This window comes from Clarias gariepinus, chromosome 3 (assembly GCF_024256425.1).
Source record: "Clarias gariepinus isolate MV-2021 ecotype Netherlands chromosome 3, CGAR_prim_01v2, whole genome shotgun sequence".
Taxonomy (NCBI): Eukaryota; Metazoa; Chordata; class Actinopteri; order Siluriformes; family Clariidae; genus Clarias; species Clarias gariepinus.
Genome location: NC_071102.1, coordinates 8,536,848 through 8,608,936, shown reverse-complemented (window position 1 = coordinate 8,608,936; position 72,089 = coordinate 8,536,848). Strand labels below are relative to the sequence as shown.

General features: G+C 38.1%; 2 protein-coding genes across 2 annotated transcripts in view; both read left to right on the top strand.

The window, feature by feature from the left end:
- smad6a (SMAD family member 6a) overlaps positions 1-8,300 on the top strand; it is a 9,032-nt gene extending 732 nt beyond the window's left edge. The window contains exons 1-4 of the mRNA XM_053491270.1: positions 1-653; positions 2,390-2,446; positions 2,688-2,765; positions 7,295-8,300. The exon at positions 1-653 is cut by the window's left edge and continues 732 nt beyond it. Coding sequence (XP_053347245.1) covers positions 1-653; positions 2,390-2,446; positions 2,688-2,765; positions 7,295-7,830 — 1,324 coding nt within the window. The 3' untranslated portion in view covers positions 7,831-8,300. The remainder of the gene's footprint in view (positions 654-2,389; positions 2,447-2,687; positions 2,766-7,294) is intronic.
- Positions 8,301-20,500: 12,200 nt separating this feature from the next.
- On the top strand, positions 20,501-60,322 carry smad3a (SMAD family member 3a). The gene is made up of 9 exons (XM_053492150.1): positions 20,501-21,215; positions 42,234-42,427; positions 42,552-42,686; positions 46,926-47,000; positions 47,822-47,872; positions 48,462-48,674; positions 50,088-50,225; positions 52,415-52,559; positions 56,959-60,322. The coding sequence occupies exons 1-9, from the start codon at positions 21,013-21,015 to the stop codon at positions 57,080-57,082; spliced, it is 1,278 nt and encodes a 425-aa protein (XP_053348125.1). The 5' UTR covers positions 20,501-21,012; the 3' UTR covers positions 57,083-60,322.
- The last annotated feature ends 11,767 nt before the right edge of the window (positions 60,323-72,089 follow it).

The following is a 72,089-nucleotide window of genomic DNA, read 5'->3' as shown; positions in this document are numbered from 1 at the left end:
TTTGATCGCGGACGGAGAGGAGGCCGATGGAGGCAGCAGGAGCGGCGACGATCCGGAGAACATCTCCCAAACCGAGCCTACCCCTTTGGGAAACTCCGCGGGATCGAGCGACACCCTGGCTCTGGTGGAAAGTCGAGGATCAGAGCTTGTTTTAGAGCAAGAAGGCATCCAGGTGGACATGTGCGTCCAGGAGGAGCGGCGTGGACCTCCTCCATCGGAGGAGAGCGACGGCGGGACGGTGACTTGCTGTTGGTTTAAAGACCTCCATCGAAGCAAAAGTGACCTTTCTGATCACTGGGAGATTAGAGAGCACAGTGCGAGAGCTCGTAGAACGTTACTGGAGCAAGAACTTTCCAGGTGTGCCTATGCGCTCCTTAAAAAGTTGAAGGAGAAACCTTTGGGCGTCTTGTTGGAGGCAGTGGAGTCTAAAGGCGCCGTGTTGGGTGGCTGTGTTGTAGCTCCTCAGGCCGAGCTGCACGTTGGAGGTCATGCTGTGTCTCCTCAATACCTGCTGTGTAGGTTTTTCCGCTGGCCTGACCTACAGCTCGCCTCCCAGCTGAAAGCGCTGTGCTGCTGTCAGAGCTTCGGGGCAGCTCCAGGCAGCGAGGCGCCATGCTGCAACCCCTATCATTACAGCCGCCTTTGTGGACCAGGTGAGGATGCTCGAAGCAAAGGATCCTACAGGGTCATGATGGAGTCAGCAAACATCTAAGGGTACTGAGGAGAAAAAGTGAAGGCTTTTGCCATCTTGGTGCAGGAAATTTTATAGTACATTGTCAGTTCACAAAATGTATTGGTATCAACCTAATGTTGCAAAGGGGGCTATACATAAAATAATGCTTTTTGTATAAGACTTATAAAACTCTAGCTCCCTTTCCATTTTAAATTATAACTGACAGAATTGCAGACAAGCTGAAGTTTTTAAAGAAAATTTGGTGCAGGGCTATATAAAATGTCCATCATGTCCATGTCTTATGAGATCTTGCACAATCCTTGCATGCATGGTGGGAATTAGAGAGCGGGAGAGAAAGAGAGAGAGAGAAGCTGGCCTGTGACACTCTCTGGTTCAGGAAGTGGAACTCCCAATTCATTACCCTACAGGGACGCTTAGTTCTTTTACTCCTCATTCAAGCCTGTTATTCACAAAAACACAGTCAGTGCGCCGAGAGCAGCTCTCAGGGCTGTTGCCCAGTCAGGGTGTAGTAGTTCTCATGAGATCAGTTATTTTGGACTATAAAAGACAAGCCTAATTTTGTTCACTCACCAAATTTTCCTTCGCATTGAGTCATACTTTTACTCAATAATCAAGTGAAGATTAAAGCCGTTCCTGCAACAATGAAAGAATATGCATATTGCTTCTTTATATATACAGAGTCAGCCAAAAGAATTTATACAGACTTTAGGAAAAGAAAAATTATATGATGTATATTATATAAATATAATATTAATAATACTATCATATTATAACACGTTATAATGTATAGCAATAAATTTTGTATTCAAATATTTATACATGTCTTTTCCTGAAGTGTGTATACATTTTTTTTTTTGTCTGACTTGATTTACCTTTTGGGTAAAGACTGAATGCTAGGATGCTCATGTGGACTTATTCTGAATGGAATTTTTGAGTAACTATATTGTTTCCTGCTTTAAACACTTTAATGAGAAAGCAGAAGTAAAATTAGAGTTCCACTAGCCAAGATGGAGTTGAGTTTGTTTTGTGCTTCATTAACACAGACTGAAATGAAAAAAATCTGTAAAAAGGTTAAAAAAAGAATAGGATGAAATATAAAATGGATACACTGTGTATTTATATACATATATACATGCATGCAATGCAATTATGTGCCATGTACAGAATAAGGATTTGCAAATGTAACTGAAAGAAGAAAAATACAGTATGGGATAGGTAGCTTATTCTATTCATTCTTTTCTGTAAAGTTTTGCCATGCAGAATAGACACTTGCACAGAGAATGCACTGTAATGCAGGTGTGTCTCTAATCTCTAATAGTTAATAAAGTGATCTAGTGGTGACTTGATTGTAGTCACCCATTTGCAATAAATAACTGATTATTTTAAACAAGTGTTTTTTATTGCTGTCTTATAGAAATGGTCACATCCACTAATTGTTAAAGCCTATTTAAGGACCAGTTCAGAAATAAATTTAACCAGAAAAAAGATTTTAACCAGACAGTGCATGTTTTGGAGCAGGTGACGATCCTGACTGTGCTTGCCGGTGTGTTTTAGTTCAGCCCAGGATGCTTCACGCCTTGTGCAGTCTTACTGTTTATCATACCAATCATAATGTGTGTGTATAATGTATATATATAAGTTTTGGATGTTGATTATATGGCTCTAAAGTTCTAATGTAAATTCTTTACCTTTTAGATTCACCCCCTCCACCATACTCGCAGCTCTCTCTTAAACTAGGACAGGAGTCTCTGGGTAAGTCATTTGTTCGTCATCACTACTTTATTGCTGTGTTTTAGAGAGGGAAGTAGTTTTAAAGCCATTTGCAAAAAAAAAAAAAAAAAGACCCAAGAGCTAATATGAAAGATCATTAAAAAGCTTGGCAGAAGTTATCTTTAAACAGTATTCCATTTAGCCTCAGACAAAAATCATGTGATTTTTGTTGTTTTTTACCATATTTTCTAGTCTTTTATAGTCTTAAATTATTTTTTTATAGTTCCTGCACATCCAGTGTTGCCTTATACTGAGATTGAGGCGACAGGGTCACCCAGCAACACATCCGGGGGTCACTCGGGTGAGTACTCTGATTTTCAGTGAAGTACCTGTAGCATTCAGCTGGGGCTGTGATGAGATGTTGACTGATGATGTATTCATGCTCAGATTGCGCTTTATCTTATGTGTTGAGTTCATGTTAATAATCTCTATCCACCATATTTAGAGCATATGAGAGATTATCCTGGATGATAATTTTCACTTGTTTACCTGAACTGAAATCTTATTTATCATACCTTACTCTCAAGAAAAGTTTAAAGTTAGTTCCATCCATAAAGGTTTAAAATAAGTTTCAGGCTACAGCTTTTAAATTCTGATTATGCTATCTTTCCATGAGAGACAGAAAGCGCTTTTATAGGTCGTACACTAACACTGAAGCCAACCAGTAACTGGTGATTTTGGTTATTTACTCCATATTTACACTTTTCCACTGATTTTCTGTGGAAAATCTTGAAACAAAAGTTTTGTTAGCATTGAATAATTTTTCATTTGTAACATTTATCCTGAAACCTTTACATCATAACGACTTTTTGAGTAAACATATTTTTCTCTTCTTCTTTTTTTTTTTTGTACCAGGAAACATTTTTTTTAATCTGTTGTAATTACACACTACAGATAGGGATTACATTGCGAAACTCTGGCGTGCATTCAAAACTCACATTGATGAGGAAAGCATAATTCTTGCTACTTTTAATGCTTCCTAGGTGTGAACCTATTATGTATGATTAGTAGTAATGGGTAGATTAATCTGCTAAAAATATTCGTTCTGTCGCCTCTGTGGTGGTTTTGCTGAGAAGTTCCCCCCCTAGAGGAAGCCGAGGGCATTAAAATAAACGTGAGTTGAGGTCCAAGGTTCGATTACATTACCGTATCCTTTTTTTTTTTTTTTTTTTTTAATGACTTTACCTAATTTACCTCTGACTTTGTGCTGTATGGTTTTGTCACTCTTGGACTGTGTGTCTATTTGCTTTCCCGTTCAAAAGCTTTAACAGCGAAATATTTTCCTGCTTGCTAAACACTTTAAGACTTCTTTATAGCAGTGAATAGATTCCTCAACAGCATTTGCACACTTCCACGGCGTCCAGACTTGAGGCACAACTCCTTGTAAATTAGATTATGACCAACAATGGGCAGTTTTGTGAGCGCGGGCCTCGCTGCTTCCAGCAGCAGTGGGAAGTCTCAGAGCACCGCATAATTACCGCGCCTTTTGTGGTCTGAAGACAAGGAACGAGATCCTCTTTTGGCGTGTCACACATGGCTCTTGCTCCATTATTTGCATGTTGTTGTTTCCTGCTGAGTTTTGCAACGCAGGCTCCGGCGCAGCCAGCCAGTCGCATTTTAAAATAAGGTTTAAATTACAGGGCTCGCTGTGGCTTTTCCTCTTCCTGACTGAGCGCCGGCCAACACGCAATTTAACTAATGAAATCCTGCCAGTCTGAGCAGAGATTCTTTACAGATGTCGACAAGGGACGACTCTATCAGTTGTTGGAAAAGTGGAGGAGACGGTTCAGGGTGTGTTTCTGTTCAGTTGAGGGGGTGCAGTGTTGCTTTCCTGTGTATGTGTGTGTGTGCTGAGAGAGAGGGAGAGACTGAGCTTTTTTTTTTTTTTTTTTTTTCCTCTGAGTTGACTGTTGTGACACTGTCAAGCGTCTGCCTTCTATCATCCTGACATAGCTTGTTTTCTTCATTTGGGTGCCGGATCGATATCCAGCCTATTTGCTCACTTCTATTGCATATCACTTAGAAAAATAAAGCTGTTCCAGTGCATGATCCCATGCAGGTATTCCAGAGGCGTCTAACGTATTAGGATTTTTCAATTCAAATAAACAGAAAATCTGTGCTAAATTTATTTCAGGAAGGGACAACCAGCTAAGAAATAACTTCTACTGCTTGCAAAATCCATTTAGACTGTCTGCTGACATTGTCCAGTGGTTTAAAATGCAGGGTTGAGAGAGTCACAGAGGGCATGTGGTAGTTTTTACTTTTCCGAGCACAATCATACCTTTAAAAAAAAAAAAAAAAAAATTTTAAAGGAGTTACAAAAGGAACACTGTCTTACTTCTGAAACAGTATGAACTTTGTTTTTTGGTCCAGAATAGCAAAAATAGCTCTCATTGCATTGTCAAGCCAGCAGTTGTGTTGCAAGCATTTTTGGTTTTGGCTTTTGCATGTCTCTCCCTTCTCAGAAATCTCTCTCTCTCCCGCTCCCTATCTATCCCTACATGCTGCAAGAGTCTAATCTGCGCAGGGAGATCTCATTTTTGGCTCAGCAGGACACACAGCACCGCTTCACTCCCCTCCTTCTCTCACTTGGCGGTGTTGGTTTAGGCTTAGCTCTGCTCAGACCTCTCCTGATGGGCGTACATGCCTCACCACCCATGAGCATCTTGAATAGTAATACATACTCTGTGAACCATTTTGGGGAAAAACATGAAGGGGGAAAAAAATGGAGTAACATTAGAAGCAGTATTTTATTACATAGACGTGTACAGTCTATTTCATGTGGTTGATATTTTTAAGGTTTTAAATGCAGATTAGGGAAATCATAAACTTTCATTCAGTGGCAGGAGTATAGACTTGGTTTATCAAATCCAAAAGTTAGTCTTTTTAGAAGATTATTTTTTTTATAATGTTAACTTACTTGTCTTATAAAACATTTATGCCTTTTCTTGGTTAAATCGGAACGAAAAATTTATGAATTTGTTGCTTTTCCACACTGCTCTGCCTTTTTCTGTCTCGCACACTCCCCCTAACTCACTCACTCACTCACTCACTCACTCACATGCATATATTAATTACTGTCCATATTTACACCTAGGGCCAATACGATTTCCTCCTCATATTACACTTGGAGTCATAAAGAATCATCAATAGTGGAGTCAATGCTCCTTCCTGCACTTTCCTTAAACCAGTCTTGTTTCATTAGCAGCGCTTCCCCGGCTGCTTCAGGGAGAGGAGTGTGAGCAGAATGGCGCCACAGGCTCAGGCCTTTAGATCCTCCCCCTCAATGGAGCCTGTGAAGCAAAATAATGCCATCAGTCTGTGTGCCAGTTAATCAGAGCTGATAGGCTGGCGGCTGGGGGGTCAGGAGGTCGCGAGTTGTCAGGGAGCTGAATGGAGGCCCTCAGAGGGGGAGAAGGGCCCCTGAGTGGCCCGCTGGAATGCAGGGAGGGGTGTGTGTGTGTGCGTCTGTGTTGGAGGTAGAGATGACAGATTTGGGCCTTTTAGTGGGAACCGGTGCCTCTTCAGTTCCAAATCCCTCTCAAAGGGAACTGTAAAACTGTAAGGAGATGAGGTAGCGCTTCCGCTCAGCATAACAGCAAAAAAAAAAAGTGGAAAAGAAATGAAAGTGACTTGAACGTTTGATGTAATGCTTCAGAGCAGCGTCATGTTTCAGAAGCCTGCAAACTAGCGCCTGCGGTTTTCATGCAGTAAAAATCTATGGCATGTACGTAGTCACTGTTGTAACTCACATATGCAAATAATTATCATCCCGACAATATCGTGCATGCATGCGCCGGTTTGACAGCCGTCGTTGTTTGCTTTAGACTTCTGATTTAAAAAAATAAATGCAGCATCATGATTCTGCTATTTGCAGAAAAACTGCTTTGAAGTACAGTACAGTATGCTGAAGTAAAAATGATGCTATCGCTTGTAATTGGTTAAGATTGATTTTGTTCTGGCGGCACGGTGGTGTAGTGGTTAGCTCTGTCGCCTTGCACCTCCAGGGCCCCCTTGATTCCTGTCTCCATGTACATGGAGTTTGCATGTTCTCCCCGTGCTTGCGGGGTTTCCTCTGGGTACTCCGGTTACCTCCCACAGTCCAGAGCCAAGAGATGCAGGCTAATTGGGGTTCCCAAATTGCCCATAGTGTATGAATGAGTGTGTGTATGTTTGTGTACCCTGCGATGGATTGGCACCCTGTCCAGGGTGTACCCTACCCTATGGCTGTTATTTCAGATCAGTATAATCACTATTAATCACGTTCAGGTTTATCCAGGGTTTTGGACAGGGTGTATTAGGAATTCTTTTTACATAAGGACTATAATGAGCAAGCTGTTATGTAATAATACACGCTTTTTATTGCTACCTGCATAAAATAGTCAAATAAAGCTCCAAGTGCTACAAGAAAATCTTGGGCTCTTGAATGGAAATCCTCATCAGTGTTAAAAACTAAATCCTGCCTATGAAGCATTAAAATCTAATTTTTAATATAGTTTTAATGTTTATGTACATTGTGTTGCTTTAATAGGGGTATTATATTAGTAAGCTTACTAGTTATCTATCTGGTGCATATTAATAGTTCTTTTTTTTTTTTTTTTTGGATCCTCCGGGCTAAGATTTGTGGGTCTGTTCATGGTTAAACTCAGTACTCCGTTCCGACACATTTCACAATGCGAGTACTTGCTACAACTATTAGAAATATGTGGATGGATTTTATATTTTTTCTGCCGTACTCACTATCACAAGGACAATATGGCTTTTCCACATATTATAAAATGCAATATACTGATTCCACTCATGCTCTTTTTTTTTTATTTTTTATTGCAGATACCAGCACGTCTCCCTCATCGCTTGGACGGACTCACTGGTGTAATGTGGCGTACTGGGAGCACCGGATGCGTGTGGGCCGCTTGTATCCGGTGTACGACTCCTCCCTCAGCATCTTCTATGACCTACCTCAGGGCACAGGCCTATGCCTGGGCCTGCTGCCCAACACGGGCCGCGCCAGCTCATCAGTTCAGCGTGCACGCGCCAAGATCGGCCACGGTATCCTGCTGAGCCGAGAGGCTGATGGCGTGTGGGGCTACAACCGCAGCCAGCACCCAATCTTCATCAACTCACCCACCCTGGAGCTCCCCCACTGCCGCAGCCCCACCGTCACAAGGGTGATGCCAGGCTACTCGGTTAAGATTTTTGACTATGAGAAGTCATGCCAAATCGGGCACCTGTCGCACTCGGAAGGGCCGTACGATCCAAACAGTGTGAGGATCAGCTTTGCTAAGGGCTGGGGGCCATGCTACTCGAGACAGTTCGTCACGTCATGTCCTTGCTGGCTGGAGATTCTGCTCAACACCCACAGATAGCACAAACACACAGACACACACACACATTCTTTGCCCATTTACTTAATCATGCTTCTCTCTTTGTCTCTCTGTCTCTGTCTCTCTCTCTCTCTCTCATACACACACATGCACACACACACACATAAATTACATTCACAATCCCAAAATGTAATCTATCTAGATTTAATATAAAGTTTTATATATACATATTATATAAAGGACATTATACTTGTAAATAATGAGTCCTTTTTACAGTGTAATTATTTATGTATGGTGCAATGTGTATATGAACATGAGGAAAAAAAAACAAGATGATCAGGTGATGCACTTTGGATTCTGTGTGCACACATGGAGTCTTTGCCATTTTTACTGATGGATGTGTACAGAAACCCTGGTTTTGGTGTATAGTTTTCATATACGATCAATATCCAGAAAAGAAAAAAAACAACTAAGTACCATGGACACATTGATAATAAAGTATTCCTCGGATACTTCCAGTGTCGGCTGTCCTTATTCATAATTTTAGATTTGTCCTATGTGCATTCATATGCAGCGTGTTTAACTCTAATCCACCTTGTATTAAGCTTCAGGTCTAGTACAAGGGCTCGAACCCGGGGTCGGGGGGAAGGCAGCGTTTTCTCTTAAAGCCTCTGTTTGTTCTGGAAGGCGACCGCTCTGGCTTATTCAGCAGCCAGGCCGGCCCCACCTCATCCCTTTTAAAACAAGGCTCTCAGAAAGCCACATGCACATTATACGTATGCAGCATGATGCCCTGGCCTCCCAGGCCCCAGACGCATTCTTCAGATCCATGAAAGCAATATTATGACTGTGGAGACAGGCGAGGAAAATTAGCACGTTCACACGGTTTGTGTCTGCGCCTCACACTAAAAAAAAGGCCTTGTGGATGGCAGGGATGGTGGTGTTTTCCTGCTGTTTCCTCTAATACTCACTTTGCCGTTTACAGAGGAAAAGTTTGTCCGCTTCAATTTCAACCCCATTTGGCTCTTTCCCACGAATATATAAGCTCAGAAGGTAACAGTAGCCCTTGAAAAAAAAATGGTGCACTCAAAGTTACCGTAAGTTTCATACGCTAATCTGGATGAAAGAAAATTCTGATTCCTGCGCAGAATATAACCAGCTTGGCCAAAGAGAAATTTGCACATTCGCTTATTTTGTCCTAGGTTTAATTATGGTTTGTAACATGGTGGCCAATAAATGTTGAAAATGATAGTTACCGAACCTATATCTGACCAAATAAGCAACCGCAGATCATACCACTGCCTCCAGAGTCTTGTAAAGTGGGCACTATGCATGATGGTTGCATCGCTTCATGTGCTCCCTTTCTTACCCTGATGCACCCGTCACTCTGGAATAGGGTCAGTCTAAACTCATCAGACCACAAGTCTTTTTTTTTTTTTATTGCTCCAAAGTCCAATCTTTATGCTCCTTAGCAAACTGAAGCTTGGTTTTGTTATGGGCACACAGCTATTTAGTCCCAATCCTGTAATTTCCTGTCTCATTGTGCATGTGGAAACACTCATTTTTGCTGTTGATTTTTGAAAATTCTTTAATGCAACTTTCCATAGTGTTTAAGTGATCTCCAGTTGTAATTTTTTTTCAACAATCCTTGCAGGTTTTAATAAGTTCTCCCGGAATAGGCGAGATAGGATAAAGCGCTAGAGACAATGAGTGAGTGAATGATCTCTTGTATAATCTCCCAAATTTCGTCACCTATCATTTTCCACCCACCAGCCAGCTCTCCCCGTCATACTGTATAACAACTTCAATCACAGGAGGGTGAAGGCTGACATGCTTCCTCCAACCAACCGCAGTTTTTCAACTTGTGCATCTTATGCTCATGCCATGTCATCGGATAATGTGAAAAAAAAGCACTCAGCTGAAAATGCTATGTGCTCTGTTCCACATACATATGCTCACAGATGCTAATGATTGGCTACAGTAGTTATGCTGTGATTGACAGAAGCGAGAGTATGCCACTCCAGAGGTCAATTTTGCTGGCTTGGTTCCTGTTCATGCACGAGTGTGTTGTGTAATTGCATTAGACAGTCCGTGATGAGGCAGCAATACTGTACGAAACTCTTCAAATTCTAAGCAATAATGATGCTTGATCAAATTTTGTATTAAACAGAACACTTCCATCAATGTATCTCAGGGATTAAAATCTCTATAGGGAAAAAAAAAGATCAAAGCTTTTCACCATTAAACTTTAGTCTATACATGTTTAAGCTGGTGATAGAATTCTTTCCCTTTAGAGAAACACCTATATGACCCAGAAGTCAAACTTGTCCTGCAAAAGAAACTACTGAATGAGATAACAGAGCTATAAGTAAAAAGGGAAGTCACTGAATTGGAATTCAGTAAGTCAGTAATTGCCGTGAAATTGTGTATTACACCAGTGGCCACTGTTGAGACCTCAACCATTAATCCTAAGTTCGGGATACAGCCAGATATTCAGCAAGTTGCCTACTGTCATGTACTGCCTTAATTCCAGTTCTGGGAACTTGCCTGTTGAAATGTGTTAGATCTTAATGTATCTTTCTGGTTCTGTCACATTATCCAGATAAATCCCTCACCAGCCTATATAACCGTTTGGCCAATAGCATTTTAAACCCATGTGTATCTAAGTATGTCATCCTCCCTGGAGTATGATATATAGATTTCTGCATGGTAAACGTCCTCTGTGTATACTTGCATTTGGTGTTTATTCTTAATCCAGGCTCTGTTTTGTTTCTTTAAGCACTATGTCTGTCAGCCGCTGTGGTAATTATAGAGAGACAGAGAGACTGGGCCGGGACAGCCCACTCTTTCAACAGCTCTCAACCACAGCACTCCTTATGCTCTGCTCTTGAAAGTCAGCCAAGAACATTTCTCTTCCCCCGTGCTATTCTCTCAGCTCAACCCTCCTCTCTCTCGCTCTTTATCTCTCACTCCTTTGGACATCCCAAAATCATTTGGTTTTAAGTCCACCCCCATCCTCGGAAAAGCTCTTCTGTAAACGTCTCAGCCGAAGCCTCAGAAGGCTATTTTTGCTTTCCATTCTATGATTTTGAGTGCTAGCAGTTGTGTATACGATTTTTTGGGGTTGGAAAAAAAAATAAATATAAATTTGCGAAGACTGAATGCGATCCTCTCTGCACACAGTGTTGCTTTGTGCCGGCTGTCATACATCTGCAGTGAGGAGATCAATTTGGTGTCTATTGGAGCCAGTGAAGCTCTCCTGCTGTGTTTCGTCATTGATCAGCTCTGGATAACGCAGATAGTTGGGAAAAGTCACTGGGGCTAACTACAGTATGTCTAATTGCCTCACCAGACTAATACACTCTTAGAAATAGTCACTTTGGTTTAATAGAGACCCTTCATACTGAGATATGTAAATACAAACAGCCTAATTTTTTTTTCCATATAAAACTGCACAAGTTGCACCTGAGACTATATTTAAATCAAAGGATTGTCATACCAATTATTGACTTTGTTTCATTAATTACTGCCTATTGCTTTTCATAGTATTTTTTGAATGTAGAAATACTGTATATATACTATTGTAGATTAATGGTTATAACTGTGGCTTCACACATTCAGGATCAAGGGTTTGAGTTCCGACTGTGGGTTTGTGTGTGTGAAGTTTGCATGTTCTTCCCTTATATACAATGTGTAGGCTCATGGGTTTTTTTTTTCATGCAAAACACAATAGCGCACATTAGTTTTTTTTTTTTTGTCCTATCTGAAACTGGTCTGTTGTATAATATGCTTTCTTAATATATGCATTCATTCATCTTCTGTAACGCTTATCCTGTGTGCAGGTCATGGGGGCCTGAAGCCTATTTCAGAAGACTTGGTGCACAAAGTGCGGTTCACCCTGGACAGAGTCTGGGACCAGAAAATTGTTAGCAGATCCTTTAAGTATTGTGTTGTGGGGGTAAGGGGGGGGGGGAGTTGTGGGGGGGGGGGTGCTGTGGATTGGACTTGTTTTTTGGTGCCTCCCATGGGTGCTCGATTGGATTGGGAGCTGGGGAGTTTGCAGGATTGAACTGGTGCACTGTGTGTTCTGGTGTCTTTTTATCTTGGCTAGCAAATTCTTTGGCATTTTGTGATGTATTTGCTTTTCTGAACAAATGGCACAAACAGCAAGGGGTAATGAATACTTTTGCGAAGCACTATGAATATTTATAAACCTTCAGAAATAAATCTCATTATATAATGAGATGTATTTCTGGAGGTTTATCAGCTAATTGTATTATTTGATTTCCAAGTTCCACCTAATCAGTTACACAAATATTCAAATATTTCAAATAATTCAAATATAACTACTACAAAACCCAGAGTCAGCCTCCTGACTTTTAGTACTAATTTCTACTAACATTTAAATCATTCAGCACAAATAATACTTAAGTCTTGTAAGGCTCAAAGCTAAATGATTTCAATAATTAATATCAAGAGTAGTTTATGATGAGCTTAAAAGCATTATGTCATTAACCTGTCTTTAATAAAAATCTTAAATATGTGCTGAGTTTGGATGTCCCTATGAGACCTAAGAGAAATATCCTTTGTTATGAAAGGGAAATGTTAATCTAAATAAGAATTGATGCAAAGAAATCATTTCAGTTGCTGTAAAACTGGAGTATTCCTTTGCAGTAGTCTTTAGATATAGTAGTAAATAAAAGAAACATCTTCTGTATATACAACACATAGAGGTATGCTGAGGTCCATGTTGTATTAGAAAACATTTGCATGCTTCTCTATATCACACATAATGTAATTAATTAAGATATTTAAAGAATGGAGCTGACAGAAGGTGAGTGCATCCTCTTTCCCTCGCACAATGCAGTAGGATCAGGATCGGATGTTCCTGTGTCTTCAGGACGGCAGTCGGTCGGCAGACGGACTGGCTCCACATTACACTGAGCATCCTCATGTACAGTAGCCAGACATTTTCCCATTTGCTTTACTTTCACTGGACTGAACCGAACAAGCTTGTTGAGTCTAAACACTATCATGCACACACACACACACTATATCTAAATGTGCACTTTAGTTGCTTTGTGCCTGCATTAAGATTTTTTAGGTTTGATGATCAAAGCCTGTATGTCAGCCTGTATAGTGAGTCCTTTTCTCACTTACACCCTCACTCGCTTGTTCATTCACTCTCATATTTGTACACATGCAGTTTAACAAGCAAAATATTGTCCACAAGGTGGAGCTCTGTGTACACAATAATAATAATAATAATAATAATAATAATAATAATAATAATAATATTATTATTATTATTATTATTATTATTATTAATAATAATAATATTATTATTATCATCTTTGGAAAATCCGTAAACGCTTCATGTTGAAAATGTTAATTAAAGGTGAATGGGTTTGAGTGTTTATGTATAAAATATACATCTTATGCATGCATTCATCTTATGTTTATGTATAAAATGAATGCATGCATTCTTGTGCTGATATTTTACTAAAATGGCCTTTACTAATAGGCTACAGGGCGTATCTGATGCTGCTGCAGTGCAAATAAACTTTTGGTTTGTCAGGGCGACTGAACAGTCACAGCATTTATCTGGATAACTATTTATGGGCATGCTTAAATTATTAGATATTTCAATTGTTATTATTTTTTTTAACATGACAACAACAACCAGAGATGATTTCTTCCTTTATTGCATGTTTTTTCCATCTTATAGTTATACATTCTTGCACTTTTGGAACTCGTTTGGAAAACATTACTTTCTTTGCTTGCTTTTTTTTCTTTACTTTTTTTTTTTTTTACTGAATGTAAAATCTTTATTTTTAAAAGCCCAAATGTAAAGAGCAAAATATTGCACCAAATCTGAATTTTTTTTAGGAAGACCTAAGAAATCATGTCTGTTTCATTTCGTCTGAGACAGTGCCATGCCAAGCACATTGTTTTGCATCTATTTTTACCTTAAACTGCCTATTTCACACAGTTAAAAGTACATTACAAGGAGGAATGAATTTGTATAGTATGATATGTAATGGTATCTTCTGCAGTGGCTCTTGTTACCTCTCACTCATTGACTTGTGTTATTACAGCAATATTTCCGTCTTCGACAGAGTATGCCTTTTGCTTTAAACCCCTTTGACCACTTTTCTTATGTATATTACACCCCCATTTATTTCATATAACGATGCTTAGCTGGCATTTTCAAAGACAGCCATAATTTTTTGGGGCCACGGTTTCATCCAAAAGTCACAGAGCCCACAACCTCCAAGCTTAATCATTTACAGTGTATGCTGCCATCTAGTGACAAGTTGATGAGCAGTTTATCTGGTAATGACCTTCGTCTAGTGTAAGGAGCCAGGACAATATCTGGCATCAGCGTCTGGCTTCCAGCCACATAACTAGTCAATATTTCCCTGAAAGAAACATGAGATCTGAATGCTCACTGGAGCTAAGCCACCTCATATGTTTTCTTTTGCCTTTTCTGCGCCCAGTCATGAAGATTTGGACTAAAGCCTAAATAGTTGAGGGATACACTGGTGATTTATATCCATGCAGAAGGCCTATTGTTTAATCTGCTGAATTACACTAGCAGACACCGCAAACCTTTTTTAAACCTGCTTTTTAATCATGATGAATATACGGACGCTCTGTGTCCTTGTGAAACATATATTTTTACTAAGAATATATGTTTCACCTTAAAAGAAAGACTTTTAAAACCATTTATGGGTACCAACTAAAAAATCCAGCAAACGTACAGATATTCAATATAGTACCAAAAATTGTAGGATTTCTACCTATTACAAAAGTTCAAGTTAATATCTGTGGTAGTTTAAAATGTCCTAAGGTCAAGTACACACTTATGAGCTTGGTCGTACGAACTTTATATTATTCTCCAGGGTCAGGGGTTCGAGTCCCGCCTTTGGGTTTGTGCGTGTGGAGTTTGCATGCTACTCCGGGTACTCCGGTTTCCTCTCACAGTCCAAAGACATTAGGCTAATTGGCATTTCTAAATTGTCCATTGTTGTGCCCTGCAATGGGTTGGCACCCGATCCAGTGTGTACTCCACCTAGTGCCCAGAACCTCTTGAAATAGGCGCCAGACTTCCCGTGAGCTTGTACAGGATAAGTGTTATAGAGAATGAGTAAGAGATACACAGCCAAAGTTTTGACTTAATGATTCTTGGATTCTTCTTTAAAGTTAGTTTATTGTAACTGTAATGCTGTAACTATAATCTCCTGTAGGTGTTAACAAGTGTGTGAATATCTGTGTGTGGTGTAAATTCCCAAAACCATAACTTCCATATGCCTCTGATTATCCTCTGATGGCTGTTTTCACTGGGGTGGATCCTATTTTCAGGCAGTGCAATTATAAGAAATCCCTAAAACAAATGGTGAGATTTATTGCTTTGCTTTTCACATTGTTATGTGAAGCACAGTTTGTCAGTTTCCGAAATGCATAATACTTGTTGCATATACAAGTTGATCATGATCTGTTCTTTTTATTGTACATCATGTTGATATTATTTCCTTTTCACTGTATTCATAGAAATATATCAATATTAATAAAAGATATTGTTCCTTTACTACAAGTAATACACACAGACCGCATGTTTATTATATAAAACATAGTGTACATTTTATTTTATTTTAAGTTAGCTATCTTATAATTATAGTCAAATATCATGTAATTTAGTAACATATAATTTACTTAAAATCATCACCCTTCCACTTTGAGCAGGGGATGGAGGGTAAATGGGTAAATGACATGCCATGCTTGTTCTTGTACTTGTTATGCTCTGTTATTTACTTTAACAATGCTGTTTGCGTGTGTGTGTGTGTGTGTGTGTGTGTGTGTGTGTGTGTAATTACAGATATTATAGTATGTTTCTGAGCCTTTCCCACCTTTCCAGATCACTGGTGCTTATGCCTCCACCTAGTAGTGCTCTGCAAAAACTGGGCCCAAACTCACCATGACACACAACGTAAAGTACTGAACCCCAGCTCAGGTCTCATGAGTTGACATTGATGTCGCATGTAGCAGCTAGATATGTCTAGCTGGCACTGAAGTGTGTGTTGTTTCTAGGAGGTCGAATTGAATGTGAAATGAGCACTTAAATTAGGTTAAAATGTGTTGATCAAAAAAAGTTTTTTTCCAGACATTTTGATTGGATTATTCTCCTGCAATAACACACCTGATTAGGTTAATTAGATAAATTAATAATAATAATAATAATAATAATAATAATAATAATAATAATAAATAATAATAAAAAAGTTAATAATAATAATAATAATAATAATAATTATAATAATAATAAATAGAGAGATATGAAGCTTTATGGTCTAAGATAGATTCTTTGCTTAAAATATTTTATTATACTGTATATTATTTATTATTTCAAAGCATCAGTGAGTTCATATTTCTGTTCCTTATCCTGTACCTTTCTGATTTCTCTTACTATAGCGTCTGATTGATTTTATTTTTGTACATTTATTATTTTGGGCAATTATCTGTTTGGGTAAATTAAATACCAAGATGAGTTTAATAATTAAAAAAAAAGATTATTTAAAAACATAAAAAAAGAATGATAATGTTTTACAGTACAGTATTGCTAATTTTCTTTCTGCTTCCCCTGTAGAATTTTCACCACAAGGGGGCCATACACAACATCAACCTCTTTTGCTTTTAAAGGTGTACCTCTGTTCCATCTCTTTGCTAGTATCATAAAAATGCCACCAGGCAGATTGAGCATGTAATCTACAAGCTGTCAATAAGTAACAAATTTCTTGGACGGCGCAATGGCTCTGCATAGTGATACTGACCGTATATGGCTTGGCATTTCTGTGAGCTTTGAGTCAGCAGCTGGTAATCCCTATCATTCCATTTACTATAATTCCATCATACTCAGTAAACTCGTCAGTCTGACCTGGGTGCTAAAACTAGCATGTATCATCCTGGAGGACAATAGAACAGTCAGTTCAGCAGGTTGCGTCCAGGCTTGTGTACATATTAACATCTGAATCATCACACCGGAGTAGGGCAACCCACACTGCTATTAGAGTTAAACTATACCAGGAACCATGCTCCGTATGAACTCAGTGACCTCAAACTAAGCCCTTTTTTATTTAACCTGAATGAATAACAGTAGCAGTTCAAACAATGAATAATAGCACACACAACCTCTTCAGCAATCCGAGCCTTATGGGGAATAATGTACAATCCAGCTGCGAGAACGCAAGCCGTCAATGGCTAGGAAAAGTATAAACATTAAAGTTATTCATTCATGAGGTTGTTTGTTAAAAGACGTAAGGTTTTGACAAGACTAAAAAGCTCACTTCATCAAGACTAAATAATGAGTCATTTGGCTCCAAGCCTGTACATTGCCTCATAGGAACCCCATAAAATACTTATGGATTTTAAGTGTTCTGTACAAATGATGAATTTAAATGAGTATTACCTCAGAGTGTTGAGTCATTTTGGACCTAAGGCTGCTGATTGCTTCACATGAACCCCATAAATATCTAGTTTTATGACTTGTTCTCCCATTTCCTGCTCTTGCATAATTTTCAAATACTCTGTTTACCTAAGGCAAGCTTGGTTTACTGACACCCGCACAGAAATACTCATGTGCATTGTAAACTGTTTATAGAACCACAAAAATTTACACTCAATATGAACGACCAGGCGTGTTTTTGTTGTTGTTGTTGTTGTTTGTTTGTTGTTTTTTTATGTGCATGGTCTATATATGTACATAAACAAAAGTATTTAGGTTCTAGCTACCATCCGTTATGTTATACAATGAATCACACTGTGACCCAGATTAGTCTTGAATCCTTTTTAATATCATCAGCTACACTTTCTGGCCATAAACAGCCTGATGACGGTCTGTTGAGCATGGTTGGTGCATGTGTATGGATCATAAGGGAAAAGCAGAAGTGATATGTTCATGTGCAGAGGGCTCAAAACAACAGATTTCTGTCGGTCTGTGCTTTGACAAGATGAATGAGAGAAAATCGTACTTTATGATGTAATTCATTTCCAGGAAACATTTAAAAACAATTGTGCTGCAACAATTCTTTTCTGTCAATTTATTCTCCCATGCAACAATCCATCCATCCATCCGTCCATCCATCCATTTGCTTGTCCTCTCTGCTCAATATCCATTTTCCCCCACAATCCTCCAGAGTCCAGGCATTCACAATGACGTTATCACAGTCAGCTTGTACATGGTCATTACCCCGTCACATCGCCTTTTGTATTGAACAATTATTCACACATACACACACACACACGCACGCACACACACACACACACACACACACACACACCATTCCCTTCCTTCTTCCCAGATCTATCTACAGGATTCCATCTGCCCCATTCCCCCTACATGTTCCCAAGCTTGTACACACACACATGCACACACACATAAACAAACATGCACCAAACCAGCTGTCCTAGAGCTCCAGTCCTGAGGGAATAAACAGGTGCTGAACTCGTGCTAGTTTCAACAGTCAGACAGCACATGGTAGAGCTCATAACATCATCCCAACCACGAACAAAACACACACATACACACAAGTGACATTAAAGAGAAACAGTTACAAGAAGTATATGAGTTATTTTTTTCTCCACTGATTGCTTCAACAGACCATGATGTAATGTTTTGGTAATAAGACATTTATAGGAAAGACCAAAGATATATTTCAATATGACAAGGGATCAGGATTATTCATTCTGAAAAAAATAAATGTTTTAAATCTTGGTAAATTAATTTCTCACCGTAATCAGCTGTTATAAAGTTAATAGCACATTATTATTCATTTACTGGCTTGTTTTTATGATGAACTACTTTTTGTAGTTTCTAGTGGATAAAAAACATCAGGCACAAGCAGAGGTGAAAATATTCACTTATGGCTCACTAATATAGCCAAGCGGAAGGGCCTCTGCCGTGCTGAGTAGTAGCCCAGTTTATTTTTAGCACCACTAACATGCTGTTTTAAGAAGAGAAACACACATAATCAAAAAGAGGAAGAGAATGAAGCTTCAACATTCTCTATTCCTATTCGGAGGTGCTAATATACATCCACACTCACCTAACTTAAAATCAAATGACTGTATTTTTTAAATAGTTATATCTTGTAAATTCTTCATCTGTATCAAATTAATTTATAGATTTTGTGTGTTTGGACCATATGATGTGGCACAAAGTTAAGGATTTAATTTATGATTTGTGTAAAAAGAAATAATAATAATAATAATTAATCACTGCATTTGTCATATAGCATTTGAATTATTAATGATTCCATTGTACAAGCATGACAACAAGAGCTGTACAACTGTGTAAACATTACCCACATGATTAAAATTGATTACATATAAAGAGACATGTGATTATAATAAAGGGGGTGGGGAGAAATAATCCTGATCCTGTGTGGAAATATACACAGCCTTAATTTTGTCATTGTGTTCACCAATTTGCATTTTGGGGGTAACATCTGGCCCTCTCCTGCACACTTCTTTCGTCTGCACTTTGACCCTTTCCCCCACTCCAGTCACAATATGGTCTGAGGAGGGACTATGTGTATATGAGGTTGTGTGTGTGTGTGCGCGCACATGTGCAAACACAAGGCTGGCAGAAATATAGACCTTCTTGTTATTTTTGAACTGTTCGAGGCAGAACAGTTGAACTGACCCTTGACTGCAATAATATTTTAGTGTCAATTGTACACAAAATGAGAGGGTTCTCCAAATATAAACCCATGTAATGTAAACAGGAACTTTTGTGTCTTATGATCAAATAGGCACAAAAGGCATGACACATCATATGAGCCTCATATATAGGCACGAGCATGCCTTAAAAGACGTCTCTGTTTACTTCCAAACAAGGCCTGTAACTGTTTTTGCATGACTTCAGATGCCTGTGCAGATTGTGTTATGTTATGATGGGGCAAGCTGGGGCAGGTTTCCTACATGCCCGGTGTGACATCCTTCACCCATTCTTGCATTCACTAAAAAAAGCAGTCCGTGCTCGCTGACTGTGAAGGGTATCAGATGGATTTCAGTGTCTCAGATCTCATCATAGTGAATGAATGATGTAGCTGGGTCACTTGCATACACTTGAAATGACTTGCAGGGAAAAGAATAAGGGGGATGGGGCAAGCTAATTACGTCTTTCTTACAAATTTCAGCTTCTCGCTTCCTGTCTAATTGCAGTTCTTGTTCAGGCTTTAGAAGGGTTTTGAATGAGGAAGGAGGCAATAAAATGTACAATGCCACACATTGCCATAATTCAGTTACTCCTGTTTCAGAGTCCCAAGTGGATGCACTTCTTTCCCAAAATGATATATATATATATATATATATATATATATATATATATATATTTTTTTTTTTTTTTTTCATAATTCTGACAGCATGTTAGTTTCTGAATTCGAGAAAGATGAAAACATTACATATGAAGCGCTCATAAAGCTGTCAGTTGAAAATGCTCCTAATACCTCTTTGATTGTGATACTTTGTATCAAATATTGATACTTTGTTGATAGTTTGTGTAAACAAACCGCGCATCAAAGGCGCGTTCTAGAATCTAGAAAGAAAGAAAGAAAAAAAACGTGTTCTCACATTCAGGGAACTTCCTCGTGATGACTAGTTGAAGGGCTGCTCTAGTCTGAGTCGGGGGGTGAGTTTTGTGGCTAACAGCGGGGTATTTGCATTAGCAGCAGACTCGAGGCAGACGTCAGGGAGCCGCATTACTGCACTTGTAGCGGAAGACTTCAAACTTGTGCAAACTTTGAAAGGAAAGACTTCGCATGATAGGGTTGGGGTGTTTAAAAAAAATTAAACACACCAAAAACCTCTGAAAGTAAAACAAGATCGTAGACCACATACAAGGTTTTGCTTCTCTTTCTGGCTTTAAAAAAATATATATAATTAAAGACAGGACAGAGGGATTGTACTTCTTCTGCGCGGAGGAATACAGAGCTCCAATAGAACACTGCTGCTGCTGCTGCTCCAGCGCGCACACGGAGATCGCGGACACGCAGCCGCGGCTGTTTTTGCTGAATTATCCGCAAGCTTTCAGCTCATGATTTTCTCATCTGCCGTCCTCTTCCGTCCTGTTATCTCCGGGTTGTAATCAAAGAGACAGAGACAGAGGGAGAGAGGGTTTTTTCTTTGTTTTGTTTATTTGTTTTGTTCTTTTTGTTTAAGTTGACAATGTCTATTTTACCTTTCACTCCTCCTATCGTGAAAAGACTTCTGGGCTGGAAAAAGGGAGAGCAGAACAGCCAGGAGGAGAAATGGTGCGAGAAGGCAGTGAAAAGCCTGGTGAAGAAGCTGAAGAAGACGGGACAGCTGGACGAGTTGGAGAAAGCCATCACCAGCCAGAACGGAAACACCAAGTGCATCACCATCCCGAGGTGAGAACAACCCTCGAAAGTCCTTATGTTTATATATTAACATAGTTTAATCTCTTTTCATGCAACAACAGGTTGACAGGTCTCACTGTCCCAGTGTGTGCGATTTTGACAGTAATGTCAAAGCTTCTCTGGTTACCTTGAGTGACCAAAAGCATCTTATCTAATCCTCTGTCACCTCTCCATGTCACACTACTGTTTTATAGTGTATATTCATTCATTCATTTATAAATTTTTTATACCGTATTCTATCCCAGGGAGTTTAGGGCACCTTGTTTGTTTGTTGCAGGGCGCAGGAAAACACACACTTAGACACTGACACACACACACACACACACACACACACACACACACACACACACAAACAATCATACATTATTGGTAACCCATGTTTTCGGACTATGAGGAAACTCCAAAGCATGGGAACAACATGCAAACTACACACACACACACACACACACACACACAGACCAGAGGAGAGATTCAAACCTCCACATCGAACCTCGAACCTCAGCTAAGCACTGATCCACTGTGCCTCTTAACCTTATAAATCAAATTATAAAAAAAATGACTGTTCCTTTGCTTCTCTTGTCTCCTGACTTTGCCGCCTTTACACACGCGTATATATATATATATATATATATATACATACAGAGCTTTGTTTTTAAAATAATTAAAAACGGATAAATATACAATATATACTGTAGTTCAACATAAATGCACACAAAATGTACAAAAGGTGTACAAGTGTCAAGAAAGGTAATCCCCCCCCTCACCCCTGTTTGTTTGTTTGTTTGTTTGTTTGTTTGTTTGAGAGTGTCTTGGATTCAAGAACTTACGCTTAACTTACAGTTTATTAATTTATCACAACCAGTCTTTCCATTCTATATTTTTTATAAACAAATTCTGCTCTGAATTCAGTGTTACTAATGTATGCTGAATGATTACCATCATATAAGTTTGTTTTCTCTTCACTGATTTATGAGGCGCTGGAGTTTGGAGAGCATGGCGCACACTGCCGCAGGCTTTAGCCCTGGTCTGTTGCCTGATACTGTTATATAACACCAACCTTTAATCTACAGAGCTTTCCAGCTACTGTGCGGTGTGATTGTGGGTGTGGAAGTGTTAGGTGTAAAAGGGCTTTAAACCTGCATGTTGTGGGACATAACACACATTCATTGTTTTATTCCTTCTTTCATGCCTTCTTGAGTAAGGGCTTTATCGTCGGCTGGGTTGTGGTGGATCCAGGGCATAAGCAGGCAACACATACTGAATGGGATGCCGCGTGCACACACACACACACACACACACACACACACACACACACACACACAGACACACACACAATGATTTGAGTGAATGGCCAATTCACTTACCAGCATGTTTTTGGAAGGTGGAAGGAAACAGGAGAACTCACAGGAAACCCCTGTGGACACAGGGAGAACGTGCGAGACAGTAATTGGAGCTCATGATCGAACCATGGACCCTGGAGCTGTGAGAGTGTTTCACCCAGTTTATTCATCAGCCTGGGTTTTGTAATGATTAGGCCGTGCTGCTTAACAACTAAAACTTTGAGTTTTTTTTTTCAGTTAGTTGTCGATCAGTAAGTACCACTACTATCAATTATCTTCTAAAAAAAAAGTTGAAAGTGAATAGATTTGTCTATTGACAAGTAGCCAGCAAGGGCCTCTGTTAAATACATAAAGAGAGAACAAAAAACAACCCACACATCAAAACGTTTTGTTTTAGGTCACGCTGTGCACTCAGACATCCTCTTACATCCTGTGATGCAAATATCTCACTGCTTCAGTTTTTCCATCAGTCCACTTGTACCTGTCTGATGATTTTTTTATTATTTAAAAATTTTATGGACCCAAAGTCAGGAATACCTGGAAGTACCAGGCAGTATTCATCATGAATGTTAAATCAATTCTAAGATTTAATGGAGCATTTTATTACTTGGCTAATGTCAAGCTTGCTTACATGTTTTTCTGTACAAAGAAACTCATAAAAAACACACATTAAAAAACATAAGCTGCCCAAACAAGTTTCTGTCTCTAGCATAGAAAATATATACATATATATGCTTTCTTTCTATGGCATTTTGACACATACCGTAGATGATAAAGATTAAACTGGAATGCTAGAATGTTTCTTGGTTTGCTCCAGCTAGTCAGTTATTCAGCACAGGTTTCTGATGCTTATAGATACAATATATACATATGGATTAGATTATAGCATTGACATGCACCAGACATACATGGAGTGTTTTAGTTTCCTATGCAGTTGGTAAAACTTTTACAGTTATTCTTTAAAGAGACACCGCCTGTTGTGTTTTGAACTACTGTAAGTGTGTGTTGGTGGAAGGTGTGTTTCTTTAGAGGACAGGTCCTCTGGTGGTTTTAGCATGCGGAGTGGTTGTTGTTTCTTAAAAGATAATGAAGTGAAAGCAGAGCCCGGAGCCACTGATTTGACTCTGGCACTCAGGAGTGAGCCTGTGGCTTGTGGTCTAACCCTCTGGTAGTCTTTGGGTGAAGCAAGAAACTGTAGCATGCAAACACATCAGCCGTTGGAGTATCAGAAAAGAAAAACAATGTAGTTGAATTGAAACAAGCCAGACAATGCAAAAAAAAAAAAAAAGGTTAGTCTTGGAGTCAAATTTTGTTTTTAAAGATAAAGCATTATAAAAGCATCATTTATCATTTAAATGGAATAAAGTTGCCTGTTACTGCTGCATGGTGGTGAATGCTGTATTGGAGAGTGTAAATAGGACAAAAAACACTGAATTCTGGCCAGCAAGGGGACACGGTACAAATAGATTGTGCCTAATGTGATAACGCCCTAAAAATAAAGAAAATAAGTACATAAGTGCTAACATCCTAATTATTGGTTTAGTCATAACCATGCAGCAGTAGTAGGTACCTTTATGATGATTGTTGTTGTTTGTTAATAAGATCATTGTTAATAATGATCAAAAGTCTTCATAAAAGTTAAGGAAAATAGTTTTATTGTCCTTTATTAATCAATCTAATACAGTGGTCACCAACAGTCTCTAATTGGTCTACAGAGGTTCCTAGATGGATGGATGGATGGATGGATAGATTTATCGATCTATGGGGGCTCTAATTGGCGCAGTGGTAAAGTTATCCGGAGATCGCGAGTTTGATTCCCGGATGATGCCGTAACCTCTCGCAGCCGGAGGCCTAGAGAGAGCTGATTGGCCGAGGTCTCTCAGAGTGGAGGGATGAGAGGTACTTCGCGCTCCCACATTAAATCACAGCTCTACAGCTAATCAGGGGTGTCTGTGAGCTCACGCAAGCGGAAAGAGTGGATAGCGCTGTCCTTCGAGTGTGTTACGCCGCCCTCATCAGTGTGTGAGCAGTTCGGAAAGATACGGTCGGCTGGTGTCTCGTGGTTCAGAGGAAACAGGATAGTCTTATTATGTAATAAATCATTTTTAAAATGAAAACAAGGCTGTGCCATTTTATATCTACAGTTCATTTAGAAATCAGTAGTAAGTGATTAGCGGTTATGATTGATTTTTATATGTTTTTTACTTTTCAGATTTTTTTTTTTTTCTGCAGACGGCTGGATGTCTGTTTTTTTTGTTTTCCTGGTTGTTTGAGTACTTTGAATTAACACTAGTGTACAGTCCTGTCCTCTATTCCTGGCCATGACTTCTGTCCTAACCACTTGAGTTCGACTCGCTGGATTCCTCGCACGTCTCTGCCTCGTCTCGCCTCACACACAATAACTTACAGAGGGAGCGAGACTGCAGTACACTTCTGTACTACAGAGCACTGTCTTGTCTGTACATGCTGCTCAAAATCTCTGAAAGCCCACTCAGAACGACATGCAGAGAGGATGTTTGATATCAGAGTCTGGAGATAAGCAGAAAGATGGTAAGGTGAGGTCTTATAAAGTACTGAAGGGAATGGAGACCAAAAAGAGTAAAGTATTAATATCTCTAAAGTAATGCAGAATGATAAAGTAAATCTTAATGTCTTTATGGTAAGGTCTTAATGTCTGTAGAGTAATGTAGAACAACTGGGTACTTTATAGTGTCTATAGAGTAAGATAGAACAGTACAGCTTAATGTCTATAGATTAATGCCGAACAGTTATGTCTTAATGTCTGTTGAGTAATGTAAGACATCAATCATAACTGCTAATCACTAATGTCTTAACGTTTAAAGAGTATTGTAGAACAATAGCATATGTCTTAATGTTTATAGAGAAATATAGAACAGCAATGACTTAATGTCTATAGAGTAACCTGGAACAGTATTGTCTCAATGTCAATAGAGTAATGTAGAACAACAATGTACGTCTTAATGTCTATAGAGAAATGTAGAACAGAATGCTTGTAAGGTCTGTAGAGTAATGTAGAACAATACCATATGTAATGGTAACAGTAATATCTAAATGTCTGTAGATCTGTATCTGCATTCTAATATCCTTAAAATAATTTGGAGCAATAGTCTTAATCTTAATTCCTATATAGTGAAAAAACAAACATATAGTTAAATTTGTGTATCTAAGTGCTAGAAATAGTGTGATTTTATGGTTTGTGCTATACTAAAAATATACACCAAATACCAACAAATCAATCAATGGGGCAACTGATTCTATAGAACATTTTATATTCTGAACTAGCAGTTTATGTTTCAGGTTTATATTCAACTTACTGTATGATGTGGACCATCTCAGTAGAAAAGAAACTATTTCTTTTATCTCTCTATCTTCTGCCCATTCAAATACACCTCTTCTATTTTATATTTTACGTAATACATCTCTGTTAAAACTCTGTCTGTACGTTTTTTTTTTGTATACAGAGAACATTTCAGACATCATTCTTAATTGTAACTGTACAAAAATCACAGTTTCAGGATGGAAAAGGATTTTTTTTTCTTTATCTGCAGTACAATAATGTAGCACATTGGGAATCAGTAAAACACTAAGGAATCACTTGAGAGGACAGTTGTTACATTTGGTCAATAAAAGCTTAAATACGCAATCTGGAAATGAAATGGTTTTATGATGAGACAGATATGAAGGCTTATCCAAGTTTCCAACAGTCTATTGAAAAGCGTTTCTGGTTACATGAATATTCCTCAAAAAATTTTGGATTGAGCATTTGCTCCGGTAAAAAACTGAGGCAGTTTTACCATTTGAGAATGACAAATTACACAGCTGTACAGTAGATCACTTTTCTTTCTTTAAGGAATTGATTAATGTCCTTTAGATTTCAATTGTAAGTGAAATTTGAGCAAACATTCCCGCAGGGACACATCTTAAAATTCTCATCAATGTTAGAAGCTTTAAAAAACAGATTACAAAACACTAAAATAACAATAAGTACGGATATACTGTACAGTATGAGTCAAAAATATGGACACACCTTCTGTTTTTTTTTTTTTTTTTACATTCAAGAGATTTCAAAACTATGAAATGTTAACATATGGAAGTATGTAAATAAGTAACAACAAGAAGATCAGCTCTTCTAGAATAGTGCATTTGCAAAATGCCTCAAGCACCATGAAGAAACTGGCTGTCATGAAGACCTTCTCAGGAGAGCAAAAACATAACAAGTAGCAGACACATCTCAATATCACCTGTTTAAAGAAGATAATGGCATAATTTGGATGTCTTCAGCATTGTTTTGGAGTGTAGAAAGACATAAAAGTCAGAAAAGACCACTGAATTAGAAGCTCTGTCCAAACTTTTGTCTGGTAGTATACATACATACATACATACATACATACATACATACATACATACATACATACATCTATACATACATGCATACATACATAGAGGGGTAATAAATCGCTACATTGTGCAAAAAGACATGAATGTCCTTTTTATGTTCTACGCTTAACATTGCTGTTTTCCTTTAGTTTCTTTGGCAACAGAAATGATTAGACTATCCCGCTTACTTAACATGACAGGAAACTTGGTCCCTAACTTTATGAACCAGTCAAAGCTAATCTAAACCTTCGCTCATTCTAAAAACGTGAGCATCTGCACATGTTTGTGCCCTCCATCAGTTTCACATCCTCTTTGACCCAGCAGCAGAGGATATCTGCAGTGTGCTTGTAGCTGTATCTGCTTTCGGAAGCTTGCTGTGTCTTAAACCTCATTCTCAGTGTAGGCTAGTGCAAAAGTTCAAAGTCTTTAGAAACTGCGAAAGAGCCCACGAGCTCATTCTGCGGCTTGTCGAGGCGACTGTGCAAACAGCAGCGTTTATCAGTGAACCCAGGCGAGCGATGTCTGGTGTCGTGACCATAGCATTTATTTCTCCTTGAGGCTGAATCCGTCTGCTCCCCGATGAGACGTCTGGCATCGGGTTCGCCTTCCTGGAACCTGAGCTGCTTTTGATACAGATTAAATAGATCTGATTTCTCTGGGTTTTAATTGATCTGCCGGCTGTTTTGTGTGGGAGGGCCACATTTTCAAAGCGAAGGTCGTCTGCTGGAGATGAAAGATGACTCAGAGTTGTTGTTTGTTGGCGACAGACAGTAAAATCAGCCTGACCCTGTAGTCTGGGTAAATCGTATATTTTTAAAAAAAAGTGAAAACCACATACTATAGAGCGCTGACTGATGTTTGGTTGCTTTGTGATTCGTGACTTGTGCATTTCTTATTTGTTACTGAATGATCAAAGTTTTATAGAAAGATTGTGAGTCAGATATGAATGTCATGTTTTGGTAATTAGCCTTCACTAAAATCACTCTTTTCACTTTTGCATGTCATGATATAATGAGTGACCTTTCATAGAGTTAGGGATCTGAGCATGTAAAGTGGTTTGTTTTTTAACAGACATTGAGTTTTTTTTTTTAATGAATAGCAGTACTTTTTTTTCTGAAAAAAAAAATAATAATAATCGTCAATGTACTGTACAGTTAATGTTTTCCCATAAGTGATGCATGGATGGTTGCATGGATGCAGCAATCAATATCTAAAAAAAAATGGCTCTCCTGTAGAATAATGGCTAAGCATGTAGAGTTTCCATCTCACAGATCAAAAGTCCAGGGTTCTATCTTGAACTTGAGTTACTGTCTTTGAGCAGTTCTCCTTATGTGCATTTGGATTTTCTTACTCTGAATCGTGGTTAGTTGTGAACATGTGTGTGTGTGTGATGTCCTGTGATGGACTGATGCTAAATCAATTGTGTATTCCCAAATTGAGACGTTCTGGATTGACCTAACCGGAATAAGGTAAGAGCAAAATGAATTGGTGCAAACGTTCGTGCAAACAACATGGCAGGGAAATCAACTAAACTAACTTTTTTTTTTTTTTTTTTTAAATAAACGACACGAAAGGTTCCTTTTAGATTGTACATAATACGCAGGTATTCTTTTAGTGTATAATCCAAAATAAGGATGTTCTTTATGCTCTGTTGGCATAATTGATGGTTAATTTCTTTTAAATGTCTTGTGTGTAGGCATTAACAATTATTAAACAAACTTAACATGAATGAGCAGCTCATGATTCAATGACTACAGTTAATAATAGCTGAAGAGCAGGATCAAAAATCAAAGATCAAATTCTGGAGAATTTTTTTTCCGAAACTAAAATTGAATTGAACATAATTTACATTAGGATTTTTCTCAACTAATAGTCAAACACATTACTAATCATTAATTAATAATGGGTTTTCTTAGTTTAATTCAGTATTTAGATAACTACTTGTATTTATATAACCAGTTATAGTGGCACAGTCCAGCGGTCTCTCATACACTGATTGATTTGTGGCAGCCCTCACAGTAAAAACACTGACATTCACATATTTATGTTCTATTTATATCATTTAAAATGGGTTAAAATCTTATTTCATTGCACACAGAGCATTTTGATTCGTTTAGCACTTTCTGACATGTACTGGTTGAGAATATCAATGGTCTTCGTGCAATTAAATAAAATTCTACCCATTTTAAAAATAAATATATATCTAGAGGTCATTGTTTTTATCTGTATGGGGAAACACTGGATTGTGCCACTATAACTGGTTACATACTGTATGTCTGGTTATCATTAATCATTAATGATTAATAGATTAATGATTAGTTATGTGTTTGACTATTTGTTATGTAAAATGTGCAAATTCTGTTAATTAAGTTTTTAAAGTAAATTACAGTTTTGAGGGGGAAAAAAAATCTCCAGCTCTTCAATAGATCAGACCAATTCTATCTGGAGTTTATGAAAGGAATCGCAGAGACTTGACTCTTCAAGTAATTAGCCAGCAGGAACGGAGGCCATGTAGTAAAGATACTGTAGCTACAGTAAGTGATTTTGTCAAGGTTAGAACTATATTCAGAAAGAGCCTTAACAGTTAGTACATTTTTGATCTGTTACATTCTTAATGGCTATTAATACATCAACGATTAATCATTGACATCTCTAGTTATCATTTCATGTTAAGCAAAAATATGAGATATTGACTATGTTAACACAAAGATTGAAGAAAAATCAGATTTTCCAGTGAGTCTTATTTTCCTACTGAAGCACAAATTCAAACAATACTCTGATCTATTTGATCTACTATGAATCATCTGGTATTACACAAACTTGTGGAGTCATAGCAGCTGGCGTCCTGTCATTAATAAGGAATAAAACTTTGAATTTCATATGAATCATATAAATATTTTCTAGATTCTAGTAAATTAAAAATGAATGCAAAACAGAAGCATTTTCGCTTGTGGTCTCAGGCTTCTGGGCCTCATTAAATGTTGTAAAACGATAATGATGATACTTATAATATTTAAATAAGTTTGCGTTGACTGCGCAAGTACTACTAAAATGAAGCGTGTGTGGTTCCAGTATAGTGTCTGTGGGTGTGTGGGTGTGTGAGTGTTGTGGGCCCACTGACAGCAGTCTGTTTGACCACAGTGACGAGGTAGAGTGCAGATGCCAGGTCTGGCTGCGGTTGGGGTAAGGATTAGCTGCGCAGTTTGACTGCCATGCGCACGTACAGTATTAACATGTAGGCGTTTTGGACGTGTGTATACTTACGTCTGGGCGCGTTAGACTGAATTACTGCTTTGTTTGTGTGTGTGTGTGACTGTGCTGTTCAGACATGTATGTGTGGATATTCTGTGGATATTTTTTTTCTAGTAATAAGTGGAAATTTTAATGAATTTTAAATGCAAATCTTATAGGTTAAAGGATAGATGATAAGCAGGAAGTCTACACTGTACATCGAATGTATATCATGTAATGAAAAAAATGTGTTTTAATTTCTAAAGAAATAATGTTTTCATTTTTTTATTGGTAAGATTTTACATTCTACTAGAGAACCAAAAGATCTGGCACAGGGTTTACACTGGATGCCCTTCTTGTCACAGTCCCTTCCGTTTTCTAACCAGGCTTGGTTGCGGCTGGGTTGGTTATGCATGGGACATAGGTTTAAGGGTCTTGCCCAAAACCCAACATGGGTGACCCGGCAGCAGCGGGCTCGACCCACTGACCCTCCGATTAGCAACCCAGAGCCTCAACCACACGAGCCACCACTGCCCCTTAACATTTTATATGTGTAAATGTATTCAATTGTATGATCTATTAATGCTTCATTCAGGAATAATTAACTTTCTAATCAATCTATAAGCTCATAGGGTGTATCATCGGGAGAACATTTTCAGCCAAAAATGGCTAAATGTAATATCAGTTAAAAAAGATATATTTCGGTATTTTAACTTGTATTTAATTAGGAGTTTGTATAAAGTGTTTCTACTGTATAGCTGGCTAAATTGATCATATTCGATATTTAATTTTTTTTTTGTTGCATTTGACGAATATTCTAGCGTGTAAATAGTATTTGAACAGAGGCACTTATTCTGGCAGCCCTAGGATCTCTGTTTTTTTTGTGTGTATATTTGTGTGGTTGACTGCATAAAAACCCTGGTGTTTGTGTATGGGTGTTCAGGCCCTGTGTGAGGCGGGGTTAGTCATCCCTCTGGAATGCCGTGCGTACCCTGGGGAGGGTGTGGGCTGCCGCTTGGTTTGCGGTTGCTGCCGGGGTTGAAGGTTTAAAAAGCTACTTGCCGCCTTCCTATCTGCTGGGATAAAACACACTCTGTAGCTCAGACAACAAGCTGGCTTTGTGCTGCTCTGTCATCAAGGCTAGTGCACACACACACACACTACTACACTACTACAGCCGCTCCCAAACAGACGTGCCAAAATAGCACTTCTTTAAGGCTCTGGAGTGTGTGTGTGTGTGTGTCTGTGTGGTTGTGTGTTCGTCATGGGAGGGGGGTTAGTTTTTGAAGTGTGTCTGCACTTTATGGGAGACTTCCTTTAAAGTCTGTAGCAAGTGTACACAGACTAATCCAGGTAATCTCTGGAGCCATTTGTCCTGTCTTTTTCCAGCGGATATAACAGCTATTTGCTCTAAGTAGTGTTATTTCCACATGTTGTCACAGCAGTGTGGGATAAAAAGTAGACAACATGACACAGTTTGTCTATTTTTTATACGTTAATGTGAAATGTGTAAACTGCTAAATGATTTAAAGGCTCAGATAATGAATAAGGGTTTCTTCGCAGTTGTATTTTAACATTACGGAGCGATGTAGTTCATGGCTTGTGGGCATGTAGCAAGCATTACAGTTGTCACTTTTGGGGCTTGGAGTGTCTCGTTTCGTGATTTTCTTTTTTGATCCAGTGCACACAAAAAAAATCTTGTACTGCTGTACATTTTTCGACAGCAACGTAACAACGTTTGTTCGAAATGCATTTAAGTTGCATGTATTAGCGCCTACATCAGATTAGCAAAAGTAAGCAAACTGCTACATGCTAGCATAGCACATGAGTAGGTAGAAATACTATACTTACTATACACTGTACTTAAGCAGGATTTTCACATACTGTATGTGCACTTCGGTTTGTTATTAATATTTCCCCTAAACATCTTTGTTATTTGTTACTTAACCAGTTCGAGTTGATGACTTGATGCCTGTTTTTTGCCAACCACCAGTGCGGAATCTAGGACTAGCTAAATTAAAACAGGCACCTTGAGGTTTTTAAGAACAGATTCCTGAGTTTAAGACTTGTTCGAATGCCCCATGAGGTCTGCATTGACTGTCTACTGTTAACTTTACAATTCCGGTAACCGATGATGACCACCCCGACGACTGTGATGAACTCGATGAACTTCATGGTGACAACAAATATAACATTACACACCTGTGGCCTTAATTGGAAGAAATGTTTTTTGTGTTTGGGATGGAACAATTTTTCCTACCCGATAAGGTGCCTTTTTTGACTACTGAAAGTTGCTGAAACATTGCCATTCAAAAACTTTCTGCCGAACCTGGAAAAGATAAGATAAATTAATATTGATTTAGTGGATTGACAATGTCAATGTTATTTAACGATAGTTATTTATTATGATAAGCCTGTTCAGATGTCTGGATAATGTAATGGCCAGGCTACTGTAGTGTGCACTTGCTAACGTCACTGGTTAGCCTGCATTTTGATTTTTTTTTTATATTATACAGTACCACTGTTTTTTTTTTTTTTTGCCCTAGTATAAGTCAAAATCTATTGTTTGAGAATGTGTGGGAACATTAATATGTCATAGTTTACTCTGAGGAAGCCACAATAAAGCTCATAATAAAAATTCTAACAGCTCATTTTTTTAAGACTTTCATTAATGAAATACATGTAATCTCTTGTTTTAATGGCATTCATGAATTAATCTTTGTCGTTAGGATGATATAAAGAGTCTCCTGTTTCCTATGCTTCGTTATTCCAGACCATAAGTATTTTGTTGCTGGAATCAAACCAGTTTTGCTAACCGAGAACCGTCATTTTCTATGGAAACACACAGAATCGTTCCAGGTCAGGTATCAGCACTTTGTGGAAAAAGAATCAGCTTTTTCCTTAATTGTCATAATGTCATGTTTTCTTTGTAGTGCTGACAGCTAGACGATTTAGCTAACCTGGGCCTGTGCCAAGCCACATAGCATAATTCGGACAAATTTTCAGTTGAGCTCATGATTTCTAGACTGATATCTGTTTTTTTGTGTATTCAACTCATACATGCTTCACACACCCACTGAGATTTGGACTGAGTAACTATTGCCAGTAATATTACCTGTGATGCAGAATCCAGCTCGTTCCTCCACATCATTTCTTATACAAAGATGGTCTTTATGGGTTTAGCAGAAAGGAAAAAATAAAGCAAAGGACAGAGGAGGGTCTTTATACATTTTGGTTTTGTTTGTTGGTTATGTTTCTTCAATTGGACAGTGAACACCTCAGTAAGTGGTCTGATATCGTTCCTATATTTTCACAGAAACATCTGCCTGCCTGTTAAGTTCAGCCTTTATTTGTCACATATACATTACTGCACAGGAATTCTTTATTCTTTGCAAATTCCAGCTTTGTTAGTAAGCGTCAGAACGCGTCAGAACGCAGGGTCAGTTATTATATGGCGCCCCTGGAGCAGACAGGGTTAAGGGCCTTGCTCAAGGGCCAAACAGCAGCAACTTGGCGGAGATTGATCCATTGACCTTCTAATTGGTATTTTAGAGCATTAACACACTGCGCCACCACCGCCCCGTTCCTAAGTAACCTGGCACATCTATTTTGAGACCAGTTCAACTTGTCAAGCCATTAGGGGTCGCATATTTCTCAATGGGAATGCTTGTGAATGGGCCTGGGCTAGCGTAGTTACCATTTTTTTATTTATAAACTCTTGTTAGTATATATGGTAAATATTATTTTTTATGCAATGCCACTTGCATCTGGTTAGCTGGATTGAAATCTGAATGGAATGGTATATTGAGAGTAACTTCCTCAGTAACCATGATTGTCGCTGGTTCATTGCTCAGTGTAGTGAGTGCAGCCAAGAGAAAATTAAGCTTTACAAATCACTCATAAGCTTTTTATTAGCTTTTTATAGCCAGAAATGTTGTTTACTTTGTCAAAATGAGAGTAAGTAAAGGCCATGTTTGCTGATAATTACCACACCCTTCAATGAGAGCTAGAAATTTGGCCTCCAAAAATAAGTTGTAGAATAAGTTTGTTTATTGTAAATCACACTTGGATACATTTGCACCCGCAGTTTTACATGGATATAATCAGATACAATCCTGGTATTCAGGATGCAAGAAAAGACTGATTGTAAACTAGATCTGAGGGTTTTGCGTTTAAGCTGGGGAGCTAGTATGCAGTTGTTGTGGAGAGCCCATGTGATGGGGAGGGGGAGATTTGGGAATTGATGTGAGTTTGGGCTGAAGTAAAAATGTCTATTATTTTACCATATGCTGAATTTGGAAGCTGTGCCGTCTTTGACCGTAGCCTTGATGGTATCATTTCATGATGGTTTGGGGGGGAGGTGCTGTGGCAAGCACTGTGAAGAGAGTTTTTTGGGCTTCAAGGTCAAGGGTCATGTGTGTGTTGGGAGCAGGCTGATCCCTTTATGTCCTCCTCGGTCTACTTGTGTGCATCACATTTGCATCATAATCGTACGACGACAGCCCTGTGGCCTAGTGGTTAGCACTGTCGCCTTGCACCTCCAGGTTTCAGGTTCAGTTCCTGCTTTGGGTCTGTGTGCATGGAGTTTGTATGTTCTCCTCTCCGGGTTCCTCCAACAGTCCAAAGACATGCAGATTGGCGTTTCCAATGAGCGTGTGAGTGTATCTATGTGTGTGTACAGTACATAACCCTAACCCCATTCTGGCTGTACGTACCCCGTCTTGTGTTCTAAGTATCCTGGAATAGGCTCCAAGCCCTCTGCGACCCTGTATACAAGATAAAGCGGTATAGAGGATGAGTAAGGTGAGACTCTTCAGGTCTTCTAAAACTCCTAAAAGTGTCTGAAGTTTCAGTTTGTCTTTGAACTAATGAAAAACACTCCGTGTTGAAAAGCAGTGAGTAATACTGTGGTACTTATCAATATTAATACCAATCCTTAGCAGTTCCCAAGACAATTAAATGAAGCTCAGTTTTCGCAGTCAGGTATTTACTTAAAAAATTATTCTAATCACATTTCCTGCAGCGGTGAAACTCGATCCTTTGGCTCAGTTTGTGTCTTGCAAGCCCACCGAGCAGAATCAATTCAAATGTACTACAATATATTTAAATGGTTAGTCTGGCAAATTTTGTTAGCCAGAGGCCAGTTCCTTAAAGTGGGACTAGCTCATCCAGATAATGCAGTTGGGAGTCAAACTACTCCTGCGCGTATCACTGAATCACACACAGATACGGACAGTCGGAGTAGTCTCATTCTCCAGAGTTTCTGCAACAAGGGGTTGACCGGGGAGTCGAAACAAAATGTGCAAGCAAGAAGCATGAATCCAGGAACACTATGGTGGGGTTTTATACCTTCGGGTTACACAAAACATGACATAAACATGACTGTATGTCATTTGCACAAAAAGTAAAGCATGCAACATGTTTGTTACAGATCAACATGCTACTCGGTGCTAGCTAACTTGTTTGTCTAGTGCTTGGTTCTAATGCAATATGTCAAGTGGGAAAAGGTCCAATACAAGCAAGCTAAAAGTGAGCATCATAATGGAGTCAGACATACTTTGGCAAATAAATCGATTCTCTTGCTGTGCTGTATAATAAGACAAGGTCATTATTCCACTTAAATGGCCTAATCGAGCTATAACCATAACTCGACATTACTCCTGTGTGTGTGTAAATATGCTCACTGTGCTTGGAATTGGAAAAGGCTATTTTCGATCAGACTAGTTACACCTGTGTGTGATAGCTGTGTCATAACTTGCCCAAAAAATCTACACGAAGCACAGCCCCACTTAAAGTTACTCGACAAGGTATATGCTATTTAAAAGCACAGTATGAGTTTATGCTGTTTCATTTAACAGAATCTGAAATCCCTCCTGTTTCTGCTGAACAGATTAGATCTGAATGCCAGCTTTAGATCTTGTCAGGTCATTGCTGTGATTTCCTCTTCGTTCCATTTCTTCAGTCCACTCCTACTTCTCTCTCTCTCTCTCTCTCTCTCTCTCTCTCTCTTGCTCACATTTTTCTCCCTAAATCTCACCGCTCACTGTACTGCAGACACAGCCTCCATTCTGACCCTGGTTCAATGGGGCAGACCCTACCCTCTGGGTGTGTGTTTGGTCCCAGAGTCCATTTATGGCACAGTTCTGTTCAATCAACTTTTCTTCTCAGCAGTCAGCCGGCAGTCATTTTCTAGGTTTTCAGCCACAGTGTCTGTAACAACAATAAAGTCTGAGTGCTGTGAATCCAAAGTGAATGAACTTGCAAGGCAACACTAAGCATTTATAAGAGGGAGCTTTTCACATTATTTCGCTATTATTAAACAAGATTTACCATATTTAGAATTTCTTCTTATTATATCAGCGCTTTTAAGCATTCTTCTGATTCACGTGGTAGTTGACTATACATTAAGATAAGGGTACTACACGGTGTCCTCTTCTTTTCCTTTTCCCTCACACCCCCTCCTGATGATTAAGTATTTGTGACATGAATGGTGTCTGTGCCATGGATTTAAAAAGAACTTAGGGAGCTCTACTGAACCGGGATAACCTTTTCATTAGTCTCTTTTTTTCCCGATGTCTGGCTCGCTATCACTCAGGGTAAGAGGGGTAAAAGCGTGCTAATGCATATTTAATGCATAATGCAATAGTCATGCATAATGTATGAGAAGAGCAGAGGGTCAAAACTTTAGGGGGACTGCAATCCCACTCCCAACATGTAGAATCTGTGCATTTGGTTTCACAATGGTATTACAGTACAACACATTTTAATTATGTCTGCTGCTGCTGCATGATTAATCAGTACAGTTTTTTTTTTTCATTTTATATCATTGATTATAACCGCTAAAACGTCTCGCATGTTGCATTAAAACTCTAACAAATCAGGTCTCAGAGCTTCCCCAAAATGTGTGTTAATGCCCCAGCTATAATATTTTTTGCCCAGCCCCAGATGTAGTGTCAAACCAACAAGTCCTGCATTTTGTGTTTTGAGTCAGAGCTGAACAGATTACTCTAGTGATCACCCAGCTTGTGTCTGGGCTTTGACTTTCCTTCATACAAGGAAAGTAACAGATGGAAAACAATCTCATATTGATTGAAAAATTAAAGGTTTTATTCATAAGCTGTGGTATATATAAGCCATAAATATATACAGTACATTTGTACATATAGGGCTAAAGGCTGCTATCAAAGCAACCTGGTCTTCAGTAACATCTCAGCAATGCCACAGGCTCATCACCTCCATGCCATGCCACATTGATACAGTAATTTGTGTTTGTGTTGTCCGACCAAACACTAAGTGCATAAATGAACATTATTTTGTAATATAAGGAAATTTTACTAATAATATCCCTTGTTCAAGTCTACTTGACAAAATATTGGCTTTTATACATTTTAATTTGTTATATAAACTAGGGCATTATCTGCCAATTCTAACCTTGAAAATAATTATTATGTTTTGAACAAAGTTTAATGCTCTAATATATGTTGTATTATATCTTCATAATAAGAAATACTAGATAATATGTTTTTTAGGGAGGGGAATCACCAGGGACCAACTTATACGATATTATCACAATACCTACTTTAGGTACTGATTCAATTTGTATTAAGATTCTATAAGTATCGCAATTTTATAATTATCCTGATATAATATTGAATTGATTTTTTCACCCCATCTCTAAAGTTTATTTAGTTTTTTGTGGCCGTTTATCTTTTAGTGTCTCTCTCATACTCTTTCTCTCTCTCCAGAGGAAATGTCAGCACTGCACTGTCTTTCCTCCCTCAGCTTAGTCACTGACCTTAACATTGCAGGGATGTGTGTGTATGTTTAGAAAGTTGACTTAGGGAACTCACCTTGATTGGATTGTGTAATTCATTGTTGGTTATATTTTACCTCTAGTTGATTTGTTTATGCAATAAAATTTTCCTCACTTTTAGACTTTTTTTCTCTCTCTCTCTCGTTTTCTTGCTCTCCCTGTCGTTATCTTTTTTTATATAACTTCTTCAGACTTTCAATGTAATCTCTCAATAGGATGTCTAACTTTATGCTTTTTACATCAGCTTTTTTTTCTTCGTAGTTGGCAGCTAAATCAAGGCTTAAAACTGAAAGCACATTTGTTTTCTAAAGTCTAACAGACATCTTTTAAAGAGCTCTTGAGCTTTGATATTTTGGTGCCTTAAAGCTTTTGCTTTTTGGGGTAAACATGTGTCTCTGTACATGTTTTTAAAAGAACTATGTGGTATGAATGAGAGAGAGAGAGAAGACTTTGGGTGTCTCATATTTCTCTTTCTGTACACAATAGTGTTGCCATGGCATGGTGGATTTGGATGATGCTAGAGGCTTACATCTAATCTGACGGGAAATAAATCAAAATTAAAAGGCATTATGCTACATGAGGTTTAGACTTCTGCTCAGGAACGTGTCACTTAATAACGTGCCTCCGAGTGGCGCAGTGGTAAAGTGCTCGCCCTATCATCCGGAGATCGCTGGTTCGATCCCCGGGTGATGCCGTTACCTCTCGCAGCCCCTCTCAGAGGGGAGGGATGAGAGGTACTTCGTGCTCCCCTATTACAGCCAATCAGGGGCGTCTGTGAGCTCGCGCATGCGGAAGGAGCAGCTAGCACTTTCCTCCGAGTGTGTTACTCCGCCCCTAACGGTGTGTGAGCAAGCAGTTCAAAAGTTCAGAAAGATGCGGTCGGCTGGCGTCACACGGTTTGGAGGAAAACCTGTGATAGCCTCCTATCTGAATGGTAGTAGTAGCCTCAATGTGGGAGCCCCCTAGTGATGACTAAATTAGGGAGAAAATCGCGAAAAAAATCCAAAAACATAATAAAAGATGTTCATAATAAAAAATAACGTGTCTCTTTGAACTCTTTGAACTGCATCACTGATGCACTTTCTCTTTAAAGTCTCCTGAACCTTCACTTACTGTTTCTTTTTCATTTCTGTAACAATGGTGCAAAATGACATACAGTCCGGAAACTGTAATATGTTTTGTCAATTTGAAATAACTTTTCTCTCTGTATAATCGATGAGTATGGCTCTATTTGGTCAATAATAATTTTACACGGGGAACTATGAAAATTTAATCCTTAACAAATTAAATCTGTGATTTAACTACTGTCAGGTTATGTCATATCAGTATTTTATTCCCTCTAAAATTCTATCCTGGAATATCTTCTGTTTTTTGACAAACTCGAAACCCAGTCATTTTAGGCTCTTGCAAGGCCGACTGTTTTCAGCTGCGTTTCCCAAGAGCAGGGCTTCTCAAAATTTTGAAACAGTGACCCTTTACAGTGGAGAAAACATTCCAAGGATCCTCTCATAATTGTAACTTTCTCTCATAATTGTCTACTCTTAGGGCATTTTTATATTAGGCCTGTATGTTTTGTTCTGTGCACAGGAACGATTGCCTCCCCCTCCTCACTCACAACGGGCCCAGCGTTCACATCGTGTTCTTGTGCTCTGTTCTCGGGTACACTTGCGTATTTACACCCTCCGATACAGCAGGTGGCAGTATGCACATTCTTGGTTTGTGTGCCGCCATTAAACATAAGACAATTTTATTCAGTTTTATTTATATAGCACTTTTAACAATGGTCATTGTCTCAAAGCAGGCAAAATAAGAGAGCGAAGATGTTAATGTCAAGAACAACATTCTCACGTGCCTTCCTACCGTTATCAGCAATGTCTGATAGTCAGCAATGGCTGACATGGAACAGGTTCGAGACAGGCAGCACTGATGATGAAGTCTTGTGCATGATGTTCTTTGATGATTAGATGATATCACATCTAAACAGCGATCTACTTCCCTTCTCATGTATGATTGAGACTTTATGGGAAATTATTCCAGGGTCCTGATTGGAAAATGTGCTAAGATCATATTAGAACTGTTTTCATTTTAAAAATGTTTAACCTAAATGCAGTACTAAAACACATTTCGACATAAATCGTGTTAAAGCCATTTATGGTATATACTGTACTTGTAAACAGAGGCACATTTCAATCAAATTGCATGTGGAAAGTATTTATACCTTTCAAGTAATTATACCATACAATTATCAGTCTAAAGCTGACTTTCAGTAAGTGCGCCAACTTTAAAATGATGACCTTGCTGCTTTTTATTTAAATCATTGGCTATAGATACGCTGTTATAGACCGCATCATAATAATTAATGGGCACTTTTTATGTTATCATATTTGTACGCTGCCATAGGTCTCATTTTTTTGTCCATAAATGTGTTTAAACATACTATTCTAATTTTCTGCCTGGTATGACATAATTCCTAAAAATAAAAAAAATAATAAAATTGGGGTTCATAGCCCCTCCTCTGACTCGACTTTTGGGCACGATTTTTAAGAAGTCTCATTTATTGCCATTTCTGATTTGCTTGAAAAATGTACTTCCACATTAGGCATGGGGATGGAGTTAGTGGCTGTAGCTCATTTACATTTAAAACTGCAAATAAAACAGTGCATTTTTTGCAGGAGTGAAATGAAAGGAATTTCAAAGATGCCAAAATGCATGACCTAAGTGGAATTTTAGCTGGAACATTAACGGACATATTTCGGGGACCTTTAAAACTTACGATACCTATTTAAAAAGGAGTACAATATAGAACCTTGAAGCCAAAAAAAAAAGTGTCTCTGGCCGGTTAATTCAACCAGATAAATCTAAAATTGCGCACAGGAACTCTATTGATCGAGTAGCTGTGACTCAATGTGACACAAGTACAGCTGCCTTTGTCCTAAGCATAACTTCACTCATTTGAACCACCAGCGGACGTCTGGGAGATTGTGTGAGACGATCTGTTATCGATCTTTTGAACGACCAAATAAAAGCCTTCAGTGCTTTTTGTGAAGTTGTGCCCAGGTTCACATTCTCGTTTTCTTCCAGATGTATTTCTTGCGTTTTGGAGGTGTCGCTTTAGCTCGTCTGGATTCATGATAGACACATGGTACATGTTGGTCTTCTGTTGTTGTTCTCGCAATAACAGGCTGCATATTTCCTCAGTTTAGCTAGTATTTAGGGCTTAGTGTCACTTAATGAGTCAAAGCTTGTTTCATTCTTGCCAGCTGGCTAATCAGCCAGGCTAAGCAGTAACAGGAACCAGTCACTTTGCCCTGAGTGAAGTAAATGATTCATCACAGATTGAAGTGATGTGGTACTGTACAAGCATATCAGAGTTTCTCTTTGCCTAAACCTAACATGTGTGGGGGTAAGAGACAAAATATGCTTGTTTTATTTGTGCAAACAATACCTATTTTTAGATATACACTCTTAACAATTTGAGGTTATCACACAACAGTTTTTGGAGTATTATTTCTAGGTGGTCCATGGACCTCATATTCACCAAAAATTTTAAAAGATTTAAGCAAACATTAAACGAGTATTGATTATAAAAGAAATTCTCAAAAAAAGAAAAATTACTGTACATACTGCTTTCTTTGGGAGGAAAAAAATGTGTTGATCAAAAAGAAAATATCTTGTTTTAAATTATGTTTAGGTTTTCAACGAGGGATGTTCAAGTCAAGTCAAGAACAGCGTTGGGGACGTTACTTTTTAAAGTAACCAATTACATTACAAAATTACTGTCATTAAAAAGTAATCAGTTACATTACAGCGTTACTTTCTGATAACACACACACTCATTCACACACTACGGGCAATTTGGGAACGCCAATCAACCTAACCTACATGTCTTTGGAATGTGGGAGGGAACCGGAGTACCCGGAGAAAACCCACCAAGCACGGGGAGAACATGCAAACTCCATGCACACAGAGACGGGAATCTAGCCTGGCCGGGAAACGAACCCGGACCCTGGAGGTGCAAGGCGACAGTGCTAACCACTACACCACCGTGCCACCTTCAGTGTCAATCATTCACGAGAAATGTTATCACGAGTCCCGTTTTGACTTGAACGACCTCCTTGTGGTTTATAATCTGGATAAAGTTGGGCTTGATAACCCCAGAAATTCCAACGACATGCAGCTGATGGTTTTCCATCATCAATCATTATTTTGTGTGTGTGTTTGTGTCAGGTCACTGGATGGAAGGTTACAGGTGTCTCATAGGAAGGGTCTCCCTCATGTGATCTACTGCCGGCTGTGGCGCTGGCCAGACCTTCAGTCTCACCACGAGCTCAGAGCCATGGAGCTGTGTGAGTTTGCTTTCCATATGAAAAAGGATGAGGTGTGTGTGAACCCCTACCACTATCAGCGCGTAGAGACACCAGGTAAGACACATGCTCTTGTATTCATTTTTGTGCTGTCCTGTCTGTAAAATAGAGATATATGGTATTTATGTCGTATGAGCTTGGTTGTCCTTGATTAACTAGTATCTCTTTGCACTCTCCAAAGTTCTGCCACCAGTACTGGTCCCTCGGCACACAGAGATTCCCAGTGAGTTTCCTCCTCTGGATGACTACAGTCACTCCATCCCCGAAAACACCAACTTCCCAGCTGGCATTGAGCCACCGAGCAACTACATTGCAGGTAAGACTGTGAAGAAAGGCAGGAAATACAGATATGCACTGCTGCTCTTAGAGGCACGTGTTAGACGCCCCAAATTCCCAAAAACAAAAGATGATCACTTACTGAAGTGACAAGGATCACTTGAGCTGATTTTCTTATGTGAGGCTGAGTGAGCTGCGGTCAGACGGGAGCTGGTGGAGACAGAGAGACAAAGGAAATGCAGACAAAGAAACTGTTGGGCTGAAGCCTCTTTAAGCAGGCCAGCAAGGATGAGCACCATGAATGCTGCTAAACACACCAACATACACACACACACACACACACACACACACACAATGGAACCACCCCAGGGAACATTCTGAGAAACCGACATACTCTTTTTTTCTGTCTTTCTCACACACACACACACACACACACACACACACACACACACACACACACACACACACACAAGCACAAACTTGTTCCTCACCATTCAGCATTTTCTTTATGCTGAAGCAATGTAACAGCTCAGTTTTTACCTTACTGTAATCTTGATCCTTTTCAAACTTGTACTTCATACTAGTGCTGCACATTTAATTGCATAAAAATCAATTATTTCATGGCATAAGCCTGCACAGCCTTATTACAGGTAAATATACACATAGTTGAGAATGTATGTGGTGTTTCTTAATAATTTAAGTAATTTTATTTTTTTTATGATTCTTCCCTAATTTAGTCGTGGCCAATTCCTCCCCGTCACTAGGGGGCTCCCACATTAAGGCTACTACTACCATTCAGCCGGGGGGGGGGCGAAGACTATCACGTGTTTCCTTCTAACCGGGGGGCGCCAGCCGACTGCATCTTTTCGAACTGCTCGCTCACGCACCGATAGGGGCGGAGTAACACACTCGGAGGAAAGCGCTAGCCACTTGTTCTGCGTGCGTGAGCTCACAGACGCCCCTGATTGGCTGTAGAGCCGTGATTAATGTGGGAGCACGAGGCCTCCGGCTGTGAGAGGTAACAGCCTCACCCCGGGATCGAACCAGCGCGAGGGCGAGCACTTTACCACTGCGCCACTCGGAGGCCTCAAATTTAAGTAATTTAAAAAAATAATTTTTAAGGTAATACATAAATATTGGCAAACGTCCTTTAAATGAGATCATTTATGCCATTATTTCCTGTTAGACTGGATAAATAGAGTACCAGTCAAAAGTCCGGACACCGTCCATAATTCAACGTTTTTATGCTTGTGATTAACTTTCTACATTCTAGAACAATACTGAAGCTAACTATGAAATAACACATCTGGAGTTATGTAATTAACTACGTAATGATAACAAAGCACAGCTGTTATTTTAAGAAAGGAAGGTCAGCTGTTCTGAAACAGTTCTTGCAAGAAAATCATGCACAAGCCATCAAGCATGATGAAGATCAAAACTTACTGCTGCAGAGGAGAAGTTCATTTCGAGTTATCAGCCTCAGAAACCACCAATTAGTAGTAGGCACATGTCACATTTTCACATTTTGGATGGCTTCAGCATTGTTTTACAATGTAAAAAATAAGAATCAGGAAAGACCATGGAATTACAAGGTGTGTCCAAAGTTTTGACTTGTATTGTAGATTTGAATACAGAACAGAAAATGTATAGTAGCCTACATATCAGCGTTTAAATCACATTTGCATGGTGTTAAAATAGTCACAATGTGTTTTTTTTTAATCAATTCGTCCTTTATCCTTATATTCATTGATTCACTTGGCAGGCCCAGGCCCAGGTACAGTACATACACACACACACACACACACACACACACACACACACACACACACACACACACAGTTTATTAATTAAAAATGACCTTGATAAGCTAGGAAACATTTGTAATGCCAAGCAATTAAAATGACTTGAACAATCTCTACACTACCTTCATAAGGTTCTGGAACTGTCCTCCCTCCCTTTCTCTCTCACCGGCATCTGATCATCATAGATAAGACTGAATCTTTCCAACCAATTATAATACAGAAGGCAGAATTTATCGCAGAAGATGGGAACCCTGACCTAACCTCAAACCTGGAGGAAAAATGACTTTGTCTAAAAGTTCAGCAGAAGTCGGTAGGGGAGCCAAAAAAAGAGTAGCTGTACTTTAAAATAATATTACTCAAGTAAAAGTAAAAAAGTATTTGGTGAAAAGATACTCAAGTACTGAATAAATGTTTTTATTTTATTGAATATCTTTAAAAGAAAATAGCAAATTAAGGGACGAGAAACACAAATTTCCTCATCTCACTTTGTTTCACAACATAAAGCTTTTGAAACAAATCCCTACTGTAGGTAACATCTGTATGTTTGAACAGTGTAAACTATATACTGTATATTCAGTTGCCCTAGAAATGGCTCAGCAGATAGAAAATAACATTACAACATGTGTACCAGAGGTCTCACTTTACCATAAACTGTGTCCAGCAGAACAAATGTAAGAAACTTATTATCTTTGGCCTGTAGCTTATTTGCTAATTATATATGTGTGAACATTGCAACATTAAATAAAACAGCTAAACTAACCGCGACATGTTTCCTTCACTGGCTACCACGGCTAAAGATAATTTCTTTCCCTCCGCGATGCAGCAAATTTCTGGGTGGTCATTTGACTCCATGTGATTATTGTTACTACGTCTGATTGGTTAAAAAAAAACCAAAAAAAAAAAAAACCACACAGTCATGCGGTAGATCCACCGGCTGCATTTCTCTGGTAAAAATAAAGAAAATCTAATGTGTGGAATAAATGGTAGAAAAGTAACAAGTCGAGTGTAGCGGAATGTAGTGGAGTAAGAGTAGCGTTTCTTCTTCTTCGCAAATCTACTCAAGTAAAAGAAAAACGTATGGTGCAGTAAAACTACTCATAGAAGTACATAAGTAATGTAACAGAGTAAATGTGATTCCCACCTCTGATGTTTAGGGCATGTAAACACACATCTTATTGAGTCAGCATCTATTTAATCAGTTAATTTGGAATGTCTAATTGAAATTATTTCACTGAGATCAGTGAATATATATATATATATATATATATATATTCATATATTAGTGATTAGGTAATTATGTAACAACATTTAGATGTAATTGAATCTAAAAGTCAGGGTCAGGTTGTATTACCAAAAACACACACAAACCTAACACTGAGCTCCTGGTCTCGATCCATCCATGTGCTGTTTTTGGCAGATTTAACTTGGGATGTGCTCAGCATTTGCGTCATCAGAACGGTATTTAATTCAGGGTTTGGAAAAGTGGTCAGTAACAGTAAGCTTGAGTTTCCATTTCCGAGACAGGGCCGAGCTGCGCTGCTGCTAGTGAAAATAAACTCACTTATTCTAAACAGGAAGTTCAGTCTAAGGAAAGGTACTGTGAGTCACAAGTGCTACACCTGCTAGCAGGTCCGTGTGTGTGTGTGTCAGGGTTCAAACAAGGTGGCGGATTTTACTTCAGTTGACATGCTGAAAAATCTGGAATTAACTTATAAGGTGTGTTTCCAACACTGTTATATTACATATCATATATTTATGACATATCATATATTTTTTCAGTGTTAAAAAAATACTCTCACTCTCGCACTACGCCCATTGTCCTAGTTTGTGCAACATGAATAATTGCCCTAATAATGATTAATGTTGCATGAAAAATGCAAGGCTACTTCAGTCTGTCTCTAAGAGAGGAATTGTTCAGTGGTTCAATTCATAAACGCACAAAAATGTGCCCTTAAAAATCATTTTGTAATTTCGTTTGGTTTGCACCTGTATGGTCTATTCCAGGGTGTACAGTATGTGTGAGATTGCAATCTTTCGTCTTTAAATATGTATGTGTGGCTGGCAGAGGTGGGTATTGGGCTTTGGAGAGGGCCTTGGGGGTCTAATTGAGGACCAAATGTCTCCACAAGAAATAAATATTTGCTTTTTGAAATGAAAAAAAAAAAAGAAGCTTTTATATAAGAGGATAAAAAATTTATTTGGATTGAGTTTAGGTCTAGCATAATAATAAGCTGCATTAAAAAATATGACAATAATAATATTAGGACAAAGGTGTGTGTCAAGGGTATATGTTTACTGTAGTCATTTTCTTTTTCTAAAGACTAAATCAATTAAAATTTTAGCATCCGACTTTTTCGACAGTGGATTGGGAGTTTTGTCTGTCTATCTATCAAGCAAACAGAAAATCCTGGTTGCTAGGGTTACTGTTAAGGTTAGTCTTCATTATTGGTTTTTTTTTTTTTTTGCTTGTTTTTTAGAAACACCTCCTCCAGGCTACCTCAGTGAGGATGGCGAGACCAGTGACTATTCCTTGAACCCTAGCATGGACACAGGTAAGTGAACACATCAGAGACGAGTCTGAGACCCAGTGAGATCTCTATAAAAACACTGCATGTACAGTTCTCTGAAAAAGTATTTGTTCAGATTTTTTTTTGCCTATTTGTCACACTTGAATGATTCAAATAATCAAACAAATTGTAATATTACACAAAGATAACCTGAGTGAATGCAATACAAATGCTGTTTAAAACTGTAAAGTTGGCGTGTCAGTACATTAAAAATATTTGCGAAGAAATAATTTGGTGGGTCGTAAAAAGAGTAATAGAATACATCAAGATGGGTTTAGAAATTTTTCTCTGTCTGTTTGTTTGTGCACGCGTCACGTAAAAGCTAAGCTCCGGATTTTAATGGAGTTTTCACAGGTGTATTTGGCCGAGCTTGGGGTAACATATAGGCTTTGTTTCATCGCAATCGGCCCACTAGAAAAGGAAAAGATGGAAAACGGCTTTATATCTTAAAAAAAAATCGAAAAGATCATTAGTTCATCTCAAAATTCAACAGATGGCGCTGTACATTTTAAATACACACTTATGTGCAGATGAAATCTGCTTAAAAAACGCGATCTCACACCTTCACTCCGCACTCTTCACGGTAACACGTAACTATTTTAGTTCATTACAAAATTCAACAGATGGCGCTGTACATTTTTTTCATGTAGTCATAAACAAACTGTTAAAGCTTTTTACTGTTAATAAATGAAATCATCATTTAAAAAATGTTGTATTTTGTATTTGCATTTACTCGGGTTTTCTTTGTGTAATATAATTTGAGAGTGTGAGAACTCAACCATCTGCTTTCTTTATGATTTTTTTAGGATCTCCAAGCCTTTCACCAAATTCTTTATCTCCACCACCGAGCAACTTAGGTAGGCCTTTTACGACATGTGTGTAGAGTATGTATATATTTGCATGTTTCCCTGTTTGTACACTTGTACTTTATTATGACTTCTTGCCTCTGGTCGATGACCCAGAGGAAGCTCCAGCTGAATGAACCTTTTGTCTTCTCCTGGTCTGATCTCTGTATGAGCACTTGGACAAACACGACACACACTTCATGTGCACGACAGTATCCTGTTCCTTATTATCTAAAGTGAAGATCCTAGGGCTTGTCTTCCCCCTTTGTTACTGGAATAATAAATACCATACCTCCACATACTACACATACACATAGGACTTTTGTTCCTCATGAAGCTCTTTAGGTCTTTTTTCTTTCCTTTTTTTTTCCCGTTTTCTGAAACAGTTACAGGAATTGTGGTGTGTTTATAAAACTGGCAGTGTAAGCCAATAATTTTCTTGCCCGAAACATGCTGGTGTTTCCATTGCTCTGTTTCTGGGAATCGACACTTGCTATTACCATCACTGTCACCGAGCTCCACCCATTTCTTTCTGCAAACTATTTTTACGTCTTAATTCTTGATTCTGATCGTTTCTTTTTATCCTCCCTCTCTCTATTAGACCTGCAGCCTGTGACGTACTGTGAGCCAGCGTTCTGGTGCTCCATCTCCTACTACGAGCTGAACCAGCGGGTGGGCGAAATCTTCCACGCATCCCAGCCCTCCCTCACAGTAGACGGGTTCACCGATCCATCCAACTCGGAGCGTTTCTGTCTGGGCCTGCTGTCCAATATTAACCGCAACGCTGCCGTGGAGCTCACTCGCAGACACATCGGTACACACTGACTTCTGTACAACAGTACATGCAATGAAAAAAATACAAGCCAGTGTAAATAATAAGACATTCATTTATACAAAAACGGACAAAGATTCACCTCCTCTCAACGTGATACATGTTAAGCGATATTTCCCCCGAAGGCTCTGGTTACAGTCGGCATGTTGAGTACAAAAACACTGCCTAGAGCACTTTTTGTGGTTCCTATGACAGGCAAGATTTAACCATAACATCTCTGCCCCTACTGAGTAATGCCTGCTATCAGATTTAGCGAGAAAGGAGATTTTTTTTGTTTCTTTCACTCTTATGCTACCAGTGATTGTTTTCACTTTGCCCACTGAGCCTCGATCTTATCACTTTTTTTTTTTTTTTTAAGATTTCAGAAAAGTTTTTGACTTTAATACAAGTCCAGAGGTGGAAAGTTCCCATGAAATCTAACCATATTCCATTTCCTTCTTCCCACACGTCTAAAATGTGCAATAAAAAGTGGGAAAAAAGTCTTAAAAAAGAATCCAACTCTAAGTAAATGATAGTAATTTCTCTGACCACACTCAATCACTGTTGCCATGTTTCTACATTTCGTATCCATGCATTTTAACATGATAAAAACAGAAGAGTACAAGTGATTTATTAATTTATTTATTTTTATGTTTTTTAATTAAAGCAGTAAGATCACTCTCGGAAATATCCATGACCTCATTTTGTGCATGGAGCCGTAGCTATACATGATGCTGTATTTAGGGTAGAATACACTGCCTGGCTAAAAAAAGTCACCATTTCAGAAGGGTCCAATTATTAGTCTGCTTCAAGCAAGGAAAACATTAAGAACTGTCCAACGCATTATTAAAACCTGAACGGATAGAGCTGAACCATCAACTTTGGGGAAGGGCTCGGAAAAAGGAATCATGAATGACCGTGATCTCAGATCATGCAAACTCTTAGTGAAGTTAAGAGTGTAAATCATAGCTATGTTTAAAAGTGAAAGTAATAGCATTTCTATATACACAGTGTGATGAGAACTCACAGGATTGGGTTAAACAGCTGTGTGGCTTCAGTTTGCTAGGGAGCATAAGGAGTTTGGAGCAATGGAAAAAAAAAAAGTCATGTGGCTCGATGAGTCCAGATCGACCCTATTCTGAAGAAGGGAAGCACATGGCCATCATGCATAAGCATTACAGGCCACTGTATAAGCATCGGCAGTGTTGTGATTTGGGGTTGCTTCAGTCGGTCAGGTCTAGGCTCAGGGACGTTATGCAACAGTAATATAAAGTCAGCTGATGACCTGAATGACCAGGTTATCACATCAATGCTTTTTATAAAAAAGACGATCTTGTAGCATAAGGAATCATTTTCACACATGAACGTGAAAGATATACAGTGTACATCATAATCGTTGTCTGTGTTTTTATTTAGGCCGAGGAGTACGTTTGTACTACATAGGAGGCGAGGTGTTTGCTGAGTGTCTCAGTGACAGTGCTATCTTTGTTCAGAGTCCCAACTGCAACCAGCGCTATGGCTGGCATCCCGCCACCGTCTGCAAGATCCCACCAGGTCAGAAGCAAACTCAACCACATGATATGTTTCTGAATTCTAAATAATCTTATTCAATTATTTCATCACTAACACAACTGGGAGATTTTCTCTATCCTGTTATTCCTCGTTCCTTGTGACGGTTTAATATGTTTTTAAATGGTATGAAAGATTAAAGTAAATTATTTTAATGGAACTATAATGAACACCAAATATAACTGGGCAATAATTCAGCTATACGATTTTATTCTTGGCCTAAAATCACAAGCGTGTGCTCTGTTTGTTTTCCTTTTTTTTTTATACGGTTATGTGGTTTGGCAAAATATAGCACAGTACTTGAAAACAATTTGGAGATGCATAAATATTGAATTTGGTATTTAACTTTGCTATAATAACAATAAGCTCAAGTGAAGGTCTATATTAAATATTTGATCAGGAAAATGAGGTGAAGTGAAACAAATAGTGAAGATATCCAATCTGCCACAGCTGGTCAGTATTAGAGCTGCGGAATAACATCAGCACCATAATTTAACTTAAGTCATAATACATTTTAGTGATGTCATGGATGTTTTATGACATTTGGTTATATTCTTAGTTATGGTTACGAATCACTGGATTAATCAGAAGTTTTTACAATCAAAATTAATGGTTGATTTTTCATTTTTCTTATATATAATATTGTACTTTTGAAATAACTCCCAGGGTCATTGGTTTGAGTCCTTTCTGTGGGTCTGTATGTGTAGAGTATGCATGTTGTCCATGTGCTTGGTGGGTTTCCTCTGGGTCCTTTGGTTTTCTCCCACATTCCAAAGACATGCAGAATCTACGGTGGCCCTGAAGTGCAGAACAAATTAACAAAACTGAAAACAAAATAACAAAACCCAATACAAAATAACAAATTCAAAACCAAATTAACAAAACGGAAAACCAAATAACTAATATCTGACTGGCCGAGAAGTGCAATACAAATTAACAAAACGGAAAACAAATTAAAAACCAAATAACAAAACCCAAAACTATTTTTTTGGAGGGGGGGAGTTTTGTTGTTTTGTTTTTGGTTTTGTTAATTTGGTTTTGAATTTGTTAATTTGGTTTTGAATTTGTTAATTTGTTTTCCGTTTTGTTAATTTGTATTGCACTTCTCGGCCAGTCCGATACAAACCGGAAAAGGTAGGTATAGTTAGCGAATGAAATGCTTACCGTTGATTGGACGAGACATCTGTCACTCAAGATATACAGGAAGTAGGAACTTGTTTCTTTATCTTTGTTTCTTGTGTGTTCTGCTTTACTTTAAACTATGATGGCCGTGAAGTGCAAAAAAATTAACAAAACTGACTCCAGGGCCACTGTAAGTTCGCCATATTTGAAACCACAATAATGTTTGCACATTCATACACACGCGAATCTACCGCTACTACAGTACTTCCTGTATATCTTGAGTGACAGATGTCTCGTCCAATCAACGGTAAGCATTTCATTCGCTAACTATACCTACCTTTTCCGGTTTGTATCGGACTGGCCGAGAAGTGCAATACAAATTAACAAAACGGAAAACAAATTAACAAATTCAAAACCAAATTAACAAATCCGAAAACAAAATAACAAAACCAAAAAACAAAACAACAAAACTTCCCCCCTCCAAAAAAATAGTTTTGGGTTTTGTTATTTGGTTTTTAATTTGTTTTCCGTTTTGTTAATTTGTATTGCACCTCTAGGCCAGTCAGATATTAGTTATTTTGTTTTCCGTTTTGTTAATTTGGTTTTGAATTTGTTATTTTGTATTGGGTTTTGTTATTTTGTTTTCAGTTTTGTTAATTTGTTTTGCACTTCAGGGCCACCGTAAGAATCAACTAATCGACATTTCCAAATTGCCCATAGGGTGTGAGTGACAGTATGTGTGTGTGTACTCTATGATCCCCGTCCAGGGTGTACCCACCTAGTACCATGGGATAGGTGCCAGGCCTCCCACGACCCTGTACAGAATAACCAAAGAAGTAAATGTTTATTGATAATACAGATATTTTACCAGTTTTTCTTTTCACTTAAATGCAATACTGGTGTATAATTGACAGAATGTAAGCAAATCTGTACGCTTTTATACATATGGCAGAAATTCCTCCAAGAATACTTGTATTCACTGAAAATGAATCTTGACACATGCATCCTAATATTTTGCTATCAGTCATATTTGGTTCTGTGTGTTTTGACAGGCTGTAATCTGAAGATCTTCAATAATCAAGAGTTCGCTGCTCTTTTGGCCCAGTCAGTGAACCAAGGCTTCGAGGCAGTGTATCAGCTGACCCGCATGTGCACCATCCGAATGAGCTTTGTCAAGGGCTGGGGAGCTGAGTACAGGTGAGTCCAAGCTGCCTTACCCGAGCCACCAACAACAATCTACTTCAACACTGTGCTATTATAACAGGTTGATGCTTGGATCTACTTGAGAAGAACGTCTGAGAGCGGGAGAATTTGATCATTTTTGGGTGGTTAAGCCTTAAAACATAGAACCTTTATACCTTTCTTTCCCTTATTTCTAAACCTGGTGCTTTTCTGGAACTCATTCGTAGGAATTAGTTGAAGTGAAGAAAAGCGTCACAACGAGTCAGTTGTTCTTTGCTAGCCTGTAAAATGAGTTGAAATGCGCCCAGTGGTTTTGGACGCAGTGCAGCGATTCTTGGTGGAGTGTTTAGAGGAGAGCTAAATATGTGTGAAGCGGGGCAGGGTAGAGATCTGTCTGCCTGCCTGTCTGTCTGTCTGCCTGTCTGTCTGTCTGCCTGTCTGTCTGTCTGTCTGTCTGATTGTCTGTCTATCTGTCTGGGCTGGTTTTGAAGTTGACTAACCAGACTCACCTCGGATGAACATCTACCGATGAGCACACCAGCCATGTAAACTGTTAGGTCTGTGCTAGCAAGTCACACAGCTCTGAAAACACACACTGCGCTGAGAAGTGTCAGAGTTTCCTGGTTTCTCTCTCTCTCTCTCTCTCTCTCTCTCTCTCTCTCTCTCTCTCTCTTTCTCTCACTCACCTCTGCCTTTGTGTCTTGCTTTCTCTCTCTCGTGACTAATCTTTTGTTGGAATGAGAGAAACCAAGACCATAATTGAAACCAGTGGAGGATTTCCACTGGGAAATTTACCATAAAGACATATGAGAGACAAACCCGAAAGGAAGAAAGAGTAAAAATACAGAATGTCTGTTTTTCAAACAGCTTTCTGTATTTAAGTAGCCGTTTCCCCTCACGCTATTTCTCTCTGTCTTTCTCTCTTACTGGCACATGCGTTTTCTTTCCCTTAAAGTTATTTTAAAGCTACGGTGTTTAGGTTTATTTTCTTCAAGGGACGTAGTGTAAAAGTTATTATTACTGGAATAACAAAGAAAATCTCAACTACGTATTCAACCCTTCTCTCAGGTCTATATACCATAGAGGAGACGTTCCCCTTGTCTTTGGGTTGCAGTGAGTCCATGGCTAAGGCCAATGGTAGCAACTCAACACCAAGAAGGTAGACGGACTATAAGAGACAGATCTGTTCAAACAGACCTTGTGTTATAGATCGATTGGCCATGACTGGTGATCAGCTGATTATCCTCAGACATTACGTTTATCAAAAATCATACATGTTAAAAACTTCTTAAAACCCTTTTTTCTAAACTCTGCTACGTTAGATTCAAATTTTTATATTAAATCTGAATATTAGTATGCATGATACTTGCAGAATCATAATATAGTATAAATCAAATCTACACCTTGGTATTATAATAATACGGTATCAGGTGAGTATTCCCATTCATACTCACCATGTGGTAATGGCAGCAGATGATGCCATGATTCAGGTTGAGTCACATCCCAGTCATTGTGTTACTATTAAAGCAAGTGTGGTCTAAACCAAAAAAAAACAACACTTGTTATGAGTTAATGTGTTTGAAGCCTGTTTGAGTTCTTGCATGAGTAAAGGGCAAATTTGAAGAAAGTGCGAAAATCCAAAATCTTACATAAGAGCAGCTTGAAGGAATGAAGTGTGATCCCATTCAAGGTTCATGCGAAACTACTGTAGTAGTAGCTCTGAGCTTTAGTGTGTTACGTTGAAAAAAAAAAGACAGGTATCATTATATTTAAATTAAGGCCAGAAATTCCACTTGAGTCAAAGATGCAAGTTTGAACAAACTGTGAAGTAATGCTTAAAAAAAATGGTACATTTATGTTAAACTCATTGAATAGCACTGTCGCCTTGCACCTCCAGGTCCCGGGTACGATTTCCGCGTCGGGTCTGTGTCCATAAACATTCGGATTAGGCTAATTGGTGTTCCCAAATTGCCTGTAGTGTGTGAACGTTGACTGGAGGTCTTTCCATGGTGGTGTAAGTGAGAATAAATCCAAAGGTCACCATTGGCCTCCACAGTCCCTAGTTGGACTACAGATGTTCCTAGATGGAAGGATTGAATAGGATCAAGTACAGACTTAATTTATTTGATAAAACTGATATATTCTCAATATGTAAAAGCTAAACAAGACCAAAATAATTTTTTGAGTATATTCCTTGCTCAGCATTTCTTTTTTCCCCATTGCATTGGTGCCATAAAAACAACATTCATGGGGGGAGCAACATTTATGGGGGGAGCACCTGTGCATCGGCCTTGACTTTGAGTATTTCAGAAATCAAAAACAAACAAATCATCCGGTAAAATTTTTGCCAATACTGAATCAAATGCTAATAGACGATTGTATACACTACATTGCTCCCAGCTGATCGGGAGACCAAATAAGCGCACGTGGTGTTCCTATTAAACTGGCCTCATTCCAAAAACACCATCCTTCCCACTCAGAGATCAGGCTGTGTAACTGCTAGGGAGAAAGTTTTTTTTTCTTCTTTTTTCTGTTGCGCGGCTCGGGAGCTCAAACATAACACGTTTAATTTTTAAAAGAGTAAGTATGCATAAGATGATTTATGACTTATTTATGTTGGAATACTTAAACAGTTCCTCACCCTCATCACATATTCAACTAAATTCCACATGCAGCACTGTGCCTGCAGCAGTACTTGGGCTGGCATGTTCCTCTCCATTAGTGCAGTCAGTGAGTCATTTATTCTGCTCACAGGTTGAATAGAATAATTTAAAGCAGTACAAACTTTAAACTGAAGTTAAGGCAATAAATCCTTTAAATCAGAGCCTCGTCTCATCTTTCACACCCGTTCTTTGCCGATCTTTCATCGTGTTTTTTTTTTCTTTCTTTCCTTTTACTGTCCTTACACCACCCTGTACTTCCTCTCCTTCGCTTTGATCTTCATCGAATTTTCAATTGCGGCTGAGAAGCTGCTAACAAACAATCATTCAGTGACACAAAGAAGTTAACGTGTGCTGCAGAAAAGAGACCGGCTTACGTCTGAAGAGAGAGACAGTCAGGGAGGAAACGAGTGAGAGAGCTGCCCTTTATTTCAACATGTCGTCAAGTGTCAAAGGAGCCGTTTAACTTAATCAGGAACACAGAGGAAACCGCAATTAGACAGATTTAGACTTTGTGAAAACTGTGTGTGTGTGTGTGTTTTGAGAAAGGGAGCGAATGAGTATGTGAGAGAAATGAAGAGAACCAGACAGGGGAAAAAAGCAACTCCGAGGAGAAGAGCAGAATAAGAATGGAGTAAGGTGAGGCATAAAGTCAAGGTCTCCAATACCCAGAAACAAGATGTGAATGTGTATATGTGTGTGTGTGTGTGTGTGCGTGTGTGTGTGTGTGTGTGTCTGTGTGTGTATAATGGGAAGAGAAAGAGACTGGGCCGTTGTGTAATCAGAGTGGAATGTAGGAGAGTGTGTTTGGCAGTGATGGTGGTCCCTGTGAGAGACTGGAGTCGTGTAGAGCAGAGTTTACACACAGCCTGAGCTCAAATCCAGACACACTTGAGTCGCCACAGCCACTAAGGCATGGGCCGTGACCTGCTAATTCATTAGCTAAATAAATCAGCTGTCGTTAGTAGCTGTAATTAATACAGGATCACAGGATGGTGTGTGATGCCTTACCTTTCTTCAGCATCCTGAACAGGTTTTTTATGTAACAGGTTTATTCTGCACTTTATTTATTATACCACAGCTGTTATTAGTGTTGATGAGCTTCTTCAAAACAAAAGAATTAATGAATATATAAAATAAAGAAACTTAGCTATACAATATAGTAAATATAAAAAATATAGAAAACTATGAAAAAACCTTAGCTTTAAACTTTTGTTGTGAGTATAAATATACAAAATATGTACTGTACACTAGGTAAGGGGGGGCTTATGTACGTGCGTATGTCCGTAATGTGCAAAGTGCACAAATGAAATGAAATAAAAATGTCCAGAGTGTGTGAGAAGGTGCCTGGATGTCCAGAAATGTCCAGGGTGAGTGTAAATGAACACGAGTGTGAAATACATAATATAATGTATACTCCTGTTATTGCTTACTGTACATTATAGCAGCTATAAAGAGTCGTTCTTTCACCAGCATCTCTTTTTACCTCTTTCTTTGACATAATTAGAGAAAAAAATCTAGCTCGTCATGTTGTTAAATAAAAAACATAAACATCTGTATGCATACTGTAATTTTATTGGTTAAATAACAAACCTCACCTGATGTGAAAAAATAACCTTCTAACCCTAACCCGCTTCAGCCGGCACTACTTTCAGAGCTGCTCTTAAAGAAAAAAAAATCAACAACACCTTTTTTTTTTCTCACCCTTTCATTTCTCTCTCTCACCCTCTTCCCTTCTTTACTCCGCTTTATAGGCGACAGACAGTCACTAGCACCCCCTGCTGGATAGAGCTGCACCTCAACGGACCCCTGCAGTGGCTGGACAAGGTGCTCACCCAAATGGGCTCGCCGTCCATCCGCTGCTCCAGCGAATCTTAGGAAGGACCTTCTTAGTACCACCACAGGAAGTAGCCAAAACCAAAAAAAAAAAAAAAAAACCCACAAGCATATTCCTGTAAATATACATATTCCTACAGGAACTGACATCTTAAAAACCATGAGTCAATAGGAAACTAGTCTGACAAAGCCTACCCACTTTCAGTAGCACTTTCACACACGTTCATCCCAAAGAGGAAGTGTGTATTAAACAGTACAGTTTTTATTTGTCCACATTGGTTTTCGCCGACGTCCTTGTTAGCTTTTATTTTGTATTTTGGTGAACTGAATGAGTTGGGTTGATCATGTGTACTGTAAATTTCCCTTTGTTGTTTTTTCTGTGTACAGTGAAATATTAATGGATTTTTTTTTCTTAGTTAAAGCTGTAGTTGTTTATATTTTGGTTAATTTTCTTTGAACAAATTAAGAGAGGTAAGCTTATTATGTAGTATATTATATTTGTTATTCTGACATCGTGAGGTCGTTGGAAGAGGTGTCGTTCCATCAGCTGCATGTTTGTCATTTGATTTTTATCTTAACTGACTTTTTTTTTTTTTTTTTCTTTTCTTTTTGGAAAAGTTTCTGAGAGATAGAACTAAGCACATCACATTTACGGAGCCAGTTAAAAAGAGCCCTGCCCATCATTAGCCATAATTCCTGCAGGGCAGAACTGAAATTATTAACATTAATTGTTGAAAGCATGCGCTAGCAGTTTTCAAGGTAATATCTGTTCACCACAACCGAAGTGTAGGTGTGGTTACTGCAGATGAGAATTTCAGCACGTCTTCCTGTACTGAGAAAAAAAAAGAAAAAAAAAGAAGAAAAAAAAACAGAAATCCTGTTTACTCAAAACTCACCTTTGATGCACGTCTAACTGCAGGTGTTGCGGTATCAGTAAACAGTTCTGTGTTTTAGAACAGATTCATTAATACTTTATGTCAAAGGTTCAAAAGAGTGAGCTTAGAGAGTGGCGGTTGTATCGCTTTTATCATCCCAGGATCTGCATTCTCAGAGAGTAACAGATTCTTGTACTTTATTATTGATGTACAGTTTAAAGTATTTTTAGATCAGATTTTGCGTAGTAGTCTAGCTGTGTATGGTGGTCTGGGACAGCTTGTCATGTTTATGTCAAATATTAAAAAAAAAAGCATAAAACATAACTTGACATCTCTGCTTTAAGAAACTTAATAGAAAATATTTTATTTAATATTAAATTTTTTTTTTAGAGCACCAGATCACCAGATCGTACATGCAAAAAAAGGCAGTATTTAAAAAAGAAAAAAAGACGTCTAGACGTCTAAACCTTGGCTGGCTAAACTTGATTTCACTTGTTGCTTTTGAACATCTACAGTACATGCGTGCTGTAGCCAGAAAGGAAAGTCTAATCAATGCAGTTTGTAATCTGATCAAAAACCTTAATGACGCATAACGAAGCGTACTTTAGAAATACTACAACGTTAATCATGTTTGAGGTAGACGCAGAAGAGAAATAAATCTACAGAACGTAGAAACGTCAAAGGGTTTTCCCAGCGTGCCGCACAAGGAATTCCTTAACTCTCATTAGACATGAATTTCTGTTCTCAGTACAGAGGAATGTGTGGAAATTCTTTGCGGTGATCTTAACTTACGCTACACTTACAGGTGAAAGAGATTAGGTTGAGAAAGTGTGCCTTAAATATTTTTGGAACGCTGTACCATGATCGAGCCTTGGCGTTGCCATGGGCGGTCACACTACCGCATAGTTTGCGGCATTAAGAAAACAGAATGATGGCGGGCGGAGGGGGAAGGGTGTCACTGTAGATTACTGACAGATGAAAGGTTGTTATTACTCTTGTGGTAGAGCCCCACATCAGTGTTTTTAATCTGTCTACATGGAGCAGTGCCAAATCTCGCACAGTGCATGTGTGTGTTCTCTTAAGATGTGCTTATGGTAGCTGTTTAATCTGTGTGCCAGCTGTCTCTGCTGTATGTCTCTATGTGTCTGGCCAGGCTCCTGGTGAGTTCAGATATCCCCGTCTGTGAGGCACGGTTGACACTCAGACCTCCTTCCTGTATGTGGAAGGTGCGTGTAACCGATATCCGTGCTTAAGCTCTGGCACCGTGTGAGTCCGCTCTATATTTGCAGCAGTCCAGTTCCCTGGGTGGTTTGTGAACAACAAATAAACTGGTCATTACATTGACGAGATTAAAGAGGAGTTCGGATATCAATTGACAATTTGTCATAACGGCTCACATTGCTTTTCTGTTAACGTGAATTAAATTTGAATTCATTTTGTTTGTCAGTTGTACAGACAGAAATCCGACCTGTTGCCATTCAACCATGAACTGAGGTTTCTTGTTGCTGTGTACAGTATGTTTATGTTAAATAAGGTTAATTCATCTCAAAAATCACCTCAATCTATGAATGATGTAGAATTATTTGCCGTACTAGGTGTTCCAAATTATTAAGTGAAGCAGCATGTATTGTCATTTTAATTATGATATAACTATTTGTTAATGTTTAGACAGACAGAGGAACTACACTAGTAGTTTAGTTAAGCATATGGGGTGCTAGCATTACGTACAGTATACTGTATATACCGATCAGCCATAACATTACAATGCAAAACATTATGGCCAGTATTGTATACCGTAGGTTCCCCCTGTGCCACCTCTCCACAAGACTCCACAAGAGCTCTGGGTGTGTGTTTTGGTGTCTGGCACCAGGATGTTGGCACCAGTTCCTTTGGGTGCTGTAGGTTGCAGGCTGAGGCCTCCATGGATCAGACTTGTTTGTCCAGCTCATCCCATGGGTGCTTAATCAGATTGGGATGTGGGGAGTTTGGAGGCCGGGTTCTTTACCTGCTGGGCGCCGTGTGCAGAAAACTCTGATGCACTCTGTGGTCTTATGATTTTTTACGGCCAGCATTGTCTTTTTTTATTTTTTAGCATTGTGAAATGGCTTTTCTGTGGGTTGGACCAGACGGGCTAGCCTTTGGTCCACACAGGCATACAGTAAATGAGTCTTAGGTGTCAGTGACCCTCTCACCAGTTTAACTGTATAATGTGGTAATGTTATGGCTGATTCGTGTATAGTTTAGACAAAATCCACACTAGGCTGCTCCAATCTCTCAAGTGTCAGTTTAGAAGAGTCAGTACAAGTTTCGAAAACACATATGCACCAAATTTTGTAAGGTGCATTTATCATGTTTTGGACCTTACATCTGTAAGTAATAAGATTCTAAATATATTACATTCATCATTATTCATTGTCTTTATATATATATAATTATAACATAATTTATATATATATATATAAATTGTTCCTTCCTTTTTTTTTTTAATTAAAAATAAAGCAAAGTGACCGAAAGTTTATCCACAGGTATACATTTGTATATTTCCAGGTGCTTTTATTTATATTATAAACTTAAAAAAAAAACTTTTCAACTAAAACATCAACTAAATCTTTCTGGTTTTGGGAAAGATCTGTCAAAAAAAGCAGCAGTACTGCTTTCATGTATGTTTAAGCATGCTTGTATAGATATCCTCGCACTCCTCCTGAAACAGTTCACTCTGTTCAGAGTGTGCTTTTGCATGGATTTTCTACTCTTGATACTTATTCAGTTCATGTCTCTTGAACATGACTTGCAGATTAAAGCATGCTTGTTTTCAAAGTTGAAATGTCTAGACGAGTACTATTTTGCTAACCATTTCCTCGGGGTGGGTAAAAGCTGGCAGGTTTTTTGACAGCCATGTATTTTTATACTACAAAGAGAAATATTGAAAGGGCTTTAAAATGGAAAATTTGAGATTGTGTATAGTGAATTTTGTGTTTAGTTTTTTTTCTTTTTGGTTTTTCTTTGGTTGGTTGTTTTACTCTTGCCAAATTTTAAGAGACTGGGCGGTATGACTCTGCATTGAAGCTATAAAAAATCCCTATGTAAAGAACATAGCTTCAATTTTAAACTTTAAACCTTTTTAGAGCATTATGAATACAATGATGATGGGTGGAGGGAGTGTCTCATTATTTGTCTGAAGAATGAGAGGATATTGTTGAAAAGGTTGTTCTCAAGGTTGTTGTTGAACATTTTTAAGTACATCAGAAAACATTTTGCCAACATCTTTAGCCATTAACATTTTCCTATAGTTAGTAAGTACAGTTCACCAGCAACAGATTTTAAAAGCTCTAAATATGTTTGATTTCCATGCTTTGGTCATTTATGTTATAATAAATAATAGCATGTATTGTTATAATAACCTGTTCATTTGTGATTATTTATAACAATAATATTCTCATATTGGTATTTTTGAGTTATGGATGAATTGTTCTTTTGCCAAACATCAACAAAAGATTTTCATCCTTGAGCAAAGAATCCACATTTTTTAAAAAAGTTTTTCAGCAAATTGTTGAGTTAACTTTGAGTAGTATGCATTGCTGTGCTTGGTATTTGTTCATTGTGCGTTTAATTGTCTTATTCTGTGACATTGTGCTTAGCTTGTGGTTTAAATGTCTTTCTTTTTGTATGATGAATATATATAAATATATACTTTATTATTTTTCTCTGCATTTAAAGCATCAACTATACATGTCATTGTATTTGTTATAAATGTACTTTTAATAAAAAGATATATCTCAAATCGTGTCATTGTTATTTGGGTTCATATTGCACGACTAAGATCTGAACAGACTCGTGGGAGTTTCACCTCAAGATTAACGGTCATGGCCTGTATAGGTTTCAGTACTGTTTTAGCATCTTCTCATATTTAGTCAAGTCTGGATTCTTCAGTTCTACCACTTAAGCGTCACCACATTTGTGACTCATTTGCAGTATGAGAAATTTTCCTAAATTTAAGAATTTTTGCACCATCATTTTTTTAGACTTGACTTGTTAGGACCTCAGTATTGTTTTGGGGTAAAAGCAAGACATGTCATACCAGTACTACAGTAAAGAATGTAAACCATAGGATGGCATAATAGTGAGAATAATAACAGTGTTTTTAGAGTTTCATACTGCTTTATAGAGAAATTGTTTCAAAATTGAAAATTCTAAATATCTGTTTACTTCTGTATAAATACATTTTATCATCAAAGATGAAAGTATTCATTAGTACTGTCATGTACTATATCCTTTTAAAATAAGATAAGAGTCACAAACTGTAAACCTTTTTTGTTTTATAATAAAACTGACTATACCAGGCCTTGTGCCCTAAATTTCCTGGAATAAGCTCCAGGACCCCCACGACCCTGTATAGAGGATAAAGCAGTAAAGATGGTGAGTGAGTGAGATGAGAGTGAGTCTTTATTCTTTAATTTCTTTAATTAATTTACTTTCATTAAGCTGCTCCCAGTGCTGGTCAGACCAGCAGTTTGGGAAGTTTAGCCATAGATGTAGTTTGCTTGAAAGGCAGGGCATACTGTCCCTAGCGGCTGAAATGTGACACTACACAGAGTCTTCATTAGGTTTAATTAAAATATTTATTGAACATATAAAGGAAATAAATGCCTTAATGTTTATCAATAAATTGGTAATGTTTGTTAATTCAGCGGCATTCCTATTTTACGAGGTTTCGCCGTTCTTGCACGTGCATTCTTGCACTCCATCTTCTATGGAGTAGTAGTACTACTGTTAGCCGCTAGAGGCGCTCTCCCCATTCAACTCGTTAAATTCTTTATCAGCCTTTTTAGGGCATTATTTCCTTTTGGACCTGTTATATTGTAGACATGAGTAATTAAAACGGGCATGAAATAAAATGATTGCAATAAATATTTTTTCTTTGGTTGCTATTATGTTTGGTTTGTAATAAATTTATTTTAAGCACTCATGTCATGTGACATGGCCCACATGTGGAGTCACATGTCACATGATCTGTGTTCTGACAAAATAATTTATTACCAAACTAGAAGTTCACTTCTACGCGACATGTAATTTAATATCTTTTACAAGTCTAGTGCAACAGCAGGAGAACCTGTTACTGAGCATTTTCTGATTGTGTGTGCATGTGTGTAATGGATATATGATTATGCATATTTAATATTTTCACTTTACACAAAAGTAGTTCATGTGAACAATGAATGTTTTACAAGACTAAATGAAAAATGAAAGCCTAACATTATAATATAAACCATCTGACATATTGCATTTAACAGACTTTGACCTCATGGCTGCCAGTGCGCCTCATTTGCGTGTGCTCATGTGTGAAAGAAAAGAACCTAAGGTACAGCACAACATGACCAGAAACTGATTTGATGCACTGTGTTGTTTTGTTTTATGCAAGTTTGTCTCCATTGTCTTCAGTTTCTGTATGTTCATGCATATCACACCGCACAGTAATTGGACCGTGAACTGACGTCAGTTGAAGAATTTGGGGGAAAATGTCAAATTCCACCTGTGAGTTTGCCCTGGCCTCACTAACCCTAACCCAATACTTCACCATAAATCTTTATTTAAACGATCCTTGGCTATACTCTGAATCTTCACTTTATCGAAGAGTCTTCACTAGCGACTAAGGATGTTTTAGCTGTGGGTAAATCTCTAGTCATAAATAATGCAAATAAATGCATATAAAGGTAACATACCTTTACAAATTTCTACAAACACAGGTTTAATATTATACAATAAATATACTACAAGTCTTCCATATATTCAAAATAAATTTTGACTAAATAAACAAGTTCTCTGATGATGATGAACTCAATGTCAACGACTGAGATAACATGTTCACTGTAATAGAGCGCCAAAGTCGGCTAAAATGCCCGATCCGCAGCCACATTCTTGGGCGCCGTGGATGACAGCGGTGTGGAGCCGGTGCTGGATAAAAGCTATTGAAATGCTCTTCAATCGTTGTGATTCAGAGCTATCATGACCAGCGCATGCTCATTATGTTTTTTGTTTCTCTGCCTCCAATGATCACAGATCCCTAGTGTTCAAACCGTGCAAAATTTTCTGATGGATAATTAATAGAAAGCTGATTAAGATGAAATGCACATTCCTACAGTGCACAATATCTGATTTTTTGGATTGCGATACATCATGTCTCAAAGCTCAACAGTTCATTGTGCACAAGAAACCATGCACATTTTCTTTTTGTATTTACTTAATGCACAGACAGTTGTATTGTAACGCACACTTGCTTTATTCACATTTTAATCATGTGTTAATAATAATTTGTACTGTGTACACACTGTTGGCACCCATGGAAGATTTAACCCTTGAATAAAACAACTAAACAACTACATAAAAGCTAAAGCTTCGTCATATGTACTTTTGTTGTATATAGCTGAGTGTTAGATACACTTAAGTCAAATAGCCACTTCATTAGGGACACCTGCACATCTACACACTTATGCAATTCTCAATGGAGACAATCATGTGACCGCAGATACAGGTTAAAACTAAACAAACGTCGATGACAAATTCTCTTCAACTGTTCAGGTTTTGTGGACCTGTGCTTACTGTAGGCTCAGATTCCTGTTCTTGGCTGACATGAGGTGAACTTGGTGTTGTCTTCTGCTATGGTAGGCTATCCAACTCAGCAGGTTATGCATTCTTTAATACTTTCCTGCTTACAGATGTAAAAAGAGTCTGTTTAGCCATTCTCATTTGACATGCCTGTCATAAATTTAAACTAACTTTTAAACTCTACTGCTATAAAATGAAAAGACTTGGGACTAGGTAAGGACTCGTGGGAAATCCAATGCTAAGAATATCAGATTTTTATAGTATATGATTCATCCGGGTTCACTGTGACTCTGAGCTTGAATTTCTGTGGCTGCATTCCAGGCAGTTCCACATGACAACATTAAGCTTGATGTGTTTAGGTGTCTGGCTCCCCTGCTATGTGTCTGTATTGCTTAGTAACGTGTAACAAAACCCCACAGCTCCCGACACATAACAGACTGTATAGAGAGTGTATTCTGTACAAAAATGATAGGAGTCTTTGTTCAGGGGCCCCTCAAGGCAGGGTGAGACGGACCTGCTAATCTTTTCCTCTCACACACTCCAGTGATATAACAATGGGACAGAGGTTGAGTGCTAACTCTCACCTCAGTACTACAGATGTGCACTTAGTTGACTAATGTCATGCTTTAATTGCCCACTTATATGACCACATTTAAACTTGTTTATTCAAACAGGTAAACTGTTCCTGCATGAGAATTACTTTCAAACAAGAAAATCTGTCTGCACTAAAGCATTCCACAAAGCGTATAGTATTTGGGTTGATTTTTGTCAGATAGCATTTATGTCCTATACTAATGAAAGACAAGACTCTTGAGAAAGTTCCAATGAAAGGTACAGAAAGCAGTTCCTATGCCTTTTGAGGTCGAAGGTTGAAGTTAAAACTGTATCACCATTATTTATAGGCAAACTGTCTTACCCTTAATTGAACTGTTTTGTCTAATTCAAGTCAATTAGTCTAAATATTCAGTCTAATATTATTATTATTATAGTGTTTAGTCAAGGCAATGTATTTTTATATATTGGGTTTTATATATATATATATATATATATATATATATATATATATATATATAGAGAGAGAGAGAGAGAGAGAGAGAGAGAGAGAGACATTGCATATACATCAAGCAGAAATTATACAGTAGAAAGATTGTTTTTTAGATACATAGCCTGTTTATTATAATCCTTTAAAATGTCCCAAAATCTGGAATAAATTAATTGCAAATATTATATATTTTTTATGATGTAAAATGAAATTACAGATTACAAATGTGGAATTATTTTACGATAAAACAGCTTTCCAAGTCCACCTTTTAACAGCTTTAAGTGCTGATCATACAAAAAATGTTGTTTCTTTTTAATGGAGAATGGAGTTTCCTTCCTCCTCCAAGTGGCTCAAGACAGCCTTAGTGTTAGCCTAGTGATGTTAATTTTTAAAAAATTTAAATAGTAAAGGTTGTTTGCTGCTAAAACACGTTATCAGTGGTAGTAAATACATAGTAAATACCATTCTAATTCAAGTAGCATTAACCTTTTTTATGACTGTTACTTCCATTATAAAAGAATTATGTGATTTTTTTTTTTTTTTTGGGGGGGGGGGGGATATTGAGATTTATTTTTTTGTTTTGATGTCAGTAAAATAGTGGACAACATTAACCTCTTTATGACTGTTACTTCCATTATAGAAGATTGACGTGATCTTGTTTTTATCCATATTGGGATTTATTTTTTTGTTTTGATGTCGGGAAAATAGTGAACTCATACATCTGTAATGGAAAATTAGGTAATAGTGAAAGCCTGATAAAGGATTTAGTCAGTAGCCAGATTTCAAATACCTCATGAATCATTCTGGGTATTAGGTCAGATCCCAAACTTAAATAATATTAAAAACAGAAATTTTAGCTGCTATAGATTTGTATAGAAATCTTACACTTATCAATTCTAAGCCCTAAATGATTTACAGCATCTTTTTTAAAAAGATGCAAAGAATTTGGTACGAGACTTTTGATCAAGGAAGCAAACAGGTACAGGTTAGGTGTTAAAGTCTTTTCGTTTTAAGGAGCTCTTGGTGCCCTCTGTTGGCCAAAGGAGGTCCTATGGTCTGCTGTTAAATCAGTCAAAGAGGCTCAGATTTCTGAACCCAGCAGGCAGACAGGTCGAGACAGACATGCCTGACACACTGGGGTAGGTGAAGACTGTTGAGTCGTTCAGCACATAGGCTGATTGTTTTAACGCTCTGTGATGCTTATTGTTCAACACCTGGTTTTGGTCTTGCTCTTGCTGAGTTACAGTGTGGGTCACAACTAATGCCTTATGTTGCACTTATCTTTTTCTATTACTATTGTATTACTGTAGCTAGACATCTATGACCAAGTTAGAGGAATGTCCTCAATTGTATCATATATATATATATATATATATATATATATATATATATATATATATATATATATATATATATGTCTCTGATCTACAGTAAATTACTCCAATAGGTCATAGTGACTTTTACAGACATACAGTATTAATAATACAACAATTTACAAGAATCCAACACTAAAAAAGACAAAGTTCATGTTTTAAAGATGTTTAACGTAAATTATCACTCTGTAGTAGTATAATAGTATAATATTGAATTGAAATCTTCAAATTTGCCCTCAGTTACCTGTATTGTCCCACAAAGTGACAATTTTACTTAGGACATCTCCCACATCCCAGGCCTATCCATCTTTTAAAAACTGGCCATTTACACTTCGTTAACTGACTGTCCAACTGTCCTGAGCTGATGATCAGGATGAACAGATGACTCAAACTGCAAACCATCCAAACCTGCTGACAGTAACATAAAGGTCAACCACACACAGCACTGACAGCCCCTGCCTTTGTTGGTAAACAAATTAATCTTCTCAAAGGTCATCATTTGTCCTGCTGTGCTTCCTTCTTCTTCCTATCTCTGTTCAGGAGAGAAAAAAATCTGTCAGCAACCTAGATCTCGCCAGTGGACTGCAGTTTTGCCGAGCTATCAGCATTCTGTAGAACTAACACACACCTGATGGCGGTGTCGCGCGCTGCTGCACCACAGCTGTCTTGGGACAGAAGACGCTACCGGCTCGTGCATGCCAATCGGAATGGTGCTCGATTCTCCAACTGGCGCTCGCTGGACACCTGCCCACCAGTGAATGCTGCTGGCCAACACTCCCTGCCTTAGGCCCTGGGCCTTCTGTTCACAATAGAGATAGACGCTTCTGTCTTCTCTCCTGTGTAAAAAAAAAAAGTAAAAATATCTCCATCCACCTGCTCAGTTCCTTTGTAAAAATCAGATCCTCGGTCTCTTAGAAACTTAAAGCAAAGAAATGATTTTGCACTATACAGTATGTGAAACACATAACATAGGAATAAAGTAGGAAATGTTGTTTTACCATCTCCAGCACAGTTTTGAACCATTATCGCCATCTCACAACCACCAAGTTCTAATATTGATCCTGAGCTTGGATTACTGTCTGTGCATGTCCTCCCTTTGTCTACTTGGGTTTAATTTACATTCTCTAGTTTTCATCTAAAAAAAAAAAGAAAGTAGGTAGATTTGTGTATTTAAATTGCTCTTAGATGTGAATGTGTGTTTTTATTGTGCTCAGTGATGAGCGTTTAAGCAAGGCTGTATTTCTGCTTTATGCCACAGAGTTTCTGGGCTAGCTTTGTATCCACAGTGACCCAGATTTTTTGAATAAAAATAGTATTATTACCTACTATCAGTTTCTCTGTTTTGGTTTGAGTATCAATTTTGGTTTGAATTTCTGTAGCTGTATACTACGGCATTGGGTCCTTCATAGCATTTCTGTCCTCTGAACAAAAATCTTGAGAATTCAATTTTGACTCCAGCAGCTGCCAGAGCTCTGATTAATGGCTGCCCATCTCTCTGCCTACTGAAAGGCAGCCATTTTGAACGGCGGACAAATCCAGGCAGTGACCCACAGCTAATAACCTTCCACTTGAGCAGGCTATTGAGCGAAAAGCACCACTGTTTATTGTGCTGTTTGATAGCGGAATCAGCTATAAGTGAATAGGCCATGGGGTTAATAATCTTTATAAGGCTTTACCAGTCCTGTGCAGTAGGGGAAAACAGTGACCCAGATTATCTACTGGGAGGCTTTGGGTTGATTGTAACCGATAAACAGTAAAGTACGTGAGAGATGTATAGCCTGTAGAACGGTTTCAAATTTAAAGGTTAAACCTACAGTGGAGTCAGTGATATGGAGTTAGCATTTGCTGCAATGTATGATAATCCACTGATGAGATTTTTTTTTTAATGATTTATGTACTCAATCAATCTTAAAATAATAAACATGACAAAGAATACACAACTGACAGACAGATTCATTCATTAAAATGATCTCAAGGAAAACATCACCAGAGGTTTTTAAAATGGATCTAGCATAAAAATAACTTCTCATTTCTAAGCATAATTATGATACTGCTATATCAAACACTTAAAAAGAAAACTGGTATGAAAAGTGCAGAAGCGGTTTGTTCGTTTAGCAGTAGTGTGCCATGCCTGTGGTGTACCAGCATGGTTTAGGGAGCAATGGCAGACGCTGGCAACTAATGGAGCTCTGAGGTTTTGGTTCTGGTTCGAGTGTCATGTTGTTGTCGTCTCCCTGTCTGTTCTGACCAGATGTTTGGTGTATCTGTGATTGCTATGTGCCCTTTCATGACTGTTGGAGTAGTCTGCAGTTAGTAATTAACTTAGGGCGTCTGATTTAACATATAAAGAAATATTTTGATGGAGTTATAGGATAGCGTCTGGTTAATTGTTTCTGTAAAGGCAATCAAAAAGTATGATTCTACAGTATGAGTGCACTCAGAAAAGGTAAGGAGTGTGTGTGTGTGGGGGGGGGGGGGGGGGTGAATTTACCTGGCTAGTGTTGAATATTTTAGTGCATAAAGTTTGGCTTAGTTGAAATAAGCTTACTGGTATTTTTAGTAAAAATGTATAGATATTTATTAGTGTCATGTAAATTATTATTATTATTATTATTATTATTATTATTTAAAGAAATTCTGTCGTGGTAAATAGAAAGCGAGCATTTGCCCTAAAGTTTAGACATCATCTTAACTAATCCTGTCAGGTTAGCATGTGTTAGCTAGCAGTTTAGTCACAGAAGTATTAATTATGAATATTTACTTAATATACAGTATATTTATGTATGTATATAATTTAAAAACATGTCATGTAAGCTCATATTATCCAAAGAAGCCACTGAACCTATTAATCTGAAATATGAGTTAACAAGGATGTTATATGGTACAATGGATACTTAGTGTTGTTAAATGATAGCTGGCTAACACAAGTTAGAAGTAAAGTATTTTTTCAAAATATAGCTAAAAATGGTTTCAAAAAATTGTGAGTTAGCTCATGACCACAAGGGCTGGCAGTGAAGTACATGAATAGTTATTAAAAAATAAAATCATTTAAAATTAGCTAGAAAAATCCTGTCAGGTTAGCTAGCCAGCTATAACTTGCAGTAAAGGTTATGGACATAAACCTGAAAATCACATAAATCTTGTCAGTTTAGTTCAGAGTATGTGAATATTTTATGTTAGCAGTAAAGAATATAAAACTTTATAACCATTGTTTAAAATTCCTCTGAGGAATCATGTCAAGTCTTAGCTAGCCCAAAACATTTAACAGCAACCATATTTTCAAAAATGGTCTGTAATGAAATGAATTTAAAAGGTACGCAGATAAACTCATTTATTTAAAATCTCCTTCAAAAATAAGACTCTTCAACTGGTATGATCATTATTGGTTATATAATTATAAATAATGACTAAAAATGATGAATTTCCACTTGGCCTTGTAGTGCCAATTTCAACAATTACATGAGGGAAGTGTTTTAATGCTATGAATAGTAAAAGCTCTTGAATGTAAGAGTTTGTCTTGGCAAGCAGATGTCTGAAGCAGAGCAGAAACACATGGAGAAGAGTTGAACTGGCACTGCCAGCATGTTTAGACGAGCACCAGCAGCAGGCACAGTGGCACTACTGGCGTCAGCGTCTGCAGAACAGTACTGTAGCACGGCAGAGGTGGTCACAGCCCGCTGGCTTCCACCGTTTCACACCCTCTCAGTCTCTGTCGCTCTCTGTCTGTCTGTTTGCACCAGGGAAAAAAGTTTCTACACTTTAATAACACTTTAATCACTTTGTGTTCTGATTTCTGCCTGAAAGTGTGTGCACGTGCCACCAAAAAAAAAAGACCTGAAGACTATGTTTCTTGCATCTTTCATGAAGCGGCTCAGACGAAAAAACAGATTAAATTACTTTATGTAGCCGGGAAAAAATAAAATGCAGACAAGGTGTCGCACTAGCTCTACTACCAAGCATATTGCTTTGTACAAGTTGCTTTTTAAAGGTTAAAGGAGCCTTCACTTACTGTCAGTAACCTCTTTATCCTGTTCAAGGTCATAGTGGATGCAGCGCTTATCCCCGGAGACGCTATTCCATTTTCGGGCACCAGGCACGCACATTTACAGATTTATTTACTTAGATGGTTTATTTATCTATGTTATCAAAGCTAATTTACAAACAAGAATATTTTAAATATTACTTAATATTATTTAACATTTTACACAGACAGAGATAAATCAATAATATTTTCATTTATTTTCTCAAAAGAAAACACAAATGAACCCAGTGAAAACATTACATTTCAGAAAGACAGTAACCCAAGCTTAGGAATTAAGTGGCCTTAGAGCTGTGAAGTGCCAATGCTACCATCTGTACCATTCATCCCCAACCCTTTGTCAGTTTTGAATGCCTAAACACTAAGAACTGAAATTGTGATAATACACATGCACTGTTTTAGGAAGACTATTAAAAATGAATATCATGGAATTAAGAGCCCTGAACACATTTTAAAGCTAGATTTCTTACACTCCATAGCAGGTTAATTTCTTTTTAGTCGAAAATATTCAGTGTTATTATAAACCATGTTGATGTTCAGCTGTTCAGAAAATTACAATTTTATCAACACCCTCAACTAGCATGCTTTTTTAATGGTTTCTATTTTAATGTATATTTAATTTTAACTTCTATTCTCTTTTTAACATTGATGTAATATAGACGTTTCAGAGCAGTCGAAGATGTGAGTGTGTGTCTCATAGAGATGTTCATTTATGGTTAATTAAATCCGGAAAAATCCCCCTAGTAGTCACACCATCTTGGGAACTAATTGAATTGAAAAGAGGAAATTATCTGAAAAGCTCGTAGCTGATTGATTTGATGAATACAGTTTTGGTTGTTGACCCACTGATGAAGGAAAGACAGGACACTGATTCACTTTTTGATTTGCTCGTGTGCAGGCGTGTGTGATGTCTTTATAAGTGTATCCACCCATCTGTCAATGATCCATGTTTGCATACATCTCTGGCAGCTGGGAACCAACTAGAAACACTTCAGGTCTTCCAGGAGGGCCATTACCCAACACACATTATTAGAGATCTCTCTCTCTCTCTCTCTTTCTCTCTCTCTCTCATTCATTCTATGTCTCTCTTCATTACACACACACATATCACAGCCTG

What these genes read in the sequence shown, in the direction of transcription:
- smad3a (XM_053492150.1), top strand. Translation starts at nt 21,013, where the DNA reads ATGTCTATTTTACCTTTCACTCCTCCTATCGTGAAAAGACTTCTGGGC. An exon ending in GAACCCTAGCATGGACACAG is followed by an intron (nt 47,001 to 47,821) that starts GTAAGTGAACAC and finishes TGATTTTTTTAG; the next exon opens with GATCTCCAAGCCTTTCACCA. An exon ending in TCCACCACCGAGCAACTTAG is followed by an intron (nt 47,873 to 48,461) that starts GTAGGCCTTTTA and finishes TCTCTCTATTAG; the next exon opens with ACCTGCAGCCTGTGACGTAC.